The 56,628-nt window shown below is 53.0% G+C and overlaps 1 protein-coding gene across 2 annotated transcripts; it reads right to left on the bottom strand.

Annotated features, from left to right (window-relative positions):
- Positions 1-231: 231 nt before the first annotated feature.
- ATOH8 (atonal bHLH transcription factor 8) lies at positions 232-34,589 on the bottom strand. 2 transcript variants are annotated; one of them, XR_004054466.1, is made up of 4 exons: positions 33,297-34,589; positions 24,004-24,195; positions 7,119-7,319; positions 232-1,413 (listed from the first exon to the last, which is right to left on the bottom strand). XR_004054466.1 is itself a non-coding variant. In XM_010381990.2 (3 exons), exons 1-3 carry the CDS (start codon positions 34,083-34,085, stop codon positions 1,408-1,410), a joined length of 987 nt encoding a protein of 328 aa, XP_010380292.2. In that variant the 5' UTR covers positions 34,086-34,589; the 3' UTR covers positions 232-1,407. The 2 variants fall into 2 exon arrangements, 1 of the variants encoding a protein (XP_010380292.2); XM_010381990.2 differs by lacking the exon at positions 7,119-7,319.
- Positions 34,590-56,628: the final 22,039 nt, after the last annotated feature.

Below are 56,628 nucleotides of genomic sequence, written 5' to 3' on the forward strand. Positions count from 1 at the left end.
GGCTCTTCATGTGTTCCTGACCAGGCCTCCTGGTCACTAGTCCAGGCTGAGACTACTATGAGAACCACCCTTTACCCCCTTCCACACACAGACACACACACTCTCACTCACACAGCACTTGCTCCTGAAGGGCTCTCAACCTGTCACTAGAGACCGACCCCCTCCCTCACACTCCCCAGCCGATGACCAGCCAAAGTCCTGGTCACCCACAGAGTCCACTCAACACAAGTGTTTTCTTGACATCTTGGGGCTTTTACTTCAATTTGAAGCAGATGGTTGAGCACAGACGTGAACAGCTTTGGCCATTTGAGCACAAGGAAGGGGCAGGCCTTGGCTTTGAACATGCCCCCCGGCTCCCGTCCTCCACATACTGGCCCAGTCCCCTGGTCCCTTCCTCCTCTGCCCCTGCACACCCTGTAACAGACCACCGTCCTCCAAGTGGGGCTCCATCTTGCCCAGTAGGACGGCTCCAGCCAACCCAGCCTCTACTCCTTCCTCAGGCCACGGGCAGGGTAAACAAGAGAAAAACTCTTTCTGTCCATGGCAGGGACCGCCCATGGTGCTGGCTGCCTGGGATGGGGGCCCATGGGGATGGGTCACGGTGAGGAGAGGCTGGCTGGGGGAGCAAAGACCCGTAGGTAGCGGGCCTGGTGCAAGTCCCTGGTGTAGAGGAGGCAGTAACATTGCTTCTCTCCCTGCTTACTCCCTTCTGGTGATGCTCAGGGCCCAAGGAGCCTGGACCCAGGGGACACTGAGAACTGGGGCTGGCGGCCTGGGCAGCCAATGAAGCGGAAAGAGTGGGCAGGGAACTCAGGCCCCACTCCTGGCCCCGCCCAGGCACCCCAGCCTCCCTCTCACAGCCCCTAAGACTTGTCTTGCACTCAGTCAGTGCAAGGCCTGGTGGAGAGAGAGCGCCAGGTCAGAGGGCCCGGTGCCCCAGGGCTCATCAAATGCCCATCCCTTCCATGAGCTCCTGGCAGAACCGCTGACTCATCTTCGGCTTGAGATGGGGCTCAGGCAACAGGAGGAGTAAAAGTCACAGAGCAACGGTGTGGCTTTTCGCTGTGGGGTTTCATCACCCCACTTCCTTCGGTGTCTCTGTCGAATCTTTGGCAATGAATTTCTGCAGCTGGACAGTGGGCCTTGGGCTCTGAGTGAGTAGGGGACTGAGCTCTTCCCTCCCCACCAGGCAGAGGGCAAAGTGCAAAGCAGCCTCAGAGTGGCTGGGTGAGGGCGGAGGGGAGAGGGAGGCAGACGTGCTCCGATCCGACCCTGACAGGCTGTAGGCCGGGCGTCTGGCGGCATCTTGGAGAAGACCACGAGGCTGGACTCAGCGAGCTCACCTTGTCCTCAGGCCTGACTGGAAGGAGGGCCCACAGTGGTGGCCTTGGTCTCGCCCGCAGCCAGTCACTCCTGAAAGACATGACCAGCCATTAGAAGCTGCCCCTACTCCACCTGGTTCCTGTTTCCGGACACCTGCAGAATGTCCCCTCACTGAGTCCTCCAGGCAGCGGCCTCCATCTTGAAGGGTTCGATAAGTGGAAGAGCCAGGATTAAAACCCAGGCCTGGTTGCCTCCAGAGCCCACACTGCCCCCTCCTCCTTAGTGCTGCATTTCAGAGGCCTTGCGTTTTGGTTGGTTTGGGGAAAGAAGAGGACCACAGTGGGGAGTGGGAGCCAGGGCCGCTGGAAGCTCAGGAACACCTGGGGCTGACACCACAATCCCCAGGGCCACCCCTTTGAGGGATCTCAGAGGCCCGTCCCCACCTGGGGTGGCAGGCTCCTCTGCAGGCTCAGCCCCACTGGAATGGCCGTCTGCAGCTTCCTTGCGCTGTCCTAGGAGTCACAAGGCCCATTCTAATTGTAGCACATTCACCTGCCAGCTGGGTGACCTCAAACAAGTCACTTGACTTCTCTAGGCCTCAGTGTCCTCATCTGTAAAATGGCATGGCTGGAGCAGATCAATGAAAGCTCCTTCTAAGCAGGAGAATGAAGTATGTGTTAGCTAGTACAGAAAACATGGTTCTGTCTATGTGGTGCAGTGGAGTCAGGGGACACAGAGGGAGGGGGACCCAGAGACCTACTGCATTCCTTCCAACAGAGAGCCTGGGACATGTCTGAGAATCAGGGTGCTAAGGAGCACAGTTTGAAAATTGCTGGGTTAGACCACCTGTAATTCCCTGCAGCCCTGATCTGTGCAATCCTCATTCTGGCAGCTGAACTTGGCGCTGAGCAGAGGTTGTAACTGGCTACCAGGAAGCAATGGGATGGGGGAAAGGTCATGGGGGCTGTGGGGTTTTAGCTCTCTGGGGAGGTCAGAGCTGGTGGGGAGGCTCTGTGAGACCTCCAGATCCAACCAGGATGAAAATAACAAAGTCCCTGAACCTGGTACAGCACATCCCTCTTAAAGCAACTCCAAACACCCTTTTGATTCGTGCTCCAACCCTCAACCAACAGCTATTAATAAGTAGTTATTTTTAAAGCAAAACATCTGTCAGGAACCTCCGACCTGCCAGGGAGCACTCTCATTCTCCCCTCTCATGAGTGAGCAATCCCAGGCTCCGGGAAGGAAGTGCTGGAAGTTGCCAGGGCCAGGATTTGAATCCAGATCGGCAGTGTTCATTCTACCACACAGAGGCTGCTCTCACTGAGACAGAGGCTTGGGGAGCCGGGATGGAGCCAAACCACGACATTGGAGGGCCTGCTAACCACAGGCCCTGGTGAGCCCCGCGGGCCGGGGCGGCCAGCCAAGATGCAAGGCTGGGGCAAGGCTGAAGTGGGGTCCAAGGAGGGTGAGGGAGCCAGGCCAGAGGGAGGGAGTGCTCTCCAGCTAATAGTGGCTCAGGAGGGAGAAAAGGAAAAGTGAGAGGCGGGAGCATCTTGATGTGGTAAATCCCAGGCCACATTCTCCAAGCCCACTGTGCATGGCTGGCCCCAGCAGGAATCTGCTTTGTGTTACCGAGTCTGAGGAGGAGGATTAAGAAGCGGAAAGGAAACCCGTGGGGATGGCACTGGGTCTGTGGTCCACGGGGTGATTTACAGCCCGCGTCATCCCGGCGCTGGCTGCCTGGGCGGGCCCTGCCATGGGCAGAAAAAGTTTTTCTCTTGTTCAGCCTGCCCGTGGCCTGAGGAAGAAGGGGAGGCTGGGTTAGCTGGAGCCGTCCTCCTGGCCATGCTGTAAAGGCGGTCGGGGCAGCCTGGGGCCAGCCCCAAGCCCTCTGTTGGCTCTTAGTCCCTGCTGAAGCCACAGCTACCATCCAAGATTAAAGGAGACAGGGGTTTCTCTGGCCAAGGCCTGATCTTCAGTTCTTGACCCCACCCTTTTCCTGGTGTCTACACTGGACCACCACCACCTCGGCCCAGGAATCTCAGCACATACATCATCCATCCAAGGAAGTCTTATGACAACTGGGATGTAATGGGAAGAACACTGGGAGGCCTCAGGTACCAGGACTTTCTCTGCAATTCAGCAGCTGTGTGACCTTGGGTAACTCACTCTCCCACTCTGTGCTTTCATTCCCTCACTTGTACAGTGAGGGGAGGGGAGGCAGATTGGCATTGCCCAAAAGGTGTTCTATGGAACACGAGCTAGGTGAGGCATTCCATGAATTTGGGAAATACCACATACCTTGACCCCAACTTGGAAAGTCGCTGCATGTATTACGATATCAAAGGCTCCGAAAAGTCCTGTAGCGAAGAAATTTGTGCGGCTTTAATGACCCAGTTTCCCAACTGACTTTTTTTTTGAAACAGGGTCTCACTCTGTCACTTAGGCTGAGTGACTTAGGCTGAGTGGCGAGATCACGGCTCAGCGCAGCCTTGACCTTCCAGGCTCAAGCGATCTTCCCACCTCAGCCTCCCAAGGAGCTGGGACTACAGACATGCACCACCATGCCTGGCTAATTTTTGATTTTATTTTTTATAGATTCAAGGCCTCGCTATGTTGCCCAGGCTGGTCTTGAACTCCCAGACACAAGCAATCCCCTCGCCTCAGCCTCCCAAAGTTACAGGCGTGAGCCAATGTAGCCAGCCTTCCTAACTGATTTGATCATGTAATTGCTACTGCACTGTGAGGAGCAGAAACTCACTTCAACTCTCCAGGAAAGGGAAGCTCATTTAAAGTTACAAAAGGGCGTTTCACAGAGACCAGGGGAAGGTCTTAGGAAAGGTAGCAAAGGGCTTGCAAAGGTCAGTAGGGGCAGTCTGTGGCCCTGCCCTCTAGATGCCTGCTAACAGTCACTTGCAGGTATCTGCCTTCCTCCCTGACTACCGACTGGCCTGGTCTCCCGGCATGCCAATCCCCGAGACCCAGTGGAGGGCGCCCATTGGTCTAGCCTAGGTCTGATTTATTCCCCTGGACCAATCAGCTGTGGCCAAGGGATAGGAGACAAAGATGCCAATGATACCTCTTCATAAGAGGCTGTGTGTGGAGTGGGTTGCATGTGGGGGTGCATAACTGCAAATATGGAGGATAGCAAGCATCCCCGCTGTGACCACCACACCACAGAACCCCTTTCATGGAACGCCTGGCAACATCCTGTGTCCCACGTGAGGGGCACAGTGTGAGAGGCTTTCATTCCCCCCAGCTCTGGCCCTTTGTGGGTTTTTGTGTTTCTGCTGCCAGCCAAGGCTCTGGGTCTGGCTTACTCCCTAGTTTACTGTCCTCAGAACCCCTACCACCACGGAAGATGTCCTTTATTTATATATTTATTGATTGATTTTTATTTGTTTTGAGATGGAGTTTCGCTCTTTTACTCAGGTTGGAGTGCAATGGCGCGATCTTGGCTCACTGCAACCTCTGCCACCCAGGTTCAAGCGATTCTCCTGCCTCAGCTTCCTGAGTAGCTGGGATTGCAGGTGTGCACCACCATGTTCGGCTAATTTTTTATATTTTTAGTAGAGACAGGGTTTCTCCACGGCCAGGCTGGTCTTGAACTTCCGACCTCAGGTGATCCGCCCTCCTTGGCCTCCCAGAGTGCTGGGATTATAGGTGTGAGCCACCACGCCCGGCCGAAGATGTCCTTTAAACAACAGGTTCTGCTACTAAAATTAACCTTGAGAATGACTAGATGAGATAGCCTCACAGGTAGTCTGACGTGCCAAGTCAGAGCAAGGTGATTTGGTCAGTGTGGCAAAGTGGGAGCATTTATCACAAGCAGAAGTCATCTTTTTATCTGTTCACTTGTTTATGGCCAGAATGCCAGCTCCATGTGGGCAGGGATGTGGCCTGTTTTGTTTGCTGTTGTAGCTCCAATGCCCAGAACAGTGTCTAACACACAGCAGTATCTCAATAAATACTGGGCCAGGTACAGTGGCTCACACCTGTAATCCCAGCACTTTGGGAGGCCAAAGCACGAGGATCTGTTGAGGTCACGAGTTCGAGACCAGCCTGGCCAACATGGCAAAACCCCATCTCTACTAAAAATGCAAAAGTTAGCTGGGTGCGGTGATGCACGCTTGTAATCCCAGCTACTTGAGAGGCTGAGGTGGGAGGATCTCTTGAACCAAGAAGGCAAAGGTTGCAGTGAGCTGAGATTATGCCACTGCCCTCCAACCTGGGTGTCAGAGGGAGACAACAACAACAAATAAATACTGGTTGACTCAATCATAGCTACTTCAAGTCACAGGCATTTTACTCACTGTTGCTTTGTATATTACAAAATATTTCTCCTATTTCAAATGCAATATGGAGCGTTTTTGTAAATGGGTCTATCTATACTTTCAGGGAAGTTGTGGTAATTGTTATGAACCCTGGAACAATTTAGCATCCTTTATGCTTTTGTTCATTTCCAGTTTAAAAAAAAAAACAAACTTCTAATTGTTTTCCTCTCCTGATCACTTCTGTGCACTGCAGGTAATTTTACCACTTTAGGGTATTTAAAAAAACGATTTTATCTGCCTTTAAGTTATTTTACCTTTTACATTTACTGTCAGTCTATGATACCCACTTTACCTACTTAACCATTTTCCACTATTTCAAATTATACATTTTTTGTATTTAAGCAATTTTGATACAGCCTTCTACATGCAGGAGGGAATAAACTTCCATTGGGGCTGAAATCCTGACTTTTTTTTAAACTGGTCTTTCCTAAACAGGGCAGTCAGATTTCAAATGTTATTTTAAAACTAAAAGGTGAAAAAAAGAGCAGATATGGCATGGGAAGAGAATTTTAAAAAACCACAGTATTAGTTTGCCTTTCACTGTTAAGTACACCAGTATGTGGGCTAGAAAGGGGGCTGCATGTTTGCCTCTGAATGCTGCTCTTGATTCTTACTGGGGTTCATCTTGGCCCCAAAGTCAGCTGGGGGGCCCTGAGCAGAATGCTTAACCGCTCCAAGTCTCAGTTTCCTCATCTTTTTTTTTTTTTTTTTTTTTTTTTTTGACAGCTTCTTGCTCTGTTGCCCAGGTTGGAATGCAGTGGTGCAAACAAGGCTCACTGCCACCTCAGCCTCCCAGGCTCAGGTGATTCTCCCCAATCAGCCTCCTGTATACCTGGGACCACAGGCTCATGCCACCACACCTGGCTAGTTTTTTTTATCTTTTGTAGAGACGGAGTCTCACTTTGTTGCCCAGGCTGGTCTTGAACTTAAGGGCTCAAGCGATCCTCCAGCCTCAGCCTCCCAAAGTGCTTGGATTACAGATGTGAGCCACCACGCCTGGTCAATTTCCTCATCTTTATTTATTTATTTATTTATTTATTTATTTATTTATTTATTTTTGAGTCAGAATCTCACTCTGTCACCCAGGCTAGAGTACAGTGGTGTGATCTTGGCTCACGGTAACCTTCGCCTCTTGGGTTCAAATGATTCTCGAGTCTCAGCCTCCCGAGTAGCTGGGATTACAAGCGTATATAATCATACCCAGTTAATTTTTGTATTTCGGTAGAGACGGGGTTTCACCATGTTGGCCAGGCTGGTCTTGAACTCCTGACCTCAAGTGATCCACCCACCTCAGCCTCCCAAAGTGCTCTGCCTCAAAAAAGAGAAAAAGAAAATACAGAAGAGTGAACAGAAAGAAAATTGTTTCAATCACCTTAATCTCTCCACTGACAGCAAACCACTGATAACATTTGGGTGACTACTGTCCCATATGCTATTCCCATACATATGCGTACTCACATACAGTATTTTATGAAAAGTGGAATTACGCTGTACAAGCTGCATCATAAGCTGCATTGGTGTTTTCTTTAACACTCAAGCCTGGACATCCTTGCATTTGACAGATCTGCTTTCACATCTTCTCCAAGGGCCACGCTTTGCAGAGGTTATTCTGGGCACAGGCGCAAGGCCTGGGCTTCTGGCCTCCAAGCTCCCATGGACCTGGAAGCAGGTATGGACCAGTCAGCCCCCAGCACCTCCTGCCTGCCTGGCCTGGGCACCATGGGTGACAGGCAGGAAATTTATGAGCAGTTGGAGTTGGCTGCTATTTGCGGGGGGCAGGAACAGGGCATGAATCGAGGATAGTGCTGTGTCCGGGCTGGGAGGGCCCTTCAAGGTCCCAAGTGTCTAAGAGTTTCAGTTATGGCCAGAGCCTTTTGTGAGCCAGGACAGTTGGCCTGGAGGCCAAAAATGGGGAGAAAAAGTCATTTATTCAGCAAAGATGTATTAGTTCCTAATAAGGGCCAGTCCTGTCCCATGCACTAGGGCAGCTTACAGTCTAACTCTAAGGGAAAGCTGAAGACCACCGTTGCTGGCTGCTGCTGCAGATTCCACCCAGTCCTTTCTGTATTTCTCAAGGCTGCTCACCAGAGAGGAGGGGACTGGCACAGCCTCAGCTATGCTGTGCAGACAGCTGCCCCACAGGCCCCAGGTCAGGAGCAAGGTAGGGCCAGCGGTCAAAGCCCTCCTTCACTGAGGCCAATGGATGCGTTCAAACCTCAGAGTCAGTCAAGGCCGTGTAGAAGAACTTTCCTATCAGTAAGAAACAATCATTGCATCAGGCAATGTTGAGGACGAGAGCAGGTAACCTGGGGAGCCCTTCCTGTGGTAAGATGCTAGAGGTGTTGTTGGGTCCCAGGTATCCTAGGCTAGCATTTATTGAACACCTACCATGTACTCCACAGTGTTGCAGGGCCTTACTTGGAGTTACTTCCACCCACTAGAATGTAGGTTCCACAAGTTCAGGGCTGGGGCTGGGTGTTGTCAGTTGAGTCCTTGCTGCCTCCCTAGTCCAGGACAATGAGGGCCTGCTCATGTCCACCCTCTTACCCCCACCAGCCCCACACCCAACGCAAGGTGGGGACGATGGGTTCCTCCTCTGAACTCCTGAAGCTCTTTATCCCAACTCCTCCTACATCCCCCTACACCACGAATGGTTGTTGGTGTGATTGCCACAGTTCCTTCCCCTACCCCACACACCTCCACCACCAGCACCCCATCCTCCCAGAGCCTGGGAACAGAAGCAAATGCATCAGTGCTCAGAGTCACCATTTACAGAGGGCAGCCCCTTACCAAGCACATGCTGCACTTGTTTGCATGTGCTGTCTTTCGCAATTCCTGGGAGGTGCCTACCGCTGTGCCCATGTTGCAGATGAGGAAAGGGAGGCCTGAGTGGTGACCTCCTTTGCCCTAGGCCACACTGCTAGGATGCAGCAGAGCAAGGTAGACCCTTAACCCCTACAGACCTCAGTTTCCTCACAGGCAAACAGGAACAGCAGGTCCCCAAGCCATCCGCCCAACTGTCACCTACTTGGTTCTAAGAAAATCTTGGCCTTCGACTCCTGGAGCCTAAGGGAAGGTGGCTGGCAGTGGGAGGCCCAGCACCCCCAGGGCCAGGGCCGGAGCTCATAGGAGCCCACTGGGCCTACAGGGGCAGCCATACCATGCCGACGCCTTCTCAGGCTGCAGACCACTCTCTCTGGCTGCCGAGCTGTCTCCCTCTCTGTGCTCTGCCTATATGTCTCTGCCAACTCTTCCTTGGCCTCTTCTTTGTTTTTCTCTCCACGTCCACCAGTCTATCTGTCTTTCTTGGCCCCCACCCCAGCTCACCCCCAGCATGGGGCACTGTGAGGGTCGAGCTGGCCCAGGCGAAGCTGCAGGCAGCTGCTGCGGCTTCCCACCTGCTTCCGTCCTGCGACACTGTCCGGTCATTTTACTTGGCTTCACTGCTCTTCCAGATGCCAGCAGCTCAAAAGGCCCATGGCCGCACTGCACAGCCAGAAGAGGCACCCAGGCTGGAGGGGGCACCCAGGCTGGAGGAGGCACTCAAGCAGGAGGGGGCAGCCCACTCAGGCTGGAGGAGGCACCCAAGGTGGAGGAAAGCAGACCAATAGGCAGACTGGTGGTCCAGTCATGCGAGAAAGGCTCTGCTCTTCACCTGCCCTGTGGGCCTGGCTCACAATCCTTACACAGACAGCCCCACATGACATGTAAGTTCACATGCCCCAACCACGGTGGAGGGTCCCCATCAGGCCTGCCTCCTTCTAGACTGGGAACTACTCCCATCACCCTGCTGCTTCTCGAAGCGCCTCCCCTCCCCAGTCCTTACTGCAAAGTCACAGCAGGGATTGATGGGCACCAACCAGACAAGCCAAATCACACCAAAGTGCTGGCCAGCAAACCTTTGCAGAGATCACAGTGCTTCTCCAGGAGACTCCCAGAAGGGAGCACGGCTGTGGATACTTCAGGATCACTGGGGTACCCGTGGTTTGGAGAGGCCATGAGCCATTTGGGAAGCCCAAATTCCATACAGATGCAGTTTTAAGATGAGGAACACCTCCTTCAGCCTCTTCCATTGTCCCTAAGCCCCTCCCGTAGCTAGATGCTGGTGCCACCGAGGGATCCAGGTGGGGGGTGGGGACATCTCTGATTAGAGGTCTTTACTCACTGCCACACACACACACATGTGCACACTCACTGGCAAACAATCCAGCACAGTGGTTCAATGTGCCAGCTATGGCACCAGACGACCTCTGTTTGAATCCTGACTTCCCCATTCTACCAGCTGTATGGCCTTGAGCAAGATGCTTAACCTCTCTGTGCCTCAGTTTCATTACCTATAAAATGGTAATAATAGTATCTACTGCATGAGCTTGTCAGGAAGATAAAGAATACAATGGCTGCAAAGGCAAGCACTGGGTGCTTAGTATCTACATGTCGGAGCACAGAGACTCCATGGGGTGGGGTAGGAAGGGTCCTCAGTCGCCCCATTTACCCATCAGTAACTCAAGGCAGGAACCTTGTCTCCACTTCAGATCACCAGGGCCTCCCTCTGTGTGGGCACAGAGGAGCTTCCCCTCGATATTTGTGGAAAACAACTGAAAACACCGCCTTGCCTCACGCTTCCATTGCTCCATTCACCCAGCAAATGTTTACCAAGCGTTTAGACCACGCCAGGCTCCACTGGAGGCTCTGGGGACCCCACAGTGAACAAAACAGACGAGAAGCCCAGCCCTCCTAGCTCCACCATCCTAGGAGAACAGGCTCCTGCACAGAAGCCGACTTCCCTGGAGAAAGGAAGCCACATGTTTTCTTTGCCAAAACAGCTTGGATGGGCCCTTTCCCAATAACTGATGCACTTCCCTGCATTCTCAGCCCGATGTTACTAGATGTACTTTAGCTTCCTCTTGACAACTCAAGGTCAAGTCCATGAACATCAGTGCACACACAATTCCAAGGTCCCTGAGGCTTGCGGGGTCTCTGCCCTGACACTAAGGGGGCCCCCAGCCTCTCGGTCCTTCTGAGCCTCTAGCCTTGTTCTTTATCATGTGTCTGTTTCTTCTTACTCGATGAGGCCGCTGGCTGATTCTGGGTGCTATCTCTGTACCTGCTACAGGACCTGACCCCCCGACCCCTGCCCTCATAGGCTGTTTTTGTTCTGACGTTCAGATCTGAGGGACCTGAGAGTCAAGCTCATAAGAACTGTATGCAGACTAAGTGTAGTGGGCTCCAAAGACCGTCCCGAGGTGCCCTCCTCTGAATTTTTATGCATAGCCTTTCTGTAGTTTAGCTCTGAGTTCCGAAGGGTGGGGCCTCTGTTTTATTCTCCAAAATGCCCCCAGCACTAGAACAGTACCTGACACAGAGTAAACACTCCTGGCGACTTATTTTTAAGTAGATGTGCAGAGCAGGGCCCTTCATGTTTCACAATCTTTTAATACTCATGTACCTAAAAAGACTGAACAAGTGAAGAACCCCTGTGTGTGCGTGTGGAGGGGGTGGGTGGGCTGTGGTGGCAGGGACTCGTGTGTACGTGGTGGTGGCAGGAACAGGGCTGGCAGGAAAGCGAGGCAGGAGGCACAGCTGCTGAGAGGGGGACTGACAGTTCCCAGCAATGCCCAGTCGCAGCTCTCAGATTCCAGGTGGGCTCCGCACGGCTCATTCCCAGAGCTGCCCACCACATGCCCAGCTGCCTGGCTCTGCCCTGCCCTGCCTGCCACTGAGGGGCCATCTTTAATGGCTCCTGGGCCCTGTGCAGGGAGAACAGTTCTGAAATCCTTGAAGACAACCAGCCGCCTTCCAGGGGGTACCCCCTTCCCATGTGCATGGGAAATCGGCCCACCGTGTGGGAGGCCCTCCACTGGACCCCAACAGACGGGGCCTATGGACACGCCAGCACACCTGTGTGTGTGCATGCATTCACATTCTCTAAGTCACTGGGTGAGGAGAGGACACTTAGGTCCCTCTGCCCACCTTCTTGACGGGCCAGCAGTGGCCTCCAGTGACCCTCTCTGAGTGCTGTGCCTCCAGTTGACAAAATGCTTTCACAGCCCTCATTTCCCCAAACACTCCTCACCTGGTTTTATCCATATTTTATGAGGAAAGTGAAGCCTGTTGAAGGTAAGTGCCTGAGGTTACAGATCTCCTGAGTGGTTGGGCTGAGACTCAGACCCGTGCCTCCAAGCCTCAGGCCCCACGCTGCCAGGCAACCCATGAAGCTCACACCCTCACCATTGAGAAAGCAGAGGACAGAGGCCAGCGGTGGCCTAGATTCAGCCTGTCAGGCCCCACCCAGCCCTGCCCAGCTACTTGAGCCTGGGCGACTTCGCCTCATCTCACTCCCATGTTTAATAATGTGGACCCCAGGAGCTTGTTCTAGGATTCAAGAAAATCATGGGTGTGAGAGGGCTTTGCAAACTGGAAAGTGCTGTGCACAGGAACGAGGTCACTGGGGGCCTAGTCAGGTCATTTCCGTACTGTGAACCTCAGCACTGTCACCTGAAAATGGGGTTGGTGACACCCACTTTGTGGGACTGTGGTGAGGACTGAGCAAGCTCAAAGAAGTGGGGCTCTGACACTGTGGTTAAGATAACGACAATGGTTAGCTCCCCGGGAAGAAAACCACCTTGTCACAAATCAGGGTCAACCCTCCAGGCATGAGCCACGTGGCTGTTTTCTCTGCTGCCCTCCCAGCTGACAGACCTTGATGTTTTTCTCGGGTTCGAGGGGAGCATCTTCCTTTGGAAGAAGGGAGGGGCTGTCTGGGCAAGGCTGACTGCCCTGGTGAGGAGAAACACTCTTCCTAGCATGGCACCCTGCCCTGACTGTAGATGCAGCTTGAGGATGAAAAGCTTGGTGCTGTGGCAACCACTCTGCAGCCATGAGGCAAAGATCAAAAGAAGCCTGGACTCTTGGATCCCAGGGAGCAGCTGACTTCTGAACTATGAAAAATGACAGCCCCTGTTAATTTAAGCTGCTGCTTGAGGGGTTTTAGTTATTTGAAACACAATGCTTTCCTTACAGATTCAAGGGAACAAGGGAGTGAGCCCAGCTGGAGCACAGGAGAGCCCAGGGGCATCTCCCTAGCTGTGTCCTAAAGCCCTTAGTTAATCCTTCCCTAGAAGGGAATGTCCCTTGCCATCAGCATAGGGACTTTCAGCCCTCGCAGTGTGGACTGTAGTGGAAAGAATGGTGTGTCATTATTTGGGGGCCCTAGTATGTGCCAGAAGATGGGACACAAAGAGAAACGGGCTCACAGTCTAGCCAGAGACACAGGCACTAATCCAACACTGTGTAACATAGGGTCATGGGATGTAATATCACATCACATCCTATGTCACATAGCATACCACCTAAAAATATAATATAATGCAATGTAATGACATGAAATCTAACATACCACATAATAGAGTTTTATATTGTATAACATTTTAAGTCATTACTTTAAAAGTGTATCACATGATGCTCTCCTGAATTAGACCAAAAGCATCCCTGTGCTATGATGCCCTGAGGAAGAAGCTGGGGTCGGGGTAAGGGAGGGCTTTCAGGAGGAGCTGAGCCTTCCAGAATGAGCAGGAGTTAGCCAGACAGACAGCGGAGAAGGGCATTCCAGGCAGAAGGGATGGCATGAGCACAGAGGCCAAAAATAGCCCCTTTGGGCGAGGAGTTCTGTGCTGCTGGGGTGTAAATTGGGACACAGGGAGTGACCAGCCAGGGTCAGGTCATTTGGGAGGCCCATCAGGTGTCCTGTTGAATCTGGCCTTGTCCCTTGGCCAGTAGGGAGGCCCCTAGGTCTTAGGGGAGCTAAGCAGGGGATGGAGTGAGGCAGTCTGACCAGCTTTCAGCAGAGCAGCCAAGAGGGGTTCTGGGGGAGCTAACAGCCAGGGCAGCTAAGACAGGCCCCGGTGGCTGTGAATTCTGGGCAGAGGTGGCAAGGTGTTAAAGGAGAGAATGGCTCCCGACTTTGCCCTCTAGAAACACTTATCCCGGGAGCACAAGGAAAATTTGTTGTTTCCCATGGAAACTGCTTTCTGGTCTGCTGGGGCAGGTAGAAAGGGCACAGCCTGTTTAAGGATGGGGTGTGGGGAGCCAGGGCCTGCTGACACCCTCTGTTTGAGACCTCACACTGTGCCAGGTGCAGAGCTCAAGGCTGAGCAGTGGGCAGGGCAGCCCTATCCTCCTCTTCCTCTTGTCCTCTGGAAGCCTCAGAGTTCAAAAGCAATTTCTGGTCACTAGGCTGACTCCATGCCGTGCCAGGAGTTGGGGACAGTGGTTCCTCTTCCTTCCTCAGGTCCTCCTTGCCTTTGGCCCCATGAAGACCAACTTCTTGGGCAGGACACACGGGAGGGAGAGCAGATTTTTCAAAACAGTGTTATGTTCTTTATGCCATTGATCCGTGAACAGACCCAGGAGCTGGCGGGGTAGCTTCATGATAACTAATCAGGGTCCTGAGGTTAAAACACTTGAGCACCCGGCCGCACAGCCCCCAAGGGCAGAGTAGGGACCAGCTCCAGCATCCAAACCAGATACCTGCCCCCAGAGGTCACTCAAGGAGAGAGGATCCCATGGGCCTGAGCTGAGCCCAGGTGAGATGAATGGCCCTAAAACTGCGATAAACATCAATATTTTGTCCTGCCAGAGCTGCCATCTCTCTTACTGGAAGTGGGAGGAAAGCCGAGAGGAGGGCAAGAGGAATGAGGTGCAGGCGCCTGTGTAAAGGTGAAACGCAAAACACCCTCCAAAGCTCCAAATGTGAGGCTTTTGCAAAGCTGGCCACCCACAGCCGTGTCGATGATGGGCTTTTTCCACTGCTGGGGTGAGGGGCTGCTGGGGCTTCTGGATCTGGGAGGCAGCCCATGGAAAATGGGTGCAAAGAACTGAGAAAGGAAAGGGAAACTCCCAGTACCCTGCCCCTGACCTGTGTCCCCCCATCACATCACCACTGTCTGACACATGGCAGACCCAGGCCCGACTCAGCTCCTCCCTCAGGGTCCAGGGGCTGTGAGGAAAGCAGCTCAGCCTTGCCCTTTTCTCCTTTCCTCCCCGGGGCTGGCTTTTCAGCTGTCGGCCCTGCCCCAGGACCCCACAGCCCCTGACAGGCCACCCAGTGTCTACTCCCAGGAGGTGCCCAGGTTCCGGGCAGACATCTCCCAGAAGTCATTGTCAGCAGCAGTCAGTTCTTTAAAAAGGCTTCATGGCATGCTGCAATCAGCGGCGGGGCCGAGGCACCGGGGTATTTATGAATGTGACTGTCCTCCCAGAACATCTCCGTGAAGCTCTCAGATGAGCTGATGGGGGTCTCTGCATGGTGTCCGGTCTCCCAGACCCTCCCTCTGAGGAGACGTTGTTCTCATCTGTATGCCCAGGGTTTATTCAGGGTGACAGCAGAACGACTCTGCCACGGCGCTGCCTGTTTTGAACCTCACCACTGACGTGCCCTCCCAAGCACCTTCTTGCTCCCATGTCCCCTCTAGCTGTTTTCTTAGGAAAACAGTCACTTCCAACCATCCCCAATGACAACAGCCTTGAGACAAGAAAAGTTCGGCAATGTCAGGAGCACTAATGAGGTGGCCTTCGGGCTCACAGAGGAGGTAAAAAAGTCACAACTGATGTGAGAAGAGGAAGAAACATTAAAAGAAAATGGGAAAAAAATAAAAACCAGAGATAAAAAGTCAAGAGAAAACCGCGGCGCCTGAGAAACAAGAATTCCAGCCGCCAACTTTTACGGCATCCAGTCCTGTTATTCATAAGCGAGCTTCCTCTCTCACAAAGAACCTTTTGCACGGTTTTCCCTGCTGCCTCCAAACCAGCTGCTCGCGCTGTTGTATCCTGAGTGATGATGAGGCTCTGAAAGGGTTTTTTGGGAACAGATGGCCAGGGGAGAGCTGGGGAATGTGCCAGCAGAGGGCCGGGCGGGCTGCCAAGGCCTGCGGTGACTGAGTGCTTGGGCTTCCAGCTCGCGTGCTTTCCCTGCCCTCTGCCCTCCGTGGCGCCAGCAGGCCTTCCCAGCGAGTGCTCGGAACATCTGGAGTCTGGGGCTGCCAGGAGGGGGGGCCGCGGCGGCGGGGCGGGGGACCCTCTGTTCCAGCGGAGCTCCCATGGACTCACCAGCAGGCCCGCCTCGCAGAACAGCTAATCAAAACCACAGCACCCGAATGCGAACCAGGCGCGCTCCCAGCTGCAGCCAGAGGCCGCCAGGCGACTTAACCTGGTGTCAGGCCTCACCGGCAGCACACAGCTGGGGGTGCCCGCAGCTGATGACACCTCCCTGCCCAACCCACCCCTCACCACCACCAGGGCCACCACCAGCAGGCTCTTGGCTCCCCACAGCTAAATGAAGCCTCCACACACTGCAGCCGGGCTACTTACATAAGAGCTGTTGCTCCGGGCAAGGCTCGGCACCAGGCACTTGCTGGGGGCCTCCTGGGCACAGGCCACTGTGCTGGGCAGTGTGTGAGCTTCAGGCAGTGGGCTGGCCTCAAGAACTGAAGAGCTCAGAACTCAGAATCAAAGAGATAAAACAGGCTGGAAACTGAGCTCCATCACTTCCTGGTCATGTGGCCCCAGGCAAGTTACGCCCTTCTCCTGGCCTCAGTCTTCCATCTGTGCAATGAGGGAAGTGGTCCCAACTTTGGGGTTAGTATAACACGGGGTAGAGATAATGTGAGTGGAGTGCCCATAAGGGGACACGATGGCACTCACCACATGGTTGATGTGCTTGGTGGTGGTGATCTGCTGCACTGCTGATTAGCATTATTGTACGACCACATGTTATGCACGTTTCTTGGTATGACTCCCTGCACTTTGAAATCCGAGGATTTCTGGATGGGCTGCAGGCTGCACCCCATGCTAAGGGTGCAGAACCAGGGGTTTGGGCTGAAGTGCTAGAGAGGAAGGAATCTGTCACTCAGAAAGGTTGGTCCTTCCCCATCTGCCTTTTGGCTGGTCATTCACCCACCCTGGCACTGCCCTTTTCTGAGCTGTTCCTTCCTGGGGTTCCAATTAAGTTGTTACCTTGTAGCTATAAATTCATGAGATTTCCTCTCTGGCACTCAGCGAGAACACACCAGCCCTTTCTCTTATGGGGTCTTGTTTAATCCTTTCAGCAAGGCAGCAAGGCAGATTTGTGTGCTCTCACTTTACAGATGAGAAGACTGGGGATCGGGGAGGTCAAGTAACATGCCCAAGTCCACAGAGCGAGAAGTGACAGTGCCAGGACTCAAACCCAGGTCTCTGGCCCCAAAGATCTGCACTTGCCTACTTCACAGTTTTGCTGAGGGCCGCCATAGTGTGCGTTCCTGTTAGAACTACAGAGCACCAGAAAATGGTAGCACTACAGAGCACCAGAAAGAACTACAGCGTTCTCTGGGGTTAGCCCCCACCCTACACAGACACTCCTTCTTCAGCGTCCCAAGGGCCACTGAGCCTCCACAGGGGCTTCCAGAGAGGAACCTGGCTCAGAGGTGCTCCGGGGTTCTCTGCATTCCTTAAGGTTGTCAGTTAGCGCATCAGAGGGGACTTCCCATGTCTCAGAGACTTTCTGAGCAGGAACAGCTGGTTTTTCTTCCTAAGTCGGAAACCCCAGGTTTTCATCCATTCCCAGTGTGTTGGGAGAAGGGTGGGGCCTGGGAGAGCATGTTGAGGGTGGGGAGTAATTTGGAGAAAGAGAGACGAGGAGGAAAGGGGCAGAAAGTGTGAAAAGAGGGAGGAAGCAGCACCCCAGCTTTTCCCCCGCCTCGCCTCGAGACCACCCGGGGAACATCAGAGGCACGGTCCATGTTCAGGGAAAGCCAGCTCAGCTCACCTGGGAGGCTCCCCAGCCAATGACCCCTCCAACCCAGGCCCTGCCAGACTTGTGGCCTAACAATGTCAAATGGGAGAAGAGAAACAGCAGCTGAGAGAACACTCCGTGTTAGAACAAACAGCTGGCGACAAACATCTATGTAATTGGAATGCCAGAAAAAAATAAATTGCATCCATTTTTATGGCTAGTTGGGAATTTGATGGTGGTTTCCCACCCACCCCCCTTTTCCCCAGCATAGATGGCCTCCTTGGGCTTTGAAAGCAGATGGTATTTAACTTAATAACTGGGCTGAGGGGGTTGGAGATGCGAGCCACCAACCTCCCCCCAACCCTACTCCCATGTGAGAAGCATGACAGGGAAGCGGTAGGAGCTGGGGGCACACACCACTCTTAGTGGTTAGGTGATCTCAGGCAAGTTCCTTGGGCTCGGGGAGCCCCGGACTCATGATCTGTGCGTCAGAGTAACACCAGCCCCCCACTTCAAAGGCTGGTGAGAGGAGCCCAGGAGGTGATATCCGGGAAGTGCCAAGCACATGCCTGGCACACGATCCACACTCTCCGAACATCAGATGTTGCCAGTATTCTCAGGGCAAACTGCCCTGGGGCCCCAGTAGTCTCTAGGAGTGACTTTCAAATCTCTGTGAAATGCCCTGAGAAGTAACATGGGGGTCAGTCATTAAAGCAGAAAGAGGATGGAGGTGGGCTTGGCAAGGGCCTTATAAATCACTTATGACAGCTCCTCACTTTTCAGAGACAAGGCCTTAGCAGGGCTGACAATGTACATGGGAAGTAGGAACAAAGCTGGGACAGTGTCCCTTGGTGGGCACCCTCAGGGCCATAGGTAGGACTGAATCCAGGCAGGGTGCGGCTCTGGAGACTCCGCCTCCCACAGTCCACAGAAGAGGCTGGCGCCCAGGGATCCTGTCCGAGGCCTGGGCTCAGCTGTCCAGACAGAAGGGGGCCTCTCCTACACACCCTCAGCTCACACCAAACCCCCCTCACCTGACAAAATCCAATATCCCTGTCATCTTGTCCCTGGCACCGAAGCTACAGGGGTCTGCACCCAAGACGTTCTTCCAAAGAGGAGCTAGGCCATACTAGGACCTGCCCCCTGTCCCCAGAAAGCAGCAAGGAAAAGAGGGAGGACACAGATCTCATGAAGCTGCACTGGCTTAATTGCCACTTCTGGCTTCAGATCACCCACAGGGCCAGGAGCAAACCTCTCAGCCCTGCAGACCCAGCCTTCCCGGCACTGGCACACACGGCTGCAGGCACACCGCCCGGGGGCGTCTCACTTGCTGGCTAGGCCTCTGGTACAGCCCTCAATTCAGCACATTCTGGTTCATCTTGTCTCCCACGCAAAACCAGGGCCTTTGAGCAACTTGAGGGCAGGAACTTACTGGCCGTTTATTGCCAGGGCTCAAAATATGCTATCAGTTTGAGTAGCTGTTGTTGTGGTTATTATTATACTACTTGATGGCTTAAAATTATTAGAAGACGATGCCCTGATTTGTGCAAAATCAGTGCTTTCCTACTCCATAGGTCTAGGGTGGCCCATCCAGCCCAGGTGTGAAAAAACAGTTCTGCCTCCTCCTTGTCTTCCTCTTTCCCCTCCTCCTCCTCAGAAGTTCCCAGGAGTTGCTGCTTTAAAAACAGGAGCTGTGGAAACGTGGCCCAGAGCCAGGTGCTTAACGTGCATTATCTCCGGCTGCAGCTAGAGTCAGAACTGAACTCCCCAGAGTCCTTGCACGCCTCCCGCCCGTCTCTCTGCTGGGCGGCCTCTGACATGGGCCTCTGCACTACTGGGGCTTCCAAATGGAGCTCCAAATCCTCAAAGTCATGATCTGTGAGGCCCAGAAGGGGAGGATTCACTGGCCAAGGAATGCAGGTTCCGCACCCACTGCTGAGAAAGGCTGAGATGGGCGGAAGGATGCACCTGGGCTTGGAGGGGAAGCCGAGTGCACTTTAAATCTCATTCTTAATGCTTACCTGGACCCACAGCACAGCTCCTTGGGGTGCGAGGGACCTCAGAGGACACTGAGCTCAACCTCCCAAGTGGGCATCTTGAAGGAGGGCCGCCCAGCCTCTTTTGGACACATGAGCTCTGAGGAAGCAGTCCCTGCGTGGGACAGTTCAAATGGCCACCAGTCACACCAGCGATGACCACCACCATCGCAGCTGCTACAGCAGGTATCTGCTGCGGCCTCACAGCCTTTGGTCCCAAAATTTTTTGCTCCCAGCCTCCTGCAGCCCTGCCTGACAGGCCCATCAGCAGTCCTGTACCCTAAGGCTTTAAACCCCAGTTAACATGCAAGAGTTGCCAGGAGGGTGACTGTGAAGCTAGGGGCCACCATGCACCTTGTCAGGAATTCCTTTACCAGGCAGACTTCCACAACCATAGACACATGGAGCGGCAAGCATGGCTCACTGGGGTAGGAAGGGCTGGGAAGCAAGTAGGCCTGAGGTGGTCATCTCATTTTCCAGAGAGGAACAGCAAGGGACTCCAGCAGCCCTGAATGGCTGTGAGAGGGACAGTGGCCTGAAGTCAGGTGGAGGGGCCCCACAGAGAAACTACACACTTGTGATATCATTCAGGCTCAAACTGGGCCCACGCTTCTGTCCCAGGGCCATCTTTAAGGTGATGCCAAGAGGCAAGCCCCAGGGTGGTGGCCCAGGGACTGTGTGCTAATCCAGACCCTGTGTGGTGCGGACTCCAACCCATGAACCCACCTCCTGGCCCAGACAGGGCAAAGCAGGTCTGGATGCAATGCTCTAGTTCTCACCCCTCTCCCACCCTCCTGTGCCCCTGAAGGACTCCGGGCAATCTCCCCAGCCCTCCTGGGTCCCCTCCACAGTCCACAGCTTCCTGATGGCCCCTGATGGCTAGAGATTTGTGTTAGAAGCAGAAATTCTTTGGTTTGCTTTTCCTTTTTCTCACTCTAACCACTCCTGGTTTCCAAATCCTCTAGACCAAGAAGTGTTCAGTCGCTGCACAATGGTGGGGACTATGTGGTAAATTATTTTGTATCTGCACGGTGTCTGGTACATAGAGGGCACTCAATAGCTGTTCATGGAAGGAAGGAAGGAAGGATGGAAGGGAGGAAGGAAGGAAGGAAGGAAGAAAGGAAGGAAGGAAGGAAGGAAGGGAGGGAGGGAGGGAGGGAGGAAGTGAGGAAAGGGCAGGGGAGGGGAGGGAAGGGGAAGGGAGGGAAGGGGAGGGCAGAATACCAAGGAACACTTTGAGATTCCCATCTCTTGCTCGGGGAACCCCTACAGTAGTCACATGCCTTGTTGGGGGCAGGGGGTGGATACCTGCTGAAGAGGGTGAAGGGTAGGGAAGAGGGGTTCTTCCTCACTGCACATGCTGTAAGTTCCTGGGCTTCCCTTGGCCCCTGCCTGGCTCCCAGGCTGTGGTGTGGCAGGACTGAGCGCCGTGAGCACTGCGTACTCTCAGTCACCTCTTCCCAAAAACTCATAACCAGGTGCAATCTACTGGTAGACCTTTGCAAGTCTTTTCATAGAAATAGTCCCAGACGTGAGGAAAGAATGTTGGTTCGATCGTCCTGGGGGTTTGTTCCCCAAACAGAATCTCTGTAAATGGAGGTGGGGCCTCAGAGGCCCAGGCTGGGGGGTCACAAAAGGAAGAAAATAAAACTGGTGAGGTTCCAATTGCAATTCAAAAGCCAGGACATATCTAAAGATGTGCTCCTCATTCAGGCCATCTCAAGCCCCCCCAAAAAAGGGAAGGACAAGCAGCCCCAGGAGCCAGGGAAGTACCCTCCCCTGGGGCTCCAGGCCACTCAGTCTCAGGGCCCACGAGTCCACTCCTGGGGCAGGACATCTGCCGAGGGGACCAGCTAAAGCCAGCTATGCTGGGCTTCAGCGTGGGGCCACACATTCCTACCAAGAGAGTGGATAAAGAGGGGACAGTGTGAGCCAGACTGAGAGAGAAAGACAGGTAGACAGACAGGGAGGGTGACAGCTAGCAATTATGGCAGCAAAAGCATAGGTGCCCAGAGGTGGGACACGGGGTCTGCCTGAAAGGGCCGCCTGGGAGCTTGAGGGTTCCAGCGACTCCAGGGGTCCCGAGCTGGGAAGGAATCTGGCTGCTTGAGATACCCATACTTGCAAAGGCTGCCAGGTCAAATCCTGGTTGTCCAGATAAAACTATGGAAGGGGCTGGTCTGGGAAGGGCTGGAATTATGAACACCGGCCCCCATGGGGAGACGCCGGGCCAGCCAGGGCTTCCTGAGGGGTTTCATATGAGAAATGTGTCACCACACATACGATGTGAGTCTGTGAGACCATGAAGGTCATTAGGGCAAAGACATACAGACCCCACCTCCCAGAGTCCCAGCTGGGTGACCTCCTCATCCAGCTGGGAAAGACAGAGGGCAGGAGGCAGGAAGTGCCCTCAGGCCCTGGCTGGGTGTTGGGGAGGGAGGGTGGAGAGGAAACAGATGGTTCCTACCGTGGAACTTCCATCTCGACCCCCAAAATCCCCCTCCAGGGCAATTTCACCACATAAGTAAGCCCCATAGGATGAGCCTCAAGTTCAGAGCTCAAGCATTTTAGGGGCTCATTACCCTGAGGATGGCGACCATGCAGACACTGCGCTCTCCTGCAGTGACTCCTTTCATCTTCACAGTGGCCCATAAGTGAGTATTTCCACAGTCCCCACTTATCAACAAGAAAACTGAGGCGGAGGAGGCTAAGCAATGGGTGCACGATGACACAGCTGGTGGGTGGTGAGCCGGGGCTTGAACTCAGGGCTGTGTGATGCTCTTAACCACAATCCGTAGCCTCAGGTAAAGTCCCAGACTCTCCACAATGGGGAGGTTGGCCTAGGCCCACATGGTGTCTAAGATATGTTAGATTTGAGGTGATTTCAGGGGAAGCCAAGAGCTTGGCTCTGTTGGGCCTCTCCACCCAACTTGTCCCTCTTTCCTCACCAGCCAGGCATCCAGCCTCCTACCAGCCCAAGACCCTGCTTCAATCAAAGGGAAGGTGGGACCTCCATGCTGCGCTTCTGCCTTCCCTGGGTGAAGAGGAAGGCGTGGGGGTAGGGCAGTGAGGGGCTGAGATGGAGACGGGGCGCCTGCCCACTCTGCCCATCTACACCTCCAGACCGCCTGAATGCCAGGGGAAGTTCACCGAGAGTTTACAAACCTCCTTTGTCACTGAGCGCCGCGGGAGCCATCAATCACGCCCTAATTTACCAGTGTCACTTACCAGAGGAAAGCTGCCCAGAGCCACCAGTGGCGCTTCCTCTCTTGCCCACTTGATGAGGATTTTGTCTAATTGGTCCACGTTAAAGCACTCCCAGGAATACAATGTGCAGTTACCGTGGCGGCAGCAGCGGGGAGCCCTGAGGAGGTGCCCTCCCTGGCATGAGCCTGGAGTCCGTGGGGGACCTCTGGGAAACCTGGAGAACCCACAGAAGGGCCTGCTGGAAAGGGGTCTGGAGAGGAATATCAGGGATGGGGGAGGGGCAGGCCAGGAAGGAAGAAGGCAGCGCAAAGGATGGATGGAGAATGACAGGGTCTGCCCCCTGCCCTAGGCGGGGACAGGCATCTTGCCTCACAGACATAGACTGGGTCTCACTCTCTGTGGCTCTCCCCGGAAGCCACGTGGGAACAAAGATCCAGAGGGCTGCACTAAGCCTTGCTCAGCACTGACCCCTGACTGGGAATGCCCAGAGCTTTGGCCATCTGGGGCCCTGTAGCTGTGCCCAACACCTTTCCTCCTGCACGCATTTCCCCAGCCACATCAGGCTTCATTCAAGCTGTTCCCTCCGCCTCGGATGCTGTTCCCTTCTTCATCTGCCTGGTGACCTGGTTGTCCTGCTGGTCCCCGCTGAAACATCACTAACACTAAGATGCCCTTTCAAACTCCCATGGGCAGGAGGGTGAAATCTGTCTCTCTTCTACCTGGGCTTCCACTGCCCCTAGCACAGGGCTCCTGCCCTCATCTACTTACAAGAGGGTCTCCCTGACCCTCTTGTGAGCTGCATGGGGACCAGGATCATATGTTTGTCATCTTTATACCCCTGCCCAGTGTGCTCGGAACGTGGCTGGAGCTTCATCAGTCTCTCCAGAATGAATGAATGAATGACCATCACCCCCCTTAATGCATAGCCTCAGATAACCCACAGGCCAAGTCACCCTCCCAAAACCTGCCAAAGGGCTCTCCTGGGCTGTCACCCTGCTCAGGGGAATCTTGTCCTGGTATGACATTTATCGGGGGCCACCCAAGGAATTCAGCACCAGAGCACCTAAGGCCAGGAAGGGGCTTTGCAGATGAATAGTCCTCTCCCCTGGGTAACTGTTCAAGGCCACCCAGCAGCCAGTTACCAGGAGGAGAGACACACCTATAATCCCAGGCATTTGAGGAGCCCTGAAGCTGAGGCAACTCCCAGCAAACCTCTAAGAGCTGATCTCTCTGGCCCCTTCAGAATTCTGGGCATATGCAGGGCACCCCCAAGTTCCTGTCCCTGCCTCCCCTATGCTCCCTAGAAGCTACCGCCCACCAGGCTGGTGCATACCTTGCGCTTCTTGGCACGTCCCTCGGCCTGCAGGGTGCGGGTGCAGCGCTGCACACACTCGGAGAAGCTGAGGTTGCTGTGGTCGGCACTGTAGTCAAGGTCAGCCAGCCGCGCCAGGGACAGGATGTAGTTACAGGCGATCCTCAGGATGGCCAGTTTGGACAGCTTCTGCCCATACGAGTAGCACGGCACCTGAGGGGAGAAAGTGTCAGGAGGGGCTGCAGGGGCGTGGTGCCCAGCCTGCCAGGCATGGGAGGCAGCCTGTCTACGGTATATCTGGGCCCTTCACCTTGGTCTTGTGATCTGCTCTATGCACCTGCTGTTTACACACACACATACACACACACGTCGGCTCATCTGCTCTGAGATGTACCCACATTCCCATTTTGCAGGGGAAGAAACAGGTTCGGCTCATGCCTGCCAGCCAGTCAGTATGAATCGAAGCTCAGTGAATTTCCACAACCACCACGGAGCTCTGTCCTCCACCCTCCTGAGCAGGAATCTCTCTGAGAGAACAGGCATTTTGTTTTTTCAGCTCTGATGTTACATTCATTCATTCAGCAACACCTGTTATGCTGGGCACTTGGGGAGTACAACAGTGAATAACTTGATTCCTACTTCAGAGAACTTATGCTCGAGTGAGGTTATAATGTCACACCTGGGACTCTGGGGACATACAGGAAGGAAAGTGTCAGTGCTCAGCTGGAAAGACACAAACATGACTGGTTTTCATCTTTTAAAAATTTTTTACTCGGTGCCCTCAGGACTTGGGGTGCTGCTGGGCAGACAACAGTGGCATAATACACACTCACGGCACTGAACAAACTTGACACGTTTGTCAATGATTCATCACCAACTAGCTCCTCACTAATTGCACAGGGATTTGTATGGGGTGAAAGATGGAGCCTTTGATTTTTTAATACCTCTCTCCACCAATATTTGTGCTGCATGAGCAAAAAGCTCCAAAGACTGCGGTACACTGAACAGAGTTCTGTCTTGGAACCTGGAAATAGCTCCACAAAATCAACCTGATAGATGCTAATTAAGACCCCACGGTTCCTATAATGCACTGTTCACCTAAAGGGCTAAAAACCCAGCAACTATGGCTCCTGGTTTTCTCCTCGCTATGGCTCTTCAGGATTTACACATGTCATCCATATCATTGATGAACCCGTATCCCACAGGGGGTGGGACGGCACGATGCATCTACACAAGTATTTAGTGAGCTCCCGCCATATGCCAGGCATTCTTTCAAGCCAGTGATTCTCAACCAGGAATGATTTTGTCCCCTAGGGGAGTGGGGGCATTGCAGGGACAGAGGTGGGGATGTTGCTAAACATCCTACAGCGCACAGGATCCTACAGTGCCCCCACAACAGAGAACTACCTGCCCCCAAATGTCAATAGTGCCAAGGATGAAAATCTGTATTCCTGAGCATGGAGAAAAAGCATGAATGAGACAGTCACCCCAGACTGGGGACCCTAAACACATCACCCACTTTGATCTCACTTTAAACCTCACTGTGTCCAAGAGCTTTCCCTGACCTCCCCTACTCTACACCAGGAGGGACAGCTTGCCCTCAATAGTGCCCTAATAGCACCCCATCTGTCCTTAACTGCCCACACTGTGGCTCTTGAGTGCTCAGTCTCCCTATGAACTGTGGGGGGAAGGCCTACGTCTGCAGAGGCTAGCACAGGTCCTGCCAGTAACAGGCCCTCAAAGGGGTTTGTTGATTGAGGCAATGAGTGAACAAATCAATGATCTCTCCCTCTGGATCTTCACTCTGGAATATTTTGAACTGGGCTCAAACACCTTTCCTCTCTCTGATGATGAAGATGAAGCTATCTGGCATAAAGCTAAGTGTACCTTTTTGTAACATGGATTCAACTCCTGGCTCTAGCTTTGTCTAGCTGTAACACTCTGGGCAAGGGACAGAATCTTTCTGAGCCTCGGTTTCCCTGTTGTATCAGGAACAGGACTGACCTCACAAGGTGGTAAGGATTAAATGAGATGAGATGTGTGCATTGCATGGAGTAAGGCCTGATAGAGGTCTGTGAAAGTGTTATGGTTGGTTTTGCAGAAGGTCCTGAAAGAGGGGCTCCAGAGGGGGTGAGAAGCAGGAGGTCTGGAGCCAGGACACGTGCCTGCCCCACCCTCCACCCTCTGGGGGTGCTGAAACTAGGAAACCCAGAGAGGGAGAGGAAGGCAACAGAGAAAGCCAATTCCCATGCATTTCCACCCCTCACCCCATCTCCCACTCCCAGGGCTGGCTGCAGCTCCAAACCCATCCCAGAAATGCTGGCAGAACAATGCACTTTGCTCGTTCCCAGCCAGAGTCCAGGGAATTCTGCTTTATCAGCCTGAACAAATAAACAAGGTCTGGTAGTCCTGGGGCAGGGAAGGGGGTCTCAGGGGCCAGCCAGCACTTCTGCCTCCTCTTCACCCCAGGGAGGGTGTGGCAGCCTGAGGGAGGCTCTGGGGACTGGGTGCAGCTCTGTGACACAGCCCTCAGCACTGTTTTCACACAGAGGCCACACTACGAGTTTCCCTTAAAGACCCAGCTCTTTGAGCCCTTGGCCTGTAACAGCTGGGCTTCCAGGAGGGAGCAGGGATTTTGGAAGGGATCTGTACCTGTGATCCAGGTTCACTGTAGGACCACAAAGTGACAGCTGAGGCCAAGGCCAATCTAGAGGTCTCCATGCCAGGTTCTGGGACAGTTCTGTCCTAGATATGTCACTTTGCCCTATTGTCTCTGTCAAGCTCTAGATCTAACAAGAAGAAACCCATCCACTGAGCTCTTGTATATCTGACACTGTGGAAGCTATTTACAGGTAGTATTAGCCCATTTAAAACCTTCCCCACCATCTGTACACACAAAAACAGAGATGACATATTGGGCCCCAGATCACTCAGCTAAGACCTGGTTGGAGTCAGAAACTCATCTGACTGACACCAGGCACATAGCCACTAGGCTCTCCCAGCTTCCACCACCACACCAGAGGTAGCCACATACGGGACACCAAAGGCCTCTTTCAGGTTGCTCACCTCTCCTCCTCCCCAACCCCTAGGGGCAGCTCCTCACCACCTGGCCAATTCCAGATCCTCCTGGTGCCCATGCTCCAGGATGCAGCCCCTCAGCCCCCAACAGCCCAGCTCAGAGTCACCCCAGACTGGGCTGCCACTGCAAAGTGAGAATTTAGTACCCGTTCTGGTTCTAGGACGTTGAAGTATGGTGGAAAGAGCTAGCTGGTCTGAATTCCAGGCACTTACAAGCGGTGTAACTGTGGGAAGTGCCTTCACTCCTCAGAGCCTCCGTTTCCTCATCTGGAAAGTCGGGGTAGCAATGCCTGGGCAGCCCACAGAGCTTCAAGGACTATATCAAGCAGCTTCCACTGGAGTCTGAGCAGCACAGATTCTCCGTGACTGTTGGGCCCAGGCCACTTTGCTGTTATTACCGTCTACTAAGGCCAGGCAGAGGGTGGATGTTTCAAATACAATGTCTGTATTCATCTTTTAAGCAGCCCAATGAGGTAGCAATGGCCACTTCCACTTTACAGAAAAGCGTGTGATTCTCGGGCATGTAGGAATTTCCTGGATCTCTCAGCTGGTGAGTGATGAGCTGGGTTTTGAACTTGTGGCTTAGCTGGGCTCTTTCCAGTTAGCCAGCAGGAACTGCTTGGGGATCTGAATAAGTGTCTATAGCTTAAGATGGGGAGGTAGGCAGCCCACCCCACTGAGCTAAGGATGGAGAGTTCTGGGCTGATGATGCCATGAGATCCCTCTTAGAGTATCCACAGCAAGGCCCAGAGCCCACCCACCCCCACCGCCTACAGAGTCCCCCACAGCAGTTGTCGGCTCACCCTGGTCAGAGGACACGGGCCAAAAGAGGAGGCAGAATTACCTGGCTCCCACTCCCGACAGACTGCCCAACTGCCAGGAAAGTAAAAGGATCTGCCTTGTGCTCATCCCACAAGGATTTTTAAACTTTGGAGGAGCAGACTTTGGCATTTTCGCAAGGTCCCATATGCCCCCAAAACATTCCACCCCACCCACCCTAAGCCGGACCCAGTTCCAGCAAGCATGAAAAAACATGAAGAGCACTGGCCTGGGAGCCCGAGGGCCTGACTCTACTACTGGCCAGTCAGGTGACCTTAGGCAGATCCATAAGCTTACAGGACCACAGTTTCCTCATCAGTAAAATGGGCATTAGAACACCTACTACCTCAGAATGAGATCGCAGGGGCAAATGAGGGAAAAGTTCCTAAAGAAGCAATGCCGAGAACCCACCAGAGAATGCAGGAAAGGCCTCAAAGCCCTCCATGCTCTTGCTTCTGTGCCAACTCCTGCCCACCCTTCAGACCCAGCCCAAGATGCCCTCCTGGAAGCCCACCAAGACTCCTGAGCCCATAGAGCTCCAACAGCACCACATCCACTACACACAGAAGAGCACCGGATTCCAGTGAAATTATCATCTGATCGTCTCATGTCAGTGAGTGCTGGATTCCCAACGTGAAGCCACTCTACCCAGAGCTGTTCGATGTCCTTCCCAAAGTCTATCTAAATAGGTCCTTTAAAATCCCAACCTCCTGCACTGCCACCAGGCTGGACCCTGAGAAACTGGGTCTTGGTCCTTAGGAGCTATTGCCCCAGGGCCAGACAGGCCTGAGTACAGATCCTGGTCACTCTGTGGGCTTAAGCAATCTGTGTCACCTCTCTGTAAGTGTCCTCATCTGTAAAATGGGAAGAGAGCACAACGGACACCCCACAGCAGGCTCAGGTAAGGCCTCAGTCAGTGCAGTGAGGCTCCACAGCAGCCACCCTGGTAACTGCGGACATGAAGGAACAGGAGGAAGGCCTCTGTCACCCTTACCTACCTGCATGGAGCCCCCAGTGCAAGCAGGCCTGTCCCTTGTTGCCTGAGGGGATGGTGCACAGGCTGCTTTGCACTCCCCATGCCCTCCTTGCACCCTGTGGGGTTTCACAGTGAGGGAGGTGCTGAGAGCACCATTCCCACGCTCCCTCCAGGGCAACCCTGATTTCACTCCATAAGGACCCACTGGGAGGCTCCAGGGACAGCAGGGGAGATAGCCTGGGTCCCAGTTGCTTGGCATGTCCTTCCTCCGTGGAGAGGACCACAGCAGAAACCCGGGCCCCGCACTGCCTTCCATTGCTGCCATCTTCCATCAACACTGAGGGGCTCTGAGGGGAGAGAGAAAATCCACACGCACACCACATGCCCCAAAGGTGGGCACAGCTTGTGAGACAGTAGGTCCTGCCACTCTGGCCCCGTCCCTCACCACTCCACAAAGCCGGCCTTTCCCTTTGACCCCTCCCACCTGGCAGGGAGCAGCCCCACTCCCCGGTCAGGCCAGCTGTGCACACATGGCCTTCCATGAGGCAGTGGGGAGGGCTCTGGTGCAGCTGTGCTGGTGGCATGTGCTATGGCCTGACCATCTGCCCCACATCACCCAGCCTAGACCAGACCAGAGGGCTTCTCTCTCACCTGCACCTCCCCATCTGCAGCCCTGCAGCCACCCTCCCTGCTCCCTTCCTGGTTGAGACGACGGTGGATTATGACACAGTAGGAGCCTGTCTGGCTTCCTCATGCTGAGGGTAGATGGCTCCAGGACATTAGACAGGCTGAGGAGCAGAGCTGTTAGGAGTCGGGGCCCTGGGAGTCCAACCCAAGCTCCACAGTAACAGCGGCCCACAACTACGCAGGCTGCCACCATACATTGCCACGAAGCACCGCCACCCTGGAGTCTGGCAAACGGTGTGCCAAGGTAGCATGTAGCACAAAACCCACAAGGCCACGTGCAGTGGCAAAAGACCGGGACAACTTACATAAGCTCTCTGAAACTCAGTCACCATCCGTGAAACAGGGCAGGAGGTGCGATAACAGTATCTATTTCATTAAATGAACTAATACACATAACAAGCTTAGCACCACGCCTGGTACAAAGTAAGCATGTGCTCAATGCTAGTTTCTGTGACAGTTATTAAAATAATTAAAGAATTCTTACTGCTTCATCTGTCAAGAACCTTGCCCAGCCCTGAGGACCTTGGAGATGCTTAAGAAATGTTCACTGCTCTGGCTGTGCACAGTGGCTCATGCCTGTAATCCTAGCACTTTGGGAGACCGAGGTGGGTGGACCACCTGAGCTCAGGAGTTCGAGACCAGCCTGGGCAACATGGTGAAACCCCATCCCTACTAAAATACAAAAAATTACCCAGGTATGGTGGTGTGCGCCTGTAATCCTAGCTACTCAGGAGGCTGAGGCGGAAGAATCACATGAACCAGCCTGGGCAACAGAGACTCTGTCAAGAAAGAAAGAGAGGGAGGGAGGAAGGGAGGGAGGGAGGGAGGGAGGGAAGGGAAAGGAAGGAAAAGGAAGGGAAGGGAAAGAAATGTTCACTGCTCTTATAGGCCTCCTTCCTTTCCTCACTTGCTCTTGCTCTTCTCAACACTGTGGATGAGGTCAGCAATATTACCATTTTACAACTTCAGCAACTGAGGCCCAGAAAGGGTCAGTGACTTGTCCACAGCCACATAGAAGGCATGCAGGGGAGGACAACTCAATGCCTGGCCTCCAATTCCCCAGGTCAGTGCTTCCTTCATGGCATCAGGAAGCTACTCAGGAGAACGAAGTCCCAGGCCAGAGCCACAATCCCAGAACCCATCTTGGTGCCACACTGGCCAAGGCCCCATTTCAGGCAGAGCTGATCTGCCTTTCCCATTTCCAAGGACCCATTTCAGTCAGGCCCGAGCCTAGCTCCAGAGCTGCAGCTTGTCTGGATCGGGCGAGGCGGTGAGGAATACATTTTACCCAGAAGACTGAGACCCAGAGGAGGAAGGGGCTCCTCCAGAACACAGGTCTTCCCCTATCGAATGGGTGCCATGGTGGTGAGGGGGACATGGTGGGTGCGGCCTTGGCCCCTGGCTCTACAACCAGAAATGTCCTGGCTGTATTTCTTTCCTTCCCAGCTAACAGGCAGGTGCCATTATGGCCTGGCAGCCTTTCTAGGGAAGGGGCAGAACGGCTGGGGCAAGGAGGAAACAAACAGGAACAGGCACTTCTGTGACCATGCATTTGTGTGTGCTCTTGAGCACGTGTAAGGAGCATGTGTGTGTGTACCTGCCGGTGTGTTTGCATTGCATACACACTCTCTCCCTGAGAGGGCATGGGTGTGCCTTCTGCTTAGATACACTGAACTTGCCCTTTTTATAGAGAATATCCCACGGTAATGGGGGGAGTAAAAGGAGACCAGGATGAACAATCTCATCTCAAAGGGTCTGCCAAGTGTGCACCCTGCCTTGATTGTTAACAAACATCACAGGCTGGGGGTTGGGGGGTGATACATGATGCTGACACAGATGGCACTGTGGGAGGCATTTGGCCAGGAGGGCATTCCAGAAACTGCTGTCATCTTCCCTAACCCACTAAGTGATCTTGGACAAGTCTCCTTCCATCTCTGGGCCTCAGTGTTCCATACTATAAATGAGTCAATCCAGTTTTGACAAGGCTGTTGTTTAGATCAAATGAGATGGAATTGATTGTTGAACGAAGTAAAAGCCAGCGGGCACATAAGATGTAACAGAGCACTCAGATGAGTATTCTCTCAGCATACAGAGGGGCAATAGAAGGGCAGAAGGGCCCAGAACCTGCAGTCAAAGCCCCTAGGTGCCAGCCCTGACCTGCTACTCAACAGCGATGAGGCTCTGGGCATGTGCCTCCCCAGTCTAGGAGGGGCTTCCCTAGTGGCAAGGTGGGCAGGTGGACAGGTATCTCTCTGCCTTTCTGTAATCCTTCTGTCCTGGGGAATGGGTTGCAGGATCCCCCACACACCGCCACCTCTACCCAGCGATGCAGACACAGAGCTGCTGGCTTAGGGTGGGACTGACTGCTCCACTGGGCCCACTGCCCAGGGTTCCAGCTGGTGTGGCTGAGGGCAGAGGCCCAGCCTGGTCTGTGACAGCCACTCGTCCCCCACCCCCACCCAACCTCACTCATCACTTTCCCCAAGCCCAAGCAAGGCACTTTGGCTCAAAAGTCATGTGGCCTCTTTCCTCCAGGGATCCAATTTCCTTTCCATGGATGGACACAGGCACTACTGCCCCACTCCACCCCAAACCCCAGGAGGAAGAGGAGAGTGATCCAAAAAGAAGATCATGGTTTCTGAAATGTTTTGTTGCTGGCTAAAGACCAGAGAAGTTGAGCAACATTCCTGGAGTCACACAGCAAGTCAGCTACAGAGCATGCAAAGAAAAAGGAAAAAAAAAAAAAAAAAAACACCCTTCAAACCAGCCACATCTACCCTAACCCTTCCCCACGCCCTGTGTAGGGGTGGGAGAGAACTCACCACCTCCTTCCTACAGCTCCTTCTCGCTAAGAAAATAAGAAGCCTAGAAGCCCAAGCAACTGTCGGGCCCCATCACAGGTAATTCTTGGGTTAAGTATTCTTCCACTACTCGCGCAGGGGCACTGTCTGGTGAGGGCAGCCCGCACCAGCTCCAAACTAAAAAGTCCCCGACTCACCCCAGAACTAGTCTCTGAAGATGCCCCAGAGGGAATCCCCCAACTAGGCAGTCCCCTCAGCAGAGCTGCCTGCTTCACCACGGGTGAAAGGAAGGGATCTCCTAGAAAGACTCCCACCAGCCCATTCCTGAGCCCACCCGTGGGGAGAGGGCACAGGCTTGTAGTGCGGGTTCTTGAGGATGCCAGGGCAAGGAGTGCACAGCCCGCAAGCAACCTGAGTGTTCGGGGCATCACTGCTGGGTCCTGAAGAGGGGCTGACAAGGGCCTCCGGACTGTCCCACCGCAGCGTTCCGGGGCTTGCCACCACCAACGGGGGGCCAAGACCCTGACCATGCCAAATGCCTGGAGAAGGCTCCCCCTCTTCCTGCCCTGACCAAGACAGATTCCCACATGTCCCCTCTCCACTCCGCACCGCGCCCAGGGCACTCCGGCAGGCAAATACTCGCTGCCATACAAGTGAACTATGGAGGCTGAAGTCAGACGCGCAGACAGCGTTACCCGAGGCGGGGGTTGAGGGTGGGGGGTGCTCGGGCCAGAGATACCCAACTTTTATAGCCACTTTGAAAACTATGATCCATACCAACGCTGTGGCAAAGTCACTGCCCCAGGACTGCCCACACCTGTCTGGGCACCACTGTCGGACCGGGTGGGGCGGCCTGCCCTTTAAACACACCTCTATCTCGCCCGGGCCACTCGCCCACCCATTCCAGCAGTCGTCCCCGGGCGCAGTGAGGGCGTGCGGCGGGGAGCGGGTACCTGCTTCCTGAGCGCCTCGAAGGCTGCGCTGATGGTGTGCACCCTCGTCCGCTCCCTGGCGTTAGCCAGGAGCCTCCGGGTCTGCTGCAGGGCTTTGATCTCGGAGGAGGCGGCAGTAGCTTCTCCCGGTCGTTTCCTAGGCGACGCAGAGGAATCCGGGTGGTTATTGTAAATTACGTGTGAAATTGACGAGTAGGAACTTTCCCCCGGGCGCGTCGGGGGCGCTGGGCGCACAGTGGACTCCGGGGTCGCTTGCGGCGCTGGGGGCGCTGACGGCGCGGGGCGCGCGGGCGGTGCGCACAGCAAGATGCGAGGACGCAGACCCGGCTCCCGGAAAGGCTGGGCCTCTGGGCCCCCAGGAGCCTGGCTCTGGGGCTCAGGAGGCGGCGGCGGCGGCGGCGGCGGCGGCGGCGGCGGCGGCGGCGGCGTGGGGAGTCCTGGCCCCACTGCGCCCAGGGCGAAGCCGCGTTTCCGCGCGTCGGAGACCTCGGGCACCCGGGAGCCCCCGCGCTCCCCGGCCGTGTCCGCGCCCCCTCTTGGGGGAACGGCCGGAGCCACTGGGGCTGGCACCGGGACCGGGACCGGCTGCAGCCGATGGGTCCTGTCCCGCAGCCCGTTGGTGGCGACTGCGCGGGGCTCCGGCGCTTCCAAGTCCAATCGGAAAGTTTTATAGCCGTTTGCGCGCCGCGCCGGCTCCTTGCCTTTCCGCTTAAGCTTCTTGAGGCCGTTCAGCTCCTTCACGCACACGGTCTTCCACGGCCCGTCCTCGAGGACCGGGATGTGCTTCATGGCGCGGACGGCGCGCGAGGCAGGAGCGTGGGGCTGCCCGGGCCGCCGCCGCGCTCAGCGCCGAGGAGTCTCTGGCTCTCCCCCTTCGCCCGCCCTCCCCTCCCTCTCCTCTCCCTTTCTCCCCCTCGCCCGGGGCAGCTGCGCCGCTGGCTTCGCGAAGCCGCCGGGCTGTCGGTTCCCGGAGCGCTCAGAGTGTCATCTGAAGTCGCTGCCGCCTTGCCAGCATTTCTGGAGAACGCCCGCTGCGCTCCATCTGTGTTTGTTTAGCCTCAGTTTACACAGAAGCCCAGTTCGCGAGATCAGTGAGCGCCGCCGCCTGGAGAGGAGGCAGCTCCCGCCGCCACCGCCTCCCCAGCCCCGGCCGCCCGAGCCGCGAGCGCCTTTAAAGAAACAGGAAGCATTTTTCAAAACAGCTGGGCCGCCGGCCGCCTCCTTTGTCCGCGTGCTCCCTACCTCCCCCCAACCCCATCCCCTTGGCCCAGAACCTGCCTCCTCGGCTCTCCCTCCCCGCCCCTACTCAAGTCGGGGGCGCTTCTATGTTCCCAGAGGACAGTCCGCTTCTTCACAACAGCCCCGAGCACGTGACTTATGCCCCCCCCCCCCCCCCCCGGCCCTTCCCCAAATCACAGCGGGGCCTTCTCTCCCTGGCCTTGCAGGCCTCTCGGTGACGCAGCTCCGACCTTTCCCACCCGGTACCTTCCCGCCACTCCCTACGCCCCAACTCTCCGAGAGGCAGAAAACGCCGGGAGCTGGGACTTCTGCTGCGGGCGGATGGGGAAGGGGAGACTCCGAAGTTGCCCGGCGACCCGCACCCGCCAGGCATGGCAACCCAGTCCACTCTCACTTGCTGCAGCGGGGAAGCAAGAGGAGCAGAGGCTTAAGACAGGGAAACTGAGTCTCCGAAAGTTCCAAAGTCACAGAGGCAGAGGAGGGTGGAAGCTTCGGTTTAGGCAGACCTAACGTCTGCGAGCCTCTGCAGTCACCTCATTCCAGGCGCCCTGCTAAGCCGGCATTTACCCATCTATGAAATGAGAAATTCGGACAACATCAACGCCTAAGTCACAGCATTGCTCTGAGGAATTAAAGCACTAGGCACATAGGAAGGGGTCGTCAAATGGTAGCTGTCGTTGTTATTATTTTTATTTATCGAGGCAAAACAGCTACTTGAGGCAGATTTCCTGGGCCCAAACCCCAGCTCTGCCACTCACTGCATGACCTTGGGAAAGTCACTTAACCTCTCTGTGCCTCACTTTCCTTACCTGTAAAACGAGGGTTATAATCGTACCTGCCTCCCCAGGCGGTGTGAAGAGGGTGTATGCGCAAGACACTCAGAGCAGTGCCTGGCACCAGGCGAGAGCTTTGCTGGTGCCCACGGTTATTGGCAAGGCACAGAGGTCGACCCCCCAGACCCTCAGTCCTCTCTGTGCCATCCCACTGGAGATTCTGGAAAGAAGGGGTCAAACTAGTAGGCCCTCGCCAGAGAACCACCTCCCAGCCACTCCCTTCCGAGGCTCAGAAGAGGGCTTCACTCCTTGGTGGTCTCTTGTCCGTGGCTGTTGCTCAAGGAAGGTGGGCACTAAAAGCCAGCAAAGTGGTTAGGGAGAAGATGAACTGTCGACCCTGGCCTTGAACTCTGATGCAAACACAAGGGCTCACACAGTGCTTCTCTCCTCCATGGGAGAATGCCTAGGGGTTGAGGAGGCAGATGGCATGCAGGGTGCTGGGAGTTGGGATGGGGATCTGGGCAAAGCTTCAGGGGCAGGAGCATGGAGCTGGGGCGGGCAGTACTGGTTGGGCCTTGGCTTTTCAACTATGGAGCCCCGTGACCATGAGCAAGACGTTTCCTCCCACCGGCACTCTTTTATGCCTTTGAGGATATTTCTGTCCGGCCAACCTTTTCAGGGTAGCTGGGAAAGGACAAAGAGATCATGAATGTCAAAGGACTTTGACATAAGGCTTCAAACATAGACACACACACACACACACTGAGGCAAGTGGTTTTCTGACTGTAGTAAATGCAAATCTCATTTTGCTACCAAGGTGGGTGCCAGCATCATAAAGCATGTTCTCCCAGAGACACCCTCTTCCCTGGACACCTGCATATTCCTGCACCTTATCTCTGTCCTGGAGACCAAGGGTGTGCTGCCAAAGAGGAGCCCTCATTCTCCTGTCGTTTCCCTGCTCAGCCTCGAACTCTGAAGTCCTGGTTTTTGCTCCCAGCTCTCCCCCACAGCTCCCCTTTGCAAAGCACACTCTTCCTCACCCTTCCATGACCAGCTCCAGTCCCCCTCCTCCTGCGAACCTTCCCTGCTCACTACAGTCTCCAATTGCTCTTGCTGGTGTCTGCACATGCTTGCTCAAAAGTCCTGCTGCAACTTAGCCTCCACTGCAGCCCTGTTGGAACTCCTGGGCTTGTGCGTTCCTCAAAGGTGCACTCTTGCCTTCCTCCCTGTCTCTAAGGGCTGGTGCTCAGGAAGCCTCTGATAAGGACAAGCAGCCCTCGTGCCCTTTACAGTCCTGTCTGGAGACCCAGTCCTCCTGTGCATCCAGCCAGTCAGCGGCAGAGATGGAGGAAAAGCGACACTCCTCCTCCAGGGCTGCTCAGGCACTCTCTGAGCTTCAGTATCTTCCTCTGTAAAATGGGAGTAATGATACCGTGCCTCACAGGGCTGCAAGGACTCAAAGACGCTGCATGTGCAGCATGTGGCATGATGCCTAGAGTCTGGGAAATGGTGACCTGGGGCATCCTGGGTGAGCCAGCTGCTCAGGCCCCCTTGCGTCCCAGACTTGGGTGTAGTTGAAGACTGGAGTGTCCATGGCTAGTTAAGGGGTGTGAGAAGTCTCTAACAGGACTGAATTTTGTCCTTAAAGAGGCCAAGCTGTGTCTGGGAAAATCACATTTTGGCTGAATACCAAGGGATCCACTCATACTGATCCTGAGCCCTGTGCCAACTTCCCCCAAATAGGGGAGAAGGTCACTGAGATCCCTGGGGCAGGAGGAGGAGAAGGGATTGGATAGGAATGATCAGGCATGCAGGGTGGAGGTAGAGCAGGGCTCCAAGCCGGGCTACAGGCTCCCAGACAGGCTCTTTCTCCCCAAATGCCAGGGCCCCAGAGTTGGCAACAGCCAAGCCCAGAGGGATCTTCACCTTGTCACATACCAGGTGTGTGACCTTGAGCAGCTCCCTGACTTCTCTGAGCCTCTGTTCACTATCTGAGCATCATCTCTTGAGTCTCGAGATGGAATGGTGTGTGTGGGAACAGGTGGCAAATTGTAAAGAGGCCAATTGACGTGGAATCCCCGCTATTGCCATTGTCAGCCTGCCAGGTTGCAGACCTTCCAAGTCCAGGCTGTCTACCCACACCCCACCAGCCTAAGGCTCAAACCTGTCTTCCAAGGGCTCTTGCTTCTGCCTTCCTCAGCCTTGCTGGGAATTGGGGCAGAGACCAGCTGGCAGCACCCCCTGGTGGTATCACACTATTGGGACTGCACACAACACTGCGGTCTCCCCATGAGGAACTTGTGCCCATTGTGGTGGCCCTGTAATAGCAGTAATGTGGATTTCAGGAATTCATAGACTTTCCAGGATAAAAAGTCTCCCAAGGCTCCAGGTGGCCCTACTCACGCCTTTGGATGGGACAACGCAGACAACACCCTATGCCCTTCATTAAAAACATCGCCCACTGAATTAACTGTTTGAGGTGACCCTGGGATTGAGTGATGTTGTCACTGGAAGATTCCACACCTCTTGGATGGCAGGTCTAGGGAAAAGTAATAAAGATAAAAAGGGAAGGCAAGGCAAGAGCTTAGGGGTCAGGCCAATGGGAGCAGATGCTAGAAAGCCAGGCAATCGTAATTTTTTAATACTGCCATGCAAGAAGCGCATACGAACTCTATCTCACTAATCTTTATCATCACCCAGGGAAGTAAACCCACTTTATAGATAAGAAGATTAAGACTCCTAGTGGGGAAAAAAAAAATATTGCCAACAGAAAGAACAGTCGTGGGATTTGAACCCAGGCCAACTGACCCCAAAAGCCAAGCTCTGAACCACTGTGTCCGCTGCCTCCTGAGAGCTCAGCGACTAGCATCTGGGAGGTGATAACTGGGCCATCTATGGGGCTGGCCTGTGTCAGCCAGCTCTTCCTGCTGTGCTGCCAGCCTCGTGGGCTTCTTGCTGTCCACCTCTCAGCTGGAGCCACTGGCCTCCCTTGGTCCAGCACAATGCCCTTCTAGCTCCTTCTAGTCAGGGTCAGATGGCAAGGGCATATAGAGCCCAGATCTTGGTATCCAGGCACTGGGGCCCTCCTCCTTGCCAGTGGAACATGCCCAGCATTTCCTTGGTGCACACACTACCCAAGTGCAGACAGGACAGCCCTGCAGGGTGGCAGCCAGTGATTAGCTGCTTCTTGGCCGGATGGGATGGAACCTTGGATGCTTGCTACATGAAGCTCTGCATTCCTAAATCTGGAGTCCCTATTTATGGCTGTTCAGATTGTTCCAAAGTAGATGTGGCACCCATAAGAGAAAGGGAGGAAGAGTGGAAATTAGACTGCCAGGAGGAAACTCTCCTGGTGGAAACAGACACAGTATGAATGGTGCCCCCCTGGGGTGGTACTCACAGCAGCACCAGAAAGCGCCACCCAGGGGAATAAGAAGAATCCAGAGCTTCTTCCCACCTCCCATTCACAGTGCTAGCACTGCCACCATTAACCAGCAGGACATTGGATCCAGAGGACAGTGATGAGGCATCCAGGCAGGAAGCTCTTTCAGACTCTCCTGCAATCTTCCTTCTACCTTCCTCTATTCAAATGGCCATCCCAATTATGGAAAACTGAGTCTTTGGGGCTGGACAGATGCCAGATAAGGACACTCTCTCCCTGAGACCTGCTGTGTGCACTATCTCAGCACATGCGCTGTATACCTTCTAACCCATGTGCAGAGGGCAGTGCCCAGCGGGTAGGGTTTAGTCCTGACTCTTGGTCAGAGTGGAAAGGGAGAGTGGGGAGGGGAAAAGGTCACGAGGGTTGTCAACAAAAAACAGGAGGAGCCTGGCATGACAGATCTCCACACCATTGGCCAGGTATCCTGTTAAAACAGAACATATGTCATTTCTCCGCTTAAAACCTCCCCTTGAATTCTTTTGCTTGGATGTGTTAATGGCTGCTATGAATTCCTTCCCTCCCTGTATGCATGGAGAGATGGACTCTGTCCCTCCATTACCATGAACCTGGGCTAGCCTGTGGCTGCTCTGGCTAATGGAGCCCTGCAGAAGTGCTGCTGTGCTTTATGGAGACTGGCTGTTTCGGCTTCCTGCCAGTTGGAAGCCTTCAGTTGCTAAGTGAGAAGTCCAGGTGGGTTCTACTGAAGAGAGAGGCCACATAGAAAGCAACACAGTGCCAGACATATGAGTGAAGAAGGCGCTCAGCAGAACCTTATGGGTGCCTCCAGCCCCAGCCTCTAGCTGGCTGCAGCCCCATGGGAGAACCCACTAAAGAACCACCTGGCTGAGCCCAGTCAACTCACAGAACCATGAGAAAGAATATTAAAAGGTTGTGTTAAGCCACTACAGTTTGGGGTGGTTTCTTATACAGAAATAGAGAACTGGAACATTTGAGTAGGAGCAAAAGTTGACATCTGGTCCCCCATTTCCTCTCTAACCTCATCCCCAACCTAGCCCATACACTCTGCTCTCACCACACAGGGCTCCCTACCACTCCTTGAATCTACCCAGCAGGCTCCCACCTCAGGGCCTTTGCACTGGCTGTTTACTATGCCTGAAATGCCCTTGGCTCAGGTAGCCTCAGGGTTCACTCCCTCACCCCTTTCTGGTGTTTCTATGTCCGCTTCTCAGTAAGGCTGCCCCTAATCACCCTCTATGAAGTTTGTACCCTTCCCCTTCAGTATTTTCTGCCTCTTCCTTGCTTTATTTTCAATGGCATTTACTATCATCTGCCATACTGTAGATATCACTGGTTGCTTGGTTTCTGTTTCCCACACACTAGAAAGTCAGTTCCACGAGGGCAGGGATTTTTGCCTGCCTTGTTTACTGCTATATCCCAGCTGGTAGAACAATCCCTACTACACAGTAGACACTCAATAAGTACTTACTGAGTGAATGAAGGCCCACTCCTCTGTGCGGACCAAGACCTGCTCAGCTATTCAGTCAGCTGCTTTGACCAGAAAAAAACAGTGGATCCAGAGACAGAGTTGGTCTTATCAAAGGCACAGCTGCCCTGACTGCCAAGAACTTGTGATTGTCTTGAATCCACAGTCTTCTCTGGCATTGGGTTCCCCCACCTGATCAATTGAGTTGAGAACAATGGATTCAAGTCAACAGTCATTCTTTTTTTTGAGACGGAGTTTAACTCTGTTGCCCAGGCTGGAGTGCAGTGGCACAATCTCAGCTCACTGCAACCTCTGCCTCCCAGGTTCAAGTGATTCTCCTGCCTCAGCCTCCCCAGTAGCTGGGATTACAGGCACCTGCCACCATACCCAGCTAATTTTTGTATTTATAGTAGAGACGGGGTTTCACTGTGTTGGCCAGGCTGGTCTCGAATTCCTGACCTTGTGATACACCCGCCTCGGCCTCCCAAAGTGCTGGGATTACAAGCGTGAGCCACCATGCCCAGCTAACGGTCATTCTTACATTGGACAGATCTTGAGCTGAGCCGGGCACTGTAATGGGACTAGTTAGAAAGGTAAGTTTGGTGACCAGGCATGGTGGCTCAATCCTGTAATCCCAGCACTTTGGGAGCCTGAGGCAGGTGGATCCCTTGAGGCCAGGAGTCTGAGACCAGCCTGGCCAACATGGCAAAACCCCATCTCTACCAAAAATACAAAAAATTAGCCAGTTGTGGTGGCACGCACCTATAATCCCAGCTACTTGGAAGTCTGAGGCAGGAGAATCGCTTGAACCTGAGAGGCGGAGGTTGCAGTGAGCCGAGATCACACCATTGTCCTCCAGCCTGGGTGACAGAGCAAGACTCTATCTCAAAAAAAAAAAAAAAAAAAAAAAAAAGAAGATAAGTTTGGCGAGGTTTCTGCCACCAAAAGCTCACATCATGCGAAGAGATCATCCCCATCCCTTCCTTTATCCACCATAACCCTTCACTACCCTCTGTAGAGCATCTGCTAAGGCTGGGGTTATGCAGCAGTGAATAGAGTAAACCTCTACCCTGTGGAGCTGACATTCTAGTAAGAGGAGACACAGTCCCCACCTCAAGGAGCTCCAAGTCCAGTAGGAAAGAAAATCCAAATCTGAACCAGTACAACTAAGGAAAAAGTTGTGGAAATTCAGAGTGTAGCCAAACAGCTCTGGGGGACTTCCTGGAAGAAAAGACATTTGAACCAGGCTGGAAAGATGGTGGGATTTGGCCAGGCAGACCACCTTCCTGAGAAATGCCTATGGCTTGCTTCCTCTCCTCCTCCAAACCTTTGCCCTTGTGTCACTTGGTCACTGAGGCCTCCCCTCACCACCCATTTCCAGCTGGAGCCACCAGCCATTTCACCTTATGACATGCTCTATGCTTTACTTGTACAGCGTGTTTGTTTTGTGTCCCCACTTGAAGAAGAGCGGAAGTGGCAGGTAGGAGCAGTGATTGGATGTGGGCAGAGCCCAGTGAGGTTCCCACTGGCAGGTGACATGACACTGTCCTGACCATCGAGGGTCTGCTAGGGATGATTTCAGCCTCAAGGAGCCCTGCCTAAGGAAGAAACATGGTCGGCCCCAGAGGATAAGCACGCTGCCCTGGAGCAGCCAAGTCTCCAGGCTCTCAGCTTCCTCTGCCTGGCATCTGACTTGTCCCTGCCTTCTCTTGCTCCTCTTCCCTCCCCCTGACATGCTACTGTCCCCCAGATTCCTCATTCTGAAGGCTCTGATGGATGCAGGAAGAAGGCTAGGGTCCCCTGCTGGTGCTCTGCTCCTCTCCTGTGCCCTATGAGATTCTATTTCTGCAAAACAATATTATTCATCATATTAACCTGTTTGTTAATGTGAATTTTGATCGCCTTTGTAGTTTTGCTTGTATTCATTTATTAATTTGTTTTGGGCTTATAGTTATATACAAATTAAAAGCATAAAGCACAAGAGCATAATTCAGATCTTAAGGCTCTGGGACAATGTGTTTCCTTTTGGGACAAGGGTATATGTTACTCAAGTTCAAGAAGCTCTGGGCTGGACACTATCTGAGCTTTCTGCAGCTCTGATTTGGTGGTCTGGAAGTTGAGAGATGCATTCTCTTCCCAGGACCAGCTCGGTACCCTTCGGCATCTGCCTCCCCTGTCCCCGACCTCCCCCAACCCCCACCTCAAGCCTCAACCTCTTCATCTGTAAATGGAGGCCTCTTCATCTGTAAAAGGGAGGGGGAGGTGGAACCCACAGATCTCAAGTTCTTCCCATCCTGGTGTCCTAGGATTTGTCTTAACCCTCTTAAAAACCCCAGAGCACAGCAGTGGGGAAAAGTGAAACATTCACTCGTGAGAAAGCGAGCTCCCCTGCATGCCTAACATCCATCGCAGGCAACAAAAACTGTCTCCCAGGGCCTCCATGAGCCCAGTGAACACCAACGAGGGACCAGCCAGGAGGGCAGGCGGTGAGCGAGCTGCTCATTAGGGCTTTGCTCTTCAGGACCTATTTGTCAACAGCCTAACGAGGCTTGGCTTGAGCTAGTGATCTCCTGGGAGCTGTTAGCAATCCCCGCAGATGCGCTTTGTGGTTAGATGTGAAAGAGCGTGCTGACTTCTTCTTCACCTTCTTCTTCTTTAAGGAAAACAACTTTCAGTTCCCCAAGGAGCACATTCCTTCATTGTGAAGTCTTCCCTCCGCATTTCCCCATTCCCTCGGTAAAGAAAGGAAGCAAAAAAGCCTTGGCTGCTGCTTCTGCGTAGGCTCCTCAAACAACAACAGCAAAAAACTATTTTTGCAGCTCTCTGAAAAAGTCCCCACTGATGGCAGCAGCCAGAGAACATGAGGGGGCAGAACAGAGCTGACACAATGCACATTTATTAGCAATGAGGAAAATTAATAAGGCACCAGCTCAAGGGCAGCCCCACAGACCTGGACACCCCAGGGACAGCTGTAGACCTGGTGGTCCCCAGGCTGAGTCCTCAAGATGCCTAATCAGTTGCAATTCTAGATCAGCACAGCTGGAGTGAGGCTTGGAGATCATCTACTCCAGAGGACAAATGCTTTTTATCACGCATGCCAAATCTAATTGATTGGTAGAGGCTGCCTGAAGCTCTGTGTTAAAAAGGATCTTGAGGCTGCATCTGGGTCCCTTTGGGAATGAGTGCTATAATTGATTAGCAATGTCTGCCATGGATGAAAGAAGAGGAGTGGCAGGATTCACACCATGTGTTTGCCACTCCTGGTCTAGTTCAATCCCACCATTTTTTTTTTTTTTTTTTTTTTTTTTTTTGAATGAGAGAGACTGAATCCTGATGCCCATTGTTGGTAGGGTTTTCCCAGTCTTCTCAGGAATCTGACTCCTGTTGGTCAGTGGCAGGTAGCCTGAATGTCTCTGAGCACTGAAGATGTCAGATCCAAAGACTGTCTCCAAAAAGCCAAAACAACTACTGATTTTAGTTAATGCTATAAGCTTCCTGTTTTCTGGAAATAATCGGTAAAATTAGTTGTCTCGTGGAATCGACTGGTCAGTTCAACCAATGTAGGTGATGTATCAGGCCCGGGTAAGCCCCAAGCCAGTGTCTACCTAACATTAGTGGTCAGTTTTGTCAAAAAGAGTTCATGGGGGAGGCTAACCAACTATCTGAGCTCAAGACAACAGAATTCCCAAGTGGTCAACAAAGTTGTTCTAATCAGATGAATCACCGTCTATCTGATTACTACCAGACAAACTTGAGTCAAGCTGTCCTAACCATAGTGGTCAGGACTCCACCTCCCTCACCCTCATCTCCTCCTGCCCTTCCAGCCTGGCTTCTTTCCTTTCCCCTCTTGAGCCGGTGACAGACCCTGCTTCCTCTGGCAGAGAATCCTTCTGCGGTGGGTTGAACACCTCGAGAAAGTCTTCCTGACTGACCCTTCCAACACCTGCAGATAGTTCAACTACCTTAGAGCCTCTCCTTCCATCTGTGACATCTCAGAAACCATTCAGGCCACTCCTCATTTTAAAACTGAGGCTTGAGAATGGAAATGGCTCACTTGATATCATACAGGAGGTAGATTGTTGACTTTAACCAATTGCCCCCCACTCAGTTGGCTCAGGTCTCCTGATTCCAACACCAGGGTTGTGGTGGCTGCCCAGGGAAAATCCATTCTGTCTGGTTCACTGAGCTTCGTGCATTACTCAGAGCAACACAGATAACTTCTGAGGACTCCCGGAAGTGGGCGGACCTTCACTCTGGGATGGCAAAGAACTTGACATGTGATGGGGGTCTGCGGAGGAGTGTGGGGGGGCGTGGGTCATTGGTAAGGGGGGTAGGCTGCAGGAGAGGGCTGACCTGGTATGAACCCTGGGGGGACTGCCAAGGGGCCCAGCCGCTACCTCCTGGGAACAAGGAAACAAGGTAGTTTATCTCTCTGGCCTCTGAGTGTTTGTCATACTGCCCCCTGGAAGTCTACCCTGGCATCTTAGGTGCCCAACATTCCCCATCTTTAATTCAACAATCCTCTTTTGGGTGGGGCAGGGAAAACAAGCCCTTCCACAAGGAACTTGGCTAAGTGAAAACTGGCCCTCAGTGGTGGTAGACAGAGCCCAGGTTTAGGTCAGGGATGGTCTTGAGTTGACCCCCGGTTCACCACTTACAAGCTGGGAGCTTGGCTGAGTTCCTTGATCTCACTGGGTCTCAGTTTCCAGGATAGAAAGATTACTGGCCCTCATAGGGTTTTTGTAAGGATTAAAGGGAGATTATCAATGTAAAGGGCTGAGCACAGAGCTTGGCACATGGTAGCTAATAACTGCACCTTGAATGTCTCTCCTCTCCTCTCAGTGCAGTACTATACATGCTTCATTCAGGGCTCTGATCTCACCACACCTCCTTTAGGAAGCCTTCCCTGGACACACTCAGCCCAGAAGAACACACTCAGCTCTGGGGAACTTCTAGGCTCACCTGCCAGTGTTCTATACTGAAAGCCTTGTTTCTCCAAAGAACCCACAGATCACTGGGGGCTGATGTGGTCTGCTGCCCTCCTCGCTCCTGCAAGCTCCCAGCTCAGAGCTGAACACACAGCGCATGCTGAATAACATGGCTGCACAAACTCCTGGCACCCTCTCCCGGCCCCGGCCCACCTTATTTCCCTAGATCCCCTGACTTTCCAAACCCCTGTCTCATTTGTTCCTAATGCTTCTGTCTCCACGTCTCCAGAGCTCTGTTTGCATGAGGGAAAAAAGTCTACACACACACACACACACACACACACACACACACACACACACACACAGCCCAGAAAGCATCCAGTTGCTCCCGGGCCGGCTGCCAGCGATTGAGTGACCTGCAGCTTCCTCCCCAAATCACATTCCACTGGCACGGATCTTGCCCCGCCTGACGCCAGCCTCCAAACTCGCCCCCAGAGCAAACATTTCCAGTTGGCAGCTCGGCCTTGTTTTTCTGAGGCCCTGATTTGGGCTCCCTTATAGAAAATAGAAAACAAAATTCATGGGACCAAAAATGAAATAAAATAATTTTTAAAAGGATGGACGGCCAGGGGAAGGCATTTGCTCCAAGTCACATGGAAAAATAGAAGCTTCAGGGTGTGCAAAGAGTGTTTAAGAAGCAAACACACATGCTCACCATCCCCCCTGTCCTGCTGGCTCTGAGGCTGTGATCAATTCATTCAGGCTGCTGTCTCCCGCTAAAAGACTTACTCTGTTCTCATTCACAGCTGCGAGGGGAGGACCTGGGAGAAGGGTGGCGGGAGACCACAGATCTGAAAGGGGAGGGTGGTCGGGGTTACAGGACTGTTGTTTGTTCCAAAGGGGAAATTAGAGGAAGAAAAATAAACATGGCCAGCCAGATTTTAACTCCAGTGCATGAGGCGTCCGGGGATGGACAGGGTATGTGTGTGCGTGTGCTGGCGTGTGCACATGCCTGTGGGCGCCGCCGTGTTTGCCTTCTCAAAATAAGAGCTGCTCAGTGGAAAGATGTCATAACCCAGGCTCAGGCGGCGGGGGGACAGGCCAGCCGGGGGGAGCCGAGGCTGGCGCCCAGGCCTGCCGATGGGGTCAGGCAAAGGCCGGGTGTCAGAACAGGGGAACTGTGAATCAAGGGCCAGGCGTGTGATGCCAAAGGTCAGCCCCCAGCTGGGGCTCAGTCCATGGGGAAGAGGTGGTCTCAGGAGCATTGCTAAGAAAGGATGAGCTCATGGGATGTGGGGCTCATCTCAGCAGCGGAGGGTGGCAGTGTGGGGAGTGAGGCCCCAGGGGAGGTCCATGGAGGTGGAAGGGACTAGGTGAGGTGGCAGGGTGGGGAGGAGGACAGAGAGGTGGTTAGCTGACCGCAGAGTGAGGACAGATGGCCACCAATCTGGCTGGGTCACAGAGCTGAGGAGCAGGGCTGCAAAGAACCTCCTGCCCAGGAACAAGGATGCTAGGAGGTGGCATGGGGAAGGAGATAGGGATCCCAGGACTGAGAGCACGTGGGACCTGGGCTGAGATGTAGGGTCCTCGGCCCAGCAGAGTCCCAGATGTGTTGTCAAGCATCAGGCCAGGAGTGAGTGGGCAGTCACACGAGAAGCCGGGCAGGTCCTTCAGCTTGGGAAGCCGTGAGACAGGGCGAGAGCAGGCAGCTCAGAGCTGGCGCGAGGACCTGTGTGGCTGGGCTGCTTCTCCATGGTGCCAGCTTCTCCATACAGGGAAGATCCTGGCACCTTTAAGGGAGCTGGCAGTACCAAAGAGATCCCAGAGTGAGGGCCTGATGGAGTCTGCAGTGGCTGTAGGTGCTCAGCTTGATGGTCAAGGGCTCTGGAGCAGGAAGGTACACAGCCCAAGAGGGAAGATCCAGTATCCCCCAGAGGGTGATGGCAGGACCGCCTGTGTCCTAATCACATGGGGTATGTAATAAAATGTACCTTTCTGCCATTCTTCCTACCTGCTGGATCAGAACCCGTGTGATTGGGCCACCAAGGAGCTGAACTTTAGATGGCCAGCCATGGGATTCTCCTGCACATTCAAGCTGAAGAATCCCTGCCCGAGCTGATGTTGCCAAATCCTTTGACCTTCCTGGCCCCTCTTCTCTGGCTGTCCACTATCTGTCCAGACCCTAGGAACCACAGGACTTTCCACTTTTCCTTTACCACAGTCTTCAAAGAGACTAGTCGACAAACCTTTCCCAAGGGTATTTTGACTTTGATTCTGAATCTTTGTGAACCCAAACAAATGAGTCTCTAATGGTGGAAATTCAGGCCTGGAGAGAGCCAGAAAAAGAATCTTGGGAAGAACATGGGGTGCCTTCCAACTAACCCTCAAATTCACTGTGTATCTGGTAGGCCCCTAAGATAGTTTTTTAAAAAATATGTTCCCTTAATTGATCAGTTCTCAGAATAGTGACTTGGTTCTTTTTTATTGTCATTTTGAATTCTTGGATTTTTACAATATTTAATGTGTTTCGGTTCATTGCAGGATTTTTGTATGTTTGTTTTGGTTTGTTTTTGAATGCACAAATAATCCCATTTTATCCAGTGGGAGCTCCTTCAAGTTGGCACCTGAGTCCTTTTGACATGCCCCTCATGGTGTTTGATCACTTTCTCACTTTCTGGTTCAGGATGTTCTCGGCTCATCTTGTATATTTGTTGCTCCAGACCTGGAAACAGGCAATTCTCCAAGAAACCTTGGGTCCCTTCAGTGAAAAAAGATACTTAGAGACCACAGTTTGGGCACTATACGTGCTCAACCAGAGACAGCTTCTTTTCTTTTTGTTTCACAGTCTTCTCGAATAACTTGAGTCTGGGCCAAGTGCATCTGAAGGACCCCACATTCTGCCCCATTAAGTGTGTTTCTCCTGGATCCCAGGCTGTCTCTTCCTTGGAGGTAAGCTCTGCCCACCTGAAGCAGCCTCCTTTCTTTTTCTTCTGTCCCCAGAGATTAACCTCAGTCTCCAGGGCTGGTCCATCAGCCCCAAAACCCGCCCCACCGTCTCTTTTGGGTGTGTACTGGAATGTGAGATGCACCAAGAGAGTTGCTTACCTCTCTATGCCATAGGTTCTTCATCTGCAAAGTGAGGTTTTAAGGATTTTATTTTTCTTCTTTTAGAGTTAGGGTACCATTCTGTCACCCAGGCTATAGTGCAGTGGCACAATCACAGCTCACTGCAACCTCCAACTCGTGAGCTCAAGTGATCTTCCCACCGCAGCCTCCCAAGTAGCTGAGACTACAGGTGCACACCACCACACCTGGCTAATATTTTAATTTGTTTTTAGAGATGGGGGTCTTGCTATGTTGCCCAGGCTGGTCTCAAACTCCTGGTCTCAAGCGATCCTTCTGCCTCTGCATTCCAAAGTGCTGGGATTACAGGCATGAGCCACTGCACCTGGCCAAAAGTATTTTAAATGAGATAATTCAAAGTTCTTAGCACAGTGCTTAGCAAATAGTGAGCACTAGACTACCATATAGATTTGTATTATTAATAGTGTCTGCCAGGGGAACCTACAAGGTCTTTATGTGTACAAATAGAATTTCTGGCAGACTTCTCCAATATTCCCCAGTAAGAGGGTTTGTAGATCCTCCCACCTTGCTGTAAAACAGAGACACAAAGGAATTTCTGCCGCATTAGACCATTTGAAGGAGGGAGCCCCCAGTTGGGAAAGGAGCATTCAAAAGAAGGAAGAAGCCTATGTAGGGATGTCTTACGCTGCAAGAAACACACAAATGTGTGTAGAGGATGGTGGGCACTGCAAAGCATGTGTGGGGTAAGAGGAACTTTGTGTAAGTATAAACCAGAGTCGCAGGATGGCAGGGCTGCATGAAATTTTAGCCTGTGGGATCTGAGGCAGCTCTAGGGACTGGCTCCCCACTCCCCACTTATTGACCAGCAGTCAATAAGCTGGTCACAGATATTCCTGTTTCTCCTCTTTCCACACAGACAGTAGCTTTGCACGGCTCTTCCATCTTTAAAATTAGGCACAGCCATGAGGTTTGCTTTAGTCAATGAATTGTCAGCAGAAGGGGCGTGTGTCACTCTAGATAGAAGCCTTAAGGGCCAATGTACAATTGGTCAAACTTCCTTCCCCTGCCTTAGCCTGCGTTCCCGTGTGACTGTGGTGCAGAGGTTTCCCTGCTGACTTGTGATGGACAGGTCATGTGTGGTCAAGAAGAAATTCTTGTTGGGCTTAGCCCCTGAGATTTGGGGTTGTTTCCGCAGCATTACCTAGCCTGCCCGGTCTGATTGCTCTCTATCTCCTTCTCAGTGGTTTATCCCCTGTCTCAGGGAGTCTGCTTCCCTCTGTGAATCTGCTCCATCCTCTTCTCATTCTTTCCCCTGACTCTAGGATAGCTCTTCTTGCCTTGGAGCCTTGGAGCTCCTCATCTCCGCTTTCACATCTCTTCCACTTGCCTGACATTCTTCTAGGGCCCATCTCTGCTTTGTGGCTTTACCTGTAACTGTCATTCTTCAGGATCTCTTACTTCGGAGAGATAAAGAAAGACTCTGACTGCCCCAGCGCATCTCTTCATGCCAAGCTGCACATCAGTTATTGCTGGCTGTGCAGCAATAACTGGCTCTCTGGGCTCAATCCCAATCCCTGGCCCAAATGACTAGAAAGGACGAAGACAAGTGACGGGGGTGCTATTAGAAGATACAAAACACAGCGCCTGCCCCAGGATGTGATGGGGGCACGGCCACATGGCAGGGGCTATGAGTGGGCAGATACCAGGCCTAGGGAACGGGTGAGAGAGAGGGAAGGATGTTTGCGTTTAAGCACTAAATCAAATTAACCTTCCATCTACAAGATACTAAACATCTGGCTGAAACAAGAGCACTTTGACAGAACATCTGGATATGCACTCGGCACAGTGTGCAGCAGCTGGATCCTTGGCAGCATCTGCGGGAGTGACTGATGTGGGGTCTCCTCCGTGTGTTTAACATCACATTTGTGCTTTCCTTTGCCTGTAACAGAAAACCAGATTCACACTGGTTTAAATTTTAAAAGGGAAATTTTTAGCTAGCTGGGCTGAAAAGTCCAGAGATGAGGCTGGCTTCAGGTTAATCTAACAGCTGAACAATGTCACCAAGGACCCAGTTTCTCTGTTTCCTGACATCAGTTTTATCCCCAAACTGGCTCCCCTTGGAGGTCCCAGAAAAGCTGCCAGAAGTCTGCACAGTTTCACTTATCTTGCTAACATCAGAAGAGTGGGTTCATATTTGTCCCCCATGTTGCTAGCAATAAAGCCTGACACCACCTACTCTGATTGGACAGGACTGGGCCACATGCCACACTGATCCAATCACTGTGACCAAAGGGTAATGGAATGTGCTGACTGGCCTAGTCACATGCTCCACCTTGGAATCAGAACCATGAAGTTCTGAAGCCAATTTCTTCCAAACTGCATGAAAGCCGGGCACTGTGGTTCATGCCTGTAATCCCAGCACCTTGGGACCCAGGAGGATTGCTCCAGCCCGGGAGTTCAAAACCAGCCTGGGCAACATAGCAAGATGCTGTCTCTACAAAAAACAAAATAAAATAAAATAAAATAAAATAAAATAAAATAAAATAAAATAAAATAAAATAACTGGGCATGGTGGCACACGCCTGTAGTCCCAGCTACTCAGGAGGCTGAGGTGGGAGGATCACTTGAGCTCAGGAGGTCAAGGCTACACTGAGCCATAATTGCACCACTGCACTGCGGCCTGGACAGCAGAGCAAGACTCTGTCTCAAGAGGAGAGAGAGGAAAAAAATGAACTGCATGGATTCCCAACACAAGTTGGAGAATGTTGAGAAGAGGGAAAAGGGCCATGGAAGTATATCTGCTGCTAGACACAGGGTTGGGGCGGGGGTGAGGCAAGCGAGGAGCCTAGGGCACAGAATTTAAGAAGATATTCCCTCTCGGGGTCATATGTGGACCCTGAACTGTCATAGCCCTGAAAGGGAGCATCTCCTTAAATGTTGTGCTCATTTAGACATGCCATTTGCCTCACCCTAGTGACAGTGTGAGCCCTGGCAGCACAATAAATTACCCCAAAACTTGGTGGCTCCAAACAACAAACATTTATCATCTTACAGTTTCTGTGGGAAGGGAATTTGCAAGTAGTTTAACTGGGGGTTCTGGCGTGGGGTGTCTCATGGGATTGCAGTCAAGATGTCAGCCAGTGCTGTAGTCATCAGAAGGCTTGCCTGGGGCTGGAAATCCACTTCCAAATGGCTCCTTCACGTGGCTGTTGGCAGAAACTGAGATCTCAGTTCCTCCTCATGTGGTCTCTTCATAGGACTGCTGGAGCTTCCTCATGGCATGGTGGCTGGCCTCCCTTATAGCAAGTGGTCCAAGAAAGAGCAGGGTGAAAGCTACCCCGCCTTTTAGGACATAGTCTCAAAATTCATACGCATCATTCTGCTACTTTCTATTCCTTTGAAATGAGTCACTAGTCCAGTCCATATTCAAGAGGAGGGGAATTAGCTGCCACCTTTTGTAGGAAGGAATGCCAAAGAATTTGTGGACGTATTTTTTTAATTTTTAAAAGTGTTATTTATTTTTTGTTTATAAAGACAGAGTCTTGTTCTGTTGCCCAAACTAGAGTGCAGTGGCACGATCATAGCTCACTGCAGCCTCAAACTCCTGGGCTCAAGTGATCCCCCCACCTCAGCCTCCCAAGTAGCAGGGACCACAGGCGTACACCCCCATGCCCAGCTATTTTTTTTAATTTTTTTTTTTTTTTGTAGAGATAGTGTCTTGCTGTGTTATCCAAGCTGATCTCAAACTTTTGGCCTCAACTGATCCTCCTGCCTCAGCCTCCCAAAGTGTTGGGATTACAGGTGTGAGTCACTGCACCCTGTCTGTAGACAAATTTAAAGGCACTCCTTGAGACAATGACAAGATAACTGGGTCACTAAAGATGCTTAAATTACGGCTTCCTTACTTCCCATTATCTAAGACTGAGATAATACATATGCTTTATCTCATGTGCCAACTTTGCTTGATTGGTAATGACTGTCTGAGAGAGTTAAGATTGATTGTTAATATCTGCTCTTGGCCAAACCAACACTCATTGCTTCCTATGATTTTGAAAACAGAATTTGTCTTTGTTCAGGATCCAGCTGCAATGTGCTCAGAGAAGGTGGCTCCCCCATCATGAATCAGGATTGTCCTAAACGATACCTCCCATGGGAAGGGGTAATCTCGTTTGCTCTTGCCAGCAATTGTGACGCAGTTTGGCCAAAATAAGGGGAGTTCTGATGGAGAGGTTCCGGAAAAGGTTTTCCTTCTGGATTAAATGGCAGTGGTGGGGAGAATACTTCCTTTGAAAGCAGTTTTAGAAGGACATAATGCTTGTAGGTCAGGCTGCCACATGACCACCCAAAGGAAAAACTATAAGAATTTCTAGGAGATGGAGCCAGAGCCCAGACATCATGGAGCTGCTGGGTTAACTGACCCTGGAACTGCCCTCCTCTGGACTTCTTGTTTTGAGCGATAACAAATGCTCTTATTGACATTCTAATTGGGTTTTCAGTTATGGGTGGCCCAGTGCAAGCTAATCGATATGTGAGATAGTCCCACATATCAAGATGGTTTTATGTTCCTTCATATACCTTGAAGAAAACCAGACAAGTTCCTTCCTGGCATCCTGCGAGAATATGACTCAATATGACTTATCACGTCCTTCTTCAGGATCACAAGGCTGTCTGGAGCCTCTTCTTGGCTAAGTAGGAAAGTAGAACCCTGCACTTTGTCTTCTTTCCTTCTGTTAGATGCAGATCTTTTTCCAGAGGCCTTCACCAAGGAATCCAGAGCCACTTCAGGTCTGGGACCCAGTGAGTGGCAAGTTCATTGATCTCTGGGGAAAGGGAAGGGCTTTTGGCCCTCAAGAAACTTGTTTATGATAGACCCCTAAGACCCAGTCACCCAGGAGTGGGGACCAGGGATGCCAGGGGTCAGGTCTGGCAAGGGCACTAACTGCTCCAGAGCCTACCCCGTTTCTCTTCCTGTTCCCTCTTCTCCTTCCAAGAGCTTCTCTTCCTCTCTGCTTTCCTCGGCCCCAATATCCATTGTCTCCTTTTGCATTGAGACTGTTATTCTGGACACATGGATGCTCAAAACCAAGGCGCATTTCCCAGCCTCCCCTGCAGTTGGGGGCAGCTGTGGGAAGTGTATTCTGGCCATTGAGAGGCAGGGGGACGAGTGTGTCAGCTCCTGCGCTGGGTCATAAAGTGGGGTACAGTACCCTTCCTCTGCCCTGCTGCTTGAAATAGACTGTTGTGTTTGGGGGTGGGCATGTTTGATCATGAGGATGAGGATGACACCCTGAAAATAATGGAAAGAGAAGGCTCCTGGGCTCCCACGGCAGCCCTGGGCCTCCTACTTCTGATTGTTATCTAAGTGAAACTTCCATCTTGTTTGTTTGAGCCACTGTTATGTCGGGGTCTGTGTTACCTGTAGCCCAGACCTTTTTCTCCCCTCTCCTCCTTTATATTGCTCTCTCTCTCTTCTTTATATTGCTCTCTTTTCTCCTTTTCCTCCTTCCTCCCACTCCTTTTTTCTCCCAATCCCCAAAGCCGCTCGCCTTCCCCACCTCTCTTCTCTCCAACCCACTAGCTTCTTCCAAAATGGCAGGTGATAGGCACAGACACCAAGGGTGCGGAGAGCCTTCCTGCTCCCTGATCTCTGTGAATGTGTCCCTGTCCCAAAGGCCCTGGCTTGCTGGGGATTTGCTCCCACCCAGGGGAGCCTCCTGCCGTGTCCACCTCTGTGCTCTCAGGATAGCCTGCACCCAGGGAGGAGGCAGAGAGCCAGCAGGGCGCCAACCTCAGGCAGCCTGTCCTGTGGCCCAATGCCCGGTGTCCAGCTCCTGTCTCATGATTCTGCAGTGACCGCTGTGGTGCCTGGAACTGGACGCTTGCCTGGGCTGCAGACCATCTGGCTGTGCCCTCTGGCTTCCCCAGAAAGGGATGCTCTTCGATGTCAGGAAGCTGACGCCAGCCTGCTAGGAGCTGGCCATGTCTAACTCTTTGTTCTTCAGCCTCAGATACAGACTTTGCCTGGGGTGGGTGATGGTGGCAGGAGAAGAGAAGCCAAAGAGGATTCACTCGCCACAGAAACTTCATGAAAACCACTGTGCAGGCCCCTGTGACTTCCCCTTCCAGCCCTGCCCTCTGGGCCCCCGTGCCAGCCCTCTGTCCCTGCTTAGCCCACACAGGCGACAGATGGTGCCTTGAAGACAAGTCCTGGGATAGGGCCCAGGGTGCCAGTGTCAGCTGTGGCCGGGCGCTCCCCTTTCATCCTCCAGCATGTGGCTGGGATAACCCCAGCTCTTCACCTGGCTAAGCAGGGCTCAGCAGGGCAGAAGGGCTGAGCTGCATGAGGCCACATGCAGGGATTTAGAACCTTTGGGAGTGGAGGCCCAGCGGGGAGAGGAGAGATGGCCAAGGCCCCAGGGTGGGCAGGAGAGTTAAGAGAGGCCAATACTGGGCCCTGCTTGCAGCCAGTACCATGAGTGCAGGGCCTCTACTGGATTCAAACCACAGGGAATGCATGAAGGACACCCGTTTGCCTCCAGGCTGCTCTCAGAGAAGCTGGCCTCTCCCTGGGCCACCCTTTTGTTCTGGACTCCAACTCAAAGCCTGTTTTTGACAAGAAGCCAGGCTGGGAGCAGCTTCACCTGGGCACCCCCAGATCACTGACTGCCTGTGCAGTTCATGGTGGTGTGATGTCAGGTCAGAATTCTCCAGACGCTTTCCATCTGTAGTCAACACTATCCTTGCAGCTGCTCCGAAGGCCGCGCCCTGTGGCCAGCCATGGACGGGATCGAGTGTCCATCCTTCTGGAGGCCGAGCATAGGGCAGGCTTCGGAAGAACAAATTCAAAGGCGGCTTTTTTTCATAGACAAACTGAAAGCCAGTAGAGGCTGAGGGAACAGAGAAGCGCTTGTGGGGTGGAAGGGCAGAAACTCTGAGCCTGGAGGGAGCAGGAGAGGCCTGCCAAGCCCAGGGCTAGGCCAGGAGTGCTGGAGAAGCATGTTGAGGGAGAAGCTGGAAACCATGGAGAGAGAGATGAATGCAAATAGGAGTATCTCTCTCTCTCTCTGTCTCATGCACACACGCACACATATGTAATTTCATACCCCATCCCATTCTCTATGTTCTTTGAGTTTTGCTCTACCAGGAACACCCTCTGTCCACCTGGAGAATTCCTTTCACTCTTCAGAGCGTCACTAAAATATCACCTTCTCTGTGAAATGTCCTCTCCGGGAGCCCCTCCCTCTCCCCAAGCCGATTCATCAGTGCCCTCCTGGGGTTCCAGTGACCCTGCCACCCCACCGAGCTCACACTACTGTGCTAGCGGATGGCCTCACAGCCCACGCATCCAGCTCCCTGACCAGGAGGACCTCAGGGCAGGCCGAGGAGGCCTGGCAGAGCTCAGGCTGAGCAGACCAAGACACATGGTCACTTCTTTGCCCAGTGCTGAGCACACAGCTGGGGCTCAAACAAATATTAGTCATAACTATTTGGCCAGGGCCAAATAATAACTGTTTGATTGTTATTGGTTGAATGTACGTCCATAGGCCTTTATCATAGGCCCACATGCAACCCCAAGTCACAGAGGTCTCTCCCACTCTCTCTTCTGTGTCTTGGAGTTATTTGGTGGTTGGTCTTCAGTGTGGGGGAAAAGTTACCAAAAAAAAAGCAATCGAGTTTTGTTGGAACAAACCAATGAAACCAAAGCTGCCCAGATGTTCCCGCCACCCAAGATGCCTAATGAGGAAGAGGGAGGCCTGGGAGCCTGGAGGAAATTCCTTTCTGCACCCGCCCAGACACATGGTGCCAGGCAAGGTGCAAGCTGCTTCACCTGTCAGAGCCTGGTAATAGCTTTCACAGCGTTGTTACAAGAAACAAATGAGATGACAGATGACAAAGTGCTTGGCCAAACAATACAGCACGTCCACAGAATCGTCTCATGCAGCCCCATCTCTCCCTTCTCTCATTTCCAGTTCTAGAAAACTGGCGTCAGTTACAAAGGCCTTGAGGAACTCCATGAAATTGTCAACTGTTGGAATGAGGATCCCTGAATGTTCTGGAGACAACAACATAAAAGTAGAGAAACAGGTCCATATTCGGTACTCACTGAATGCTTGTTGATGAGATTACATTTTTAAGAAAGATTTCTAACTCCAAATGTTGAAAATTCAAATCTATGAAGAGTGGCTGTTGACCCAGAATGGTTCAATTAACTGGAACTCTAGCCCCTGAACATTCTGGGTAACCAGAAATAATTTTCTCTGGGAAAACCCAGGGCCAGCTCACAATAAGCATGAACTCACCCTGTGCTCCCCAACACTGCAGGATAGGGACATGAAGCCAAGGACAAATGTCGCACATCTTCAGGGAGAACCAATTTTATTCCGAAGCTTTTTGGGAGGATGAAAATTACCAACAAGAATTT

This window comes from Rhinopithecus roxellana, chromosome 17 (genome assembly GCF_007565055.1).
Source record: "Rhinopithecus roxellana isolate Shanxi Qingling chromosome 17, ASM756505v1, whole genome shotgun sequence".
Classification (NCBI taxonomy): domain Eukaryota; kingdom Metazoa; phylum Chordata; class Mammalia; order Primates; family Cercopithecidae; genus Rhinopithecus; species Rhinopithecus roxellana.

Coding starts and splice junctions, on each gene's coding strand:
- ATOH8 (XM_010381990.2), bottom strand. CDS start 34,085: ATGAAGCACATCCCGGTCCTCGAGGACGGGCCGTGGAAGACCGTGTGC. Junction 24,196..33,296: donor TCGAGGCGCTCAGGAAGCAG/GTACCCGCTCCC, acceptor TTCTCCCCTCAG/GTGCCGTGCTACTCGTATGG.